General features: G+C 30.5%; 2 protein-coding genes and 3 long non-coding RNA genes across 9 annotated transcripts; 4 read left to right on the top strand and 1 right to left on the bottom strand.

Annotated features, from left to right (window-relative positions):
- Positions 1 to 13,320: 13,320 nt before the first annotated feature.
- Positions 13,321 to 41,359, top strand: LOC115889293 (coronin-2B-like). 5 transcript variants are annotated; one of them, XM_030909243.1, is made up of 12 exons: positions 13,321 to 13,595; positions 14,005 to 14,094; positions 29,809 to 30,006; positions 30,085 to 30,201; positions 31,412 to 31,561; positions 32,763 to 32,927; positions 33,332 to 33,432; positions 36,287 to 36,497; positions 36,887 to 37,127; positions 38,847 to 38,972; positions 39,045 to 39,220; positions 40,126 to 41,359. In XM_030909243.1, the coding sequence occupies exons 2-12, from the start codon at positions 14,080 to 14,082 to the stop codon at positions 40,243 to 40,245; spliced, it is 1,620 nt and encodes a 539-aa protein (XP_030765103.1). In that variant the 5' UTR covers positions 13,321 to 13,595; positions 14,005 to 14,079; the 3' UTR covers positions 40,246 to 41,359. The 5 variants fall into 5 exon arrangements, with proteins under 5 accessions (XP_030765103.1, XP_030765100.1, XP_030765102.1 ...); XM_030909240.1 differs by lacking the exon at positions 14,005 to 14,094 and having other exon boundaries at positions 13,323 to 13,595; XM_030909242.1 differs by lacking the exons at positions 13,321 to 13,595; positions 14,005 to 14,094 and adding an exon at positions 14,668 to 14,697.
- Positions 41,360 to 48,521: 7,162 nt separating this feature from the next.
- Positions 48,522 to 50,523, bottom strand: LOC115889374 (U-scoloptoxin(05)-Sm1a). Its single transcript, XM_030909354.1, has 4 exons — positions 50,342 to 50,523; positions 50,057 to 50,212; positions 49,783 to 49,926; positions 48,522 to 48,917 (listed from the first exon to the last, which is right to left on the bottom strand). The coding sequence occupies exons 1-4, from the start codon at positions 50,397 to 50,399 to the stop codon at positions 48,709 to 48,711; spliced, it is 567 nt and encodes a 188-aa protein (XP_030765214.1). The 5' UTR covers positions 50,400 to 50,523; the 3' UTR covers positions 48,522 to 48,708.
- Positions 50,524 to 57,880: 7,357 nt separating this feature from the next.
- Positions 57,881 to 58,491, top strand: LOC115889358. The gene is made up of 3 exons (XR_004051431.1): positions 57,881 to 58,024; positions 58,101 to 58,315; positions 58,385 to 58,491. It is a non-coding gene; the product is annotated as an uncharacterized LOC115889358 (long non-coding RNA).
- Positions 58,492 to 61,222: 2,731 nt separating this feature from the next.
- LOC115889380 lies at positions 61,223 to 64,404 on the top strand. The gene is made up of 3 exons (XR_004051442.1): positions 61,223 to 61,345; positions 63,164 to 63,878; positions 64,159 to 64,404. It is a non-coding gene; the product is annotated as an uncharacterized LOC115889380 (long non-coding RNA).
- Positions 64,405 to 64,972: 568 nt separating this feature from the next.
- LOC115889379 lies at positions 64,973 to 69,479 on the top strand. Its single transcript, XR_004051441.1, has 8 exons — positions 64,973 to 65,057; positions 65,122 to 65,393; positions 65,457 to 65,689; positions 65,955 to 66,157; positions 66,732 to 66,853; positions 67,229 to 67,406; positions 67,918 to 68,089; positions 68,581 to 69,479. It is a non-coding gene; the product is annotated as an uncharacterized LOC115889379 (long non-coding RNA).
- The last annotated feature ends 2,610 nt before the right edge of the window (positions 69,480 to 72,089 follow it).

Genomic DNA, 72,089 nt, shown 5'->3' with positions numbered 1-72,089 from the left:
TATGTCCGCGGTATATTGGAACTCCCTGTACATTTTGTAGGTCTGCTTTGGAAAAAAATTCCCAATTTTTTTTCTTAAAAAATATGCAATCTATCGTTTTTTTGCAAGAGAAAAAAAAATTAGTAAACACTAAAAGGACTATTTTATGAAAAAAAAAACAACCTACGGTGGAGTTGGAAAACATTCCTGCTAAAATTGATGTGGGGGTGAGGGTAGTTTTGGCTCTTCCCATAATAATCTTGCATTTTTTTGTGAAATTTATATGCTAAAGCGCTTAGTAAAACATAGGCACCCCAAAACTCATTCAAATCGAAATAACAAAAAAAAATCAAATTTAAAACAAGTTTTTAAATTAACTTATTTTTTTTTTTAAGTTTGATGCCCTCTGACGGACAAATAAAAATACGTAGTAGTTCTATGTCTACGGAATATTGGGACACCCTGTATATCTTTTTCTTTATGTTTCTTATCCGAATAATTTAAAAATATATAATTTTCTATTTATATACCGGGTGCGTCTCCAAAGTGGCTCATACCTATAACTTTTTTATTTTTTCAGATAAAAAAGGAGATTTGGCATGTTAGTATATGACAAATTAGGATTGATTGACGGTATTATATTAATTTTGGTCACTTACTGTTTTACCGGAAATTACTACAACTTTTGATTTTTAAATGGCACCCCCGGAATATTTTTACTTTATCAGATAGAAAATGACCCTCTGAATAGAATGACATATCATATGTCAATTTTTGACATTCTCGCTTAATAAAAAATCGTATTTTAAAATGCAATCTGGAATGCTAGGGCTATGTTAAAAACACTAATTGTTGATCAATGAGCCTTGGAAAAATAGATCTGATCGTCTATTTTTTTTAGTGTCTTGTCCTGGCCTGTTAGAAAATGCTCAAATCGTATTTTTAATCATATCTCAATTTTTTCAAATGGAACAATGGTGGCTCATTTGGAAAAAGCATTTTTTTAGCAATAATTTTATACTACACACTTGGTATTTCGGGTCAAATTTTCGTTACGAACCACAATTTATAATTTCAAATAAACCATGTGCGAAAATGTCGAAGGTTGACATATAATATGTCATTCTATTCAGAGCGTAATTTTCTATTGAATAAAGTAAAAAAATACCGAGGGTGCCGTTTAAAAATCAAAGGTTGTAGTCATTTCCGGTGAAACAGCAAGTGACCAGAAACAATTGAATACGTCAATCAATCCTAATTGTAGCTATACCGGATCTGGAAAAATAAAAAATTATAGGGGTGAGCCACTTTTGAGACGCACCCGGTATACTAACATACTAAATCTCGTTTTTTTTATCTGGAAATATAAAGAAGAGAGAGACCCCGGTAGAGGTAAATTATTGTGTCCAATGAACTTATTTTGATTCCAAAAATACATTGGGACACCCTGTATGTTTTTTTTTCTTTATCTATTGTTCTTATCTCAATAATATAAAAATATATATTTGTTTATTTTTAAAAAAATATAATTTTATATTTATTTATAAAAAATAAAAAAAATACTTAAATACCGGTAGAAACTGTAAAATCTGCATAAGCCTCCTTATCGTGCACCGATAAAGTTTATTAACTAAAGTTAAATAGATTTAATAAGATAAATAAAATTAGGCTAAATACTCTTGTGACGCGTTTTACGCACGCAACTACGTTAATATGTAGGTATCTCTGTATCCAATATATCTAATTTTCATTAAAAATCTTGCTCTGATTAACGCGTACCACATACGAGACTGTTTCTTTTCTTTAGCTTATCATTATTAAAAACTAGCACATTTTTTAAATTTCCTTTAATCTCGTTGCTTTCCATTGAAGATTTTCACTAAACGGTATAGTAAATAGTAATTATTCTCATAGAAATAAGTAAGCATAGAAGAGCACTATTATATTTAAATAACGATTGGTGGATATAATCAATTGCAATATCAATACCCAGAGTTAAAAATTAAAAATCAATGCATATACAGGGTAGCGAAGGCTCCAAAAAGAACGACAGTGTGTATTGAAATGAAATTTTGTGAGCACATGTAGGATAATTTTGAGCACTTTTAAAAAATATAGAGTTCTATATAAGTTCTGTGGACGATATGCCAAGAACGTACAACTTTGACAAACATGTCAATGTAGTATTGAGCAATAAGAAGGATTGGAAGAGCGAAACGCTTGCCCAGCAGTTAAAAGATCATACCATAACTTGGTATACTGATGCTTCCAAAACCAATACGGGAACAGTGATCGGAGTGTTTGGGCCGAGAGCTAATTACTCCGAACCAATGGGCACTTACCCTAGTATCCTACAGGCAAAAATCTACGCTATCGAGAGATGCGTACAACTTATCTTAGATAGGAACTATCGGAAACAAGAAATAGCCATCTTATCTGATAGTCAAGCAGCGTTAAAGGCGATCAACTCAGTATCAATCAATTCGAAATTGGTCAAAGAATGCATAGAGAAGCTGAATAAATTAGGCAAAGAAAATAAATCCTCCTACACTGGGTGCCTGCTCACCAAGGGATAGAAGGCAATGAAAAAAGCAAATAATCTAGCTAGGAAAGGAGCGAACACTCCACTAACTGGACCAGAACCGTTCTGCTTTCCAAGTGGTAACCAACTCAAGGCGGAACTCAAGAACTTGGAAGATTCCATCCGCAACCTGGAATGGAAATCTTGCAATGGTCTAAGACACTCGAAGAAGTTTCTGAGGGCTTATGATCAAGAAAAATCACAGATCTTCCTGGGTCTGAGTAAGAACAATCTTCGGATTGTCACGGGGTTTAACAGGACACTGTCTCCTCAATGAACACCTCAGTAGATTGAAACTAAGAACGAAAGAAACGGCGAATGCAGATTCTGTGGGGAAGATGGTGAAACACCAGTACACCTCATCACTGAGTGCGCCGAGACGACAACCATTCGTGCCATGAATTTTGGTACGACTGATATTGGAGATGGAGAACTACCCTCTATAAAACCGTCCCAGATACTGGCTTTTGCAAAAGCCCTGGGACTGTATGATGAGTTATGATTCAAGAAAGGGGGACACAATGGATCTGTAAGGTCGAAGTGATTAACCCCCCTCCCACTCATTTTAAATTCTAAATTCTAATATAAGTTCTACAGGGTGTCTCCAAAAAAGTTACATATCAAAGTTGTGTTTTTTGTAATGGATCACCCTGTATATTAATTGATTTTCGGATTCTGAGAGAAAAATGAATTTGAGCTTTATTACAAAAGTATATGACTAAAATGTATGGTTTTTGTAATATTTAACATTTTCTAAAAATAAAGAACAATTTTTAAATTCCAATAAAAGCTGCCTAAATTGAAATTTACCCGTTATAATATAGCCTAATATGTAGTTAAAATATGTAGTTAAAATATGTAGTTAAAATATGTAGTTAAAATAACTATTGTAGGTACTTGAAATCAAATTAAAACTTGACCCAAAAACTTATACAGTATCAGTCAAAATTAATGTTGAACGTTGGTACCATTTAAAAGCAAGCTGCCTAAATTGAAATTTACCCATTGTAATATAGCCTAATATGTAGTTAAAATAACTATTGTACTTGAAATTAAAACTTGACCCAAAAACTTATACAGGGTCAGTCAAAATTAATATTGAACGTTGGTACCATTTAAAAGCAAGTTACTCTTTAATTTTAAATGGAAAACCCAGTATATTATGCCAATATTCAATGAAAAATTCATGTCTCTTCAAAATACTATTAAGGTGCCTACCGCTCAAACAAAGATTTTCTTAGATATTTTCATTTTTATGATTTACTCAGTAGATCTTTATTATTTGATAAAATTTAGGTGGCTGTGATATATCTGACGTTACTTTAACATAGCTGACTAATTAATCCAACTCTAACAACTATTAGTTATCATTCTGCGTTAGTTAAAACAAAAAAGATTCTGAGAAATTTGCCGAAAATGCAAACTTATCCTACATCAGAGAGAATTGATATGATTCATGATTCTATTATTTGGGAATACAGTATCAATTTCATCTTTTATCTAGTCCGGTTTTTTATGGGGTTATGTTAAAGACATTATTTACAAAACCGACCAACTATAGTCGCAAACATGAGAGAAATAATGAGCTCTTTCACAAAAAAAAATTGATGACGTATGAAAAATACGCCCAATCACATTGCAGAACCGTGCTCGTGCGCCAGCCAACAACTGGCAACATTGCGATTTGATTTGACCAGCACCACCTCAACTCAAGGCTAATCAACATGATATGGGCAAGGCAAATATGGCGGCGAAGGCAGCGCATTATTAAATTGTTTACCTTTAACCTGAAAAGCCGGTAGTGGTTTCTCGTTCCGATTGCATACCAGAAATAATTAATTATCTCTAGTTTGTTGTGCTTCTGCAACACGTTTGTTAGTGTTCAGTGCATGGTGTGATCAGAAAATTGTGATAAAATAACAGTGTACTAAAAATCCAAACCAGACATTCCACATAGGGAACTTCAAACTTTTGTGCTTGTCGTACTCCTCTATTATTAATTATTTTAAGGTAAGAACTAGAAGTATTTATCAAGATATTATACCTAAATGAGTAAAAAGCCTTCGCCGCCAGTCTGCATAGTACTTTATAATGGTTACTTACAATAATCAAAAGATAGGTATTAACATTTTATTGTACCTGCATGCCTTTTATATGCTCTGTTCCAAATTGTTACGGGAATTATAGAGGGGGTCCCAAGGTTTCTGCTTTCATATTCCCCAAAAATGACGACTTTCGTAAAAAAAGGTTGACAGCTATTAAAAGAGATAATTTCACTCCTACTAGTAGTTCTCGGGTAAGAAGTGCATTAAATATGCCTCAAAAAGACCAAAGGCCAAAGCCTCTCTTACTCTAGTGAGGATGTAGTTATGGCTACTGCTTACACTTACCTCACTATAAGTAAAATATTGGAAGAAGAATCAAGCTTTTTACATCAAAAAAATCACAGAAAGATATTGACAACATTGACATTTGAAAATATAAATGGCCTGGATGTAAGTCTTTTTTTAGGTCACAATTGCCCCTCAGATACGTCAGAATTTATTATTAAATCTATCTTGTTCAGAATGTCCAATATTTTATTGAAGAACTATGCAAAAAAAGGAATGACGTCTTTATCACAAAGGCAATACCCTATGTAAAGAGAAAGAGTAAAGAAGACTAAGCTAAGGCGTAAGTTTTTAAGACACATTATATTTTTTATATGAAGACTTACCTATTATATTTTAAATTTATTCCCATTTGTGTAATGCTGCAAAACATAGAAAAAATATTCCATATTTTTTGACACAAGCCAGTGTAGTTTATAACTCCAAGAGCATTTACCAAGGCTTCTACTAAGACAAGTAACTTCCTATACCGTCCATAATAGTATATATTTATCAAACGTTCAGTAAATTCTAAACTATGGTAGGTAAGTGTTTGCAATTGAATATTTAGTTCATATTGCTATTTCCTGTCATATATTTTTGGTTATTTCTTTTTCCGATGATTTTGAACACCCTATATATGCTACCTCAAGTTTGAATATTTTAACACTACCTACCTATTTTCTGAGAAAGCAGACCTTTTTATATTATATAACTTTGATGTAATTTTTTTAGGACACCCTGTTTAACTCTATATATTTTTATAAAATACTTTCAATACAATCACATATGCTCGCAAAATTTCATTTTGATATAAATTATACCGTTCTCCTTGAAGCCTCCGCGTCGTGTATGAGAGGCGCCACCCTGTACAATATTCTGTGGACTTCCGTGGATATTGGGAATCAAAATATGGTAATTGATTTTGTTAATAGAACTCTATTTACCTGTATACAAAATTGCTAGGTTTGTTGTTGAAAAATCGCGCCCTCCATTACGTCACTGAAAGTTTAATTGATATCAATATACAGGGTGGTCCGAACTGTATTCCAGAAACTTCAGCAGCATATTCTGCACATAAAAATAAGTAGAAAAATTCGTATAAATGTATGTCCGAAAATGCTTAATTTCGTAGATACAGGGTGTAGAAGTTTCATTTTTATTTCGATTTTTTCCAAATAATTTCTGAAGCAACGTCAATATTTGGATGAAAATTGGTGTTTGGGAGTTTTTTGACATGAGAAATTTGATTTTTACGTCAATATGACTCCTACTAGTAGAGGGCACCACCTACATATTTTTAACTGGTTTGAAGAGTAATAAGTTGTCGTCTGTACCTGTATAAAACTACTGAGTAAAAAAATATACATTTACGACGATTTTTACGTGAAACAGGTCTCCTGGTAAAAACCGCTTCGAGTAATGGTTTTCCAGATATTTGGAATAGAAATTATCAATACCTGTCATCATTGACATAAATTAAACATGTTGACTAAATAGTTATTAGACTCAAATCATAAATTTAAAATATTTTTGTGGCAAAAGTTCAACAGAAACTGTTTTATCATCATTTTTTCGAAGAAAAATTTATGACATGTATTGACTATTTCCGTTCTAAATATCTTGAGACTATTTGAGACTATTTCCATTCTAAATATCTTGAGAACGGTTTGCTCGCAACGATTTTTACCAAGATACATTTTTTCACTCAGTAGTTTTATACAGGTACGAACGAGAAAAGTTATTACTCTTCAAAACGGTTAGAACACATGTAGGTGGCGTCCCCTACAAAAAGGAGTAATATTGATATCAAAATCAAATTTCTTATGTTAAAAAACTTCTAGTCACCAATTTTCATCCAAATATTTACGTTACTTCAAAAATTATTTGGAAAAAATCGAAATAAAAATGAAACTTCTACACCCTGTATCTCCGAAACGAAGCATTTTTGGACAACGAACTTTTTTACTTATTTTTATCTGCAGAATATGCTGCCGAAGTTTCACCCTATATTTTAATGCTATCACCCTGTATTTTAATGCTTTTTTTATTTACTCTAAAACAGTATGGAAAAATTGAAAAAAGTATAGACGGAATTAACCATTTTAGAATAAGCAATTTTTTTTATAAGGAATGAATTACTATCAAAATGACAATAATAAAAAAGTGTTTTCTCTTATAAAGACAATCCGGGGACATACTGTATACTAAAGATGACTTCCAGGTGTACATTCTCTTTTTAAAATATTCTCCACTACTGACAGTTAAACCGGAAGTATCATCAACTTGCTAATTTTAAATAGAACATCCTTTAATAAATTAAATCCTAAAAAACTTTTAATTAACCCTGTATATATATTGGAAGAACGTTGTATATAATTTATACATTTTTTATAGTAATAAAATCAAATAATAAAAATCTTGTAATAATTTTCTCGCAAATTAAAAGATATATTTTCTCGTTAAATTTCTGTAATAAATATTATTATAAATTTATATTTAACTGATCTTCCTGTAAAATGTGGCAAATTGCAATATGTCAACAAAAACACGACGGATGTACCGACAGTTTTTAGAACTCTCTTGCATATCCCATCATGTTTCTACGGAAAAATGTCATTAGACGAAAGTATGTTGACGTTCACAATACAGTACGTTTCTTCTTCCTTGTGACAGGTGTTCGCAGTGAAAAATTCAAACAATTCAGTGTCTTATATATCTTTAAATAACTGTTATTCGGAAAGGACATTTCTCGTGGTTGGTCTTGAGACATTCCTCAATAAAGTATAACTTTGCCGCTGGTTACAAAGGACCGCCCAAGATACCGGCATATCTTCATTAGTTGTTTATTTAACTTTCTTCATTTACATTATTTCCATGAATAGATGGTGCTATTGTTAATTAATTTTTTGCGACTGTGTAATAATATTAATAAATGCTTATTACACTTTGTTTGTTTTTCTTGTAATGAATAAGAATTGTAAATGCATAGACAAAACTGCTTAAGAGTCCATTTAACTAATACGAAAAAGTAGTAAAATAAACGTTCGGCATTCAACGTTTTATGTGTAACTGGCTAGGTATTTTTACACAAATGAAGAAGGATATTAAAGATAAAGGATTATACTATATCCGTATTGTAGGACATTTTTAGACAAGTTCTTTATTTTTAAGATTTTGATAGTCAAACATCAATAAAATATTCCTTATGTTTGGACTAAATTTTCTCGAAAATAAAGACATAATTTAAAATTCTGTTACAATACGGAAATAGAATGAAGCTTTGTGATTACAGTGATATATAATTTATATGGTTTTGTAACAAATTGCTCGCTATTTTATGGCAAATGCTGAAGCTCTGCAAACCTTAATCAATCCTTAATCAAAGCACGTGTCACAGAATATACTAACGAAAAAGAAGCCCAAGTTCCTGGTAATAAATCGGTTCCATTTTCGTAACGCCATCTCTCGACAAAGCTGACATTTACAGGTTAGCCAAAGGGGTGCGGGGCCGGGGGGAATTGTAAAATACACTTTTTTATTTTAATTATTTTTTTGGCTATTTGCAATTTTATTTTTAAAACATATTATCTGAAACAATCACATAATATGTCTTAAAAATAAAATTACAAACGGAAACAAAAGGAATTAAATAATCTGAAAATCTACAAAGCTTATTGATAAAAAAGTTAGGCTATGCAAATTGATATATTAAGTATAACCTCTTTGGTATAACATTGTTAAACAAACATTAACAAATCATAACATATCAGATCATAGAACTAAAAAAAGTACTATTACATAAAAACAGGTGATATTAATTTTAACATAAAATCAAAACCGAAAAATCAAACTGCAAACACAACCACACTTATCACAACAGAAATTAACACACACTTCCGCGGCAAATGTCCAAGAAAGACTGATCATTCTGATTGGTCCTGGTCCGGTCGTAGCTCACGTCGTATTGTCGGTAAGCAAAATCCCTGTCCAAAAATCTTGACGATCAGCGCCATCACCCGTCATAATTGGGAAACTTTTGCTGGAACCATTTTGAATATTTCACTTACATGGCCCTGGCACGTGTGTTTTGAATTTTGGGTGTGGCTTAACACGACAGATTCGGGCTAAGCCTTAAGCAGATTTCTCAAATATAATATAATATACAGGGTTGTTCACCACATACGACACGGAGTATTGTAGCTAAACGATCAGATTTTTACAAATTGTAAGTTTTGGATTCGTTGAAGGACCATTAGAACTATAATTTAAAAATATTTTTACAAGATACAGGGTGTCCCAAATAAATAAAAAATATCAAAGCTGTATTTTTCTAAATGGAACACCCTGTATATTATTAAATTTTTAGTTTCTACGATTAAAATAAAGGTAAATTTGATTAAGGTTTATCACACTTAAACCTTACCGTTTTTGAAATATTTAGGTTTTTGTCAAAATACAGTAATAATTTTAATGCTTCTTTAAGTATTTCTATTTACTGAGTTTTGTGTTGCCATAATAAAAATTATACTACCTTATACAGAGTACCCTGTATATTTTACGAGAATCAGATGCACAATTTAATTGTCTATCAAATTGTATTATGCCATTTTTTTTCCTATCTCTTCAAGTTTCCGTAGAAAATGCATTTTCTTGTAATTTAGAACTCATTTATCAACATACCCATGGAATACTGACATTTTAGATTATTTTTAGAGATGTACCAAATTGTTACAGAGTACAGATACTAATATTGTCGATATAGTTCGTTTATTTCATTAAAAAACTAAAAAAAACTGTTTAAATATTTATTAAAGAGGACCAATTAATATGATTCCAGTATTCAAACTAGATTATTAATTGACTGTTTGCGTTGATTAATAATAATTACTCGAAATACTAAAAAACTGAATTTTGTATGTGTATTAGACAGTGTGGTAAAAAGTAACACCTTAAAAATGATATTTCATTTTTTGACAAATGCTTATTTATAACAGAGACGTTTATTTCATAACTTATTATATTGATTTCTGAATCAAATCCTCATTTATTTAGAATAATTTATTACCGAACACAATTAAGTATGCAATTAATTAGTATTTGAGCGGAAATAATGGGTGGTATAGTTAATTAATGGTATACTCTTTTATAAAGATTTAAATAGTTTTATACAGTTTATATAGTTTAATAGTAATGCTAAAAACGATAATATTACTAGCCTGTACATTTTGTACGTTTGTTGCTTTAAAAACAACCTAAAATGCCAATATTCCATGGGTAAGTTGATAAATCAGGTCTAAATTATAAGAAAATGCACTTTCTACGAAAACATGAAGGGATAGGTAAAAATGGCACAATACAATTTGATAGACAATTAAATTGTGCATCTCATTCTCCTAAAATATACAGGGTGTTCCATTTAAATTAAACAAGTTATTGCCGTTTAAAGCTAGAAATTATTTAAAATAAATTTTTAGACACTCTGTATGAGATAGTATTATTTTTATTATTGCAACACAATAACTGATCAATAAATAAACTGTAAATCAGTAAAAATTTAGTATTAAAAACTTTGATACCCTTGGAGAAATCAAGCCTTAAAATTTTTGCTGCAGTTTCACAAAATTAAAAATATTTCAAAAACGGTAAGGTTTAAGTATAATAAACCTTAATCAAATTTACCTTTATTTTAATCGTAGAAACTAAAAATGTATTAATATACAGGGTATTCCGTTTAAAAAAATACAACTTTAATATTTTTTATTTATTTGGGACACTCTGTATCTTGTAAAAATATTTTTAAATTGTAGCTCTAATAGTCCTTTAACAAACCCAAAACTTACAATTTGTAAAAATCTAATCATTGAGCTACAATACTCCGTATCGTATGTGGTGAACAACCCTGTATAGTATTGTTAACCTGTCCGAGATTTAGTTTAGCTCTGCACCGCTGCGCGCTGCTAGTCCATTACAGCGCAGTGGATAAAGAATACTGTTAATCTGTTCTGTGCATGTTCTGTGAATACTGTACCATAGTTCTGCTTTCAATTAGAAGTGTCTAGTTCTAGCAGTCAACGATTAAGCTTGACCAATCAGGTTGGTTAGCGTGGTTATTTGGAGTGTGTTAATTCATTTGTGTTTGTCAAAAACTCTAAAGGTGCGTATTCATTATCCGAACGAACGAACGAATGTTCGCTAGTGGTATGGACGGGGACCGCACGATAGGACCGCACGAGAAGACCGGAGGCATTTGTTGGCGAACGCCTTTGATGTACCGACTCGAAACGGATGGTCGAGCGAACGAACGAACGAACGGCCGCATGATTTTTTTTTGTGAGGGGGTGGTTGAAAAATCTTTTATAGACGAATAGTGATCATTTCCATGACCATCTCGAGAGAGACGGTCATAGAAATAACCCCTAGACAGTGTGGGACTCGGTGTTGATACCCACTAAAAAAAAAGTCCACCTCCGAGGAATCAGCCGCCGAAGAATGGTCAGCTATTATTCCTGCTAATATGTGGGGAAATAAACGGCCGCATGCGTTCGGTCCCCGTCTAAATATACCGCACTTTCATTCGTTCGTTCGTTCGTTCGTTCGTTCGTTCGTTCGGATAATGAATACGCACCTTAACGTGATTGGTCGGGCTTAACAGTTGCCTGCTAGGGCTAGACACAAGTCTTTCAATTCGGCAGAGTGAGTGGTGAGAGGTGGGTGGTTGCTGGCGACAGTGTTGCCAGAACTACGGATTTTGGGTACAGTACGTTAATAATAAGGATTTTATATCATTAAACAATATAATATTCAGGGTCGGACTGGCCATATAGTCAGGATGGCAATTGCATAAATTTATTTTTCGTTCAATTTTATTTATAGCTCTTTGAACTTTCTTCTTATACTTCCGAATGCATTTTGTACTCTTTATTGTAAATGTTGAGATGAATTCATTTCACTTTTACAAATGACGTCAAGTAAATGTAGTCCCTTGGTAGTCCCTTGGTAGGTACAGAGCAGTATAAATTATATTACTCTACCATTTCCAGTCCATCTTCCGGGAAAATAATTTGATTGTTTATATTTTATTTATATTAATTATTTTATTGCATTTGATTTTCCGTATTCAATGTTTTACCCCACGTCATTGTTAAGTTTGAATGCTAATCAATATTGTAACGATGAATATATTAAATATTTAAAAAAAAAACAGAGCCGGACTTGAAATTAGTTTAAATAAATTGTGTTCAAATGTCAAAACAAAAAAAAATATTAAGTGTGGCATATCATTGTACTCAGGAGACTGAGTTCTTTCAAAATTTGAAATAAAAAATGCATTTAAAAAAATTAAGTTGGCCTCTGTATCTCACAAATTATCAGCTAATTTGAAAATGTAAAAATACTATCAGATAGCCCTAATAAAGTGGCTATGAGAATGTGCAATTAGTTTTTTGATTTTCTAAAAAGTAACGACAGGAAAAAATAAAATTGATTTTTAAAAAAATCAGTTTTTTCGAAAAAAAACTCAGCAATCCTTGAAATTTTTAAAACTCTTTTGATGGCATCTTGGTGAACACCCCAAAGCGCAACTTTGACCCAATTTAACCATGTATCGTATCTATTACGGTTACCGAGATACCAATGCTCGTACCTCGAATTTGTAGCACCCTGTATAGATTTCCACCCTGTGTATCAATGAAAACATTTTAAAAACTTGCTTTAGATACGATTATACGATTGACAGCATATTTAAAAAAAAAACATTATTGGAACGAAAATGATAAAATATAGAAACCCTGATATTGGTGATTTCAAAACACTGAATCACCGTGTATAATATAACTGATGAAATGTACTGGAACAAACGATACTTCACATTCAGTTTTGCGATAATGTATGATGGTAGGTATAATAATCAATTTTATGCAAAATTACAATTAATTTTTTGGATCTATGAATTAACCGGTTAATGATTACCGAAAATAATAATAGAAATGCTTCTTATTAATTGTGTATTATGTCTTATTATTGTGTATTATGATAATTGTGATTTATTAATGAATACAATAATTTTAATTTTTTACTCTTATTCCGGCGCATCCGCCAAAATCTAGAAACCCTGCGCATTCGCCACATAATCATTCTTCATAGCATTCTAAGATAAATAATAAATATATAAATAAAACACCAACAATTAAACTGTAGAAACACTTCAATAATTTTGTTATTTTCTAATTATTTTATCGGTTGTTTTGCTTGTTATTCTGCTAATTTATAGCTCTTCGGCAAAGTCTTTGGTAAGGTAGATCCCTCTTTTTCAGCTCGATGAATTACAACCACAGATCAGGAAAATATCTTCATCTTCTTCTTCACATATCTGTCATACTGTCATCTGCTGTCTGCTGTCACTTCAAATGTGCTTTAAATATCGAGTGGACTGAAATTTCCGCTATATTTTTTCCAATAAACTTTTCCATTTTATATTGTGTGGTTCAGAAGCGTTTCAGATTTTTTGCTATTTCCCGAAGTCAAAGTTCAAGCAACCATTGTTTTAATTCATTCGAATCCCCTGGCATACTATGATTTGCGAACAAGATAAAGACAACACAAGTTCGCCGCAAAAACAACTGAACATTATCGATAACAGATCCTGTACAAAGCCAACCAAACGGGTAAGCGTCGTTTTTTTTTAATTACAATTAAAATTCATTGTTAATTTGGTTGAATTAATTAAAATCAATTACAATGTGTAGCATGGCACATACATCATTTCAAACGCTGTTGCTAACGGTGAAAATTGAAAGGTTTTGAGAAAGTTTCTTATTGATTCAGGTCGTTTTTTATTTGATTTAATATATGAACGTATGTTTTTGTGTATAAAACTTTTTTATATAGCTTTAAACACATAATTTTGCCTTTAATTGTTGTTCAAGTACATCTCACGTCAAAAACAACAGTCAATTAACAGCTTTGTAAAGGTAGTTCACACTTTTGTTTATTTTTTGATTAGTAATGTTCTAATATAGTTGACAAACAATGTATCTGTTTTAATTTAGTTTTTTGTATTTTTTTTTGTTTTAGCCATCCTGAATGCCTTAGTTTTGAGTTATTTTGCCGGTTTATTTTATGTTTTTAGTTCGAAACTAAGTTAGAACAATGACAAACAGTCAGGTAAGGTTTAATTTTGAATTTTGTTTTATTGTTATAGAGTTATTTTCTACTGTTTTATTTTAATTATAAATGCATTCGAAGGGTTTCTTTGGTGACAAATTATTAGAGTGCCACTCTTTTACTCTTTAAAGGGAGGTTTTAATTATTTTATTAAATCACGAATTAATTTAAAGGATATTATGAGATCTTGGCTTGCTTCCTTTGATAATATACGAGACAATCATACAGTTTTAATGATAATATTGTTGTTTACCAATAAAATTAAATGATGCAATTAGGTATTGTGGAATCACGTTTATTTATATGTTGATGGTTTGGTTTGGTTTGATGAATAATTATTTACACACATACCACAATGTTTACTATATTTATTATTATTTTGAAGAGGAGATGGTAATCTTATGTCTGTATTTTACTATGGAATAAATATGAATTATTATAGGTAATTTGTATAGGATAAATAAGTAAATTTTATTGAGAATTTTTTTAAAGTTAATGTGCTTAATATATTCACAATATAATATTTTGTTCTGTTGATGTGATTAAGTGGAAGTTTATAAAAAAAACAAATATTTGATGGACTTTACAATGGGTAGCAGATTTGTAAGTTTTATGCTGTTATATTTTTATAAAGATTTAGACCATTTATATAATATATGTAAATAATTATTATTTTGTTTAATAATTAATTTATAAAATAAAATACAAGTCTGACGAAATTTTTTGATTAAGATATTCTTTAAACATTAATATACACAGCTATTCACCTCATTCGACACGCAGTATTATAGCCACATGATTAGATTTTTAGAAATTTTGAGTGATACAATCGTTGGAGGACCACTAAAGCTATAATTTAAAATTATTTTCAAAAGGCACAGAGTGTCCCAAATAAATAAAAAATATCAAAGTTGTATTTTTTAATGGAACACCTTGCATATTATTACATTTTTAGTTTCTACGATTAAAATAAAGGTAAATTTAGCTTTTACCGTATCTTAATCTTACAGTTTGTGAAATATTTACGATTTTGTGAAAATACAAATAATGCTTCATTTCTCTAGGATTATTAAAGTTTTTAACTCTAAATATTGTACTGAAGTATTTCTATTTACTAAATTTTGTGTTGCAATAATACTACCTTATACAGAGCGTCTAAAAATGTATTTTATTATTTAAAATACATTTTACTAGCTTTAAACGGTAATAATAATTATTATCTTGTCAAGTTTTCATAGAAAACGCATTCTTTTATAATTTAGACCACACATTTATCAATATACCCATATAATATTTAAGTAGATAGACATTTTAGATTATTTTTAAAGATATAACAAATTTTCAAAGAGTACAGATACTAATATTGTTGATATAGTTCGCTTATTTCATTAAAAAAAAATAAAAAAAAACTTTTTAAATATTTGTAAAAGAGGACCAATTAATATGATCCCAATATTCGAAACCACATTAACTTACTATTTGCATTGGTTAATAATTATTGCTCTAAATACTTTAAAAAAACTTAATTTTGTATGTGTATTATACAGTGTGGTAAAAAGTAACACCTTATAAATTTTATTTCATTTTTTGATGAATGCTTATTTATAACAACTAACAGAGACGTTCACATTCATAATTTATTATTATGTTAATTTCTGATTCAAATCCATATTTATTTAGATTAATATATTAACAATCACAAAATGTATCACAGTATGTAATTAATTAATATTTGGGCGGAAATAATGGTGGTATATTTAATTAGTATACTCTTTTAGGAAGATTTAAATAAATAGTTTAATTTTTGTAAACAAATGGGCTAGTAATAATATCGGTTAGGGTACCTGCACATTTGTTGCTTTAAAAAATATCTAAAATGTTAATATTCCATTGGTATATTGATAAATGAGGTCTAAATTATAAGAAAATACATTTTCTATGAAAACTTGAAGATATAGGTAAAAAAGGGTATAACACAATTCGATAGACAATTAAATTGTGCATCTATTTCTCCTAAATAATACTACTAAATATATACTATATATATACTCCTAAAAACATTACTAGCCCATTTGTATGCAAAAAGAAAACTATTTAAATCTTTATAAAAGAGTATACCATTAATTAAATATAACACCATTATTTCCGCCCATATACTAATTAATTACATACTTAATTGTGTTCGTTAATAAATTATTATAAATAAATGTGGATTTGAGTCAGAAATCGATATAATAATAAGTTATCAAATTAAAGTCTCTCTTGTTATAAATAAGCACTTATTAAAAAACGAAATATCATTTTTAAGGTGTTACTTTTTATCACACTGTCTAATGCCCATACAAAATTCAGTTTTTTAGTATTTGGAGCAATTATTATTAATCAACGCAAACAGTCAGTTAATGTAGTTTGAATACTGGAATCATATTAATTGGTCCTCTTTAACAAATATTTAAACGTTTTTTTTTTATTTTTTAATGAAATAAACGAATTATATCGACAATATTAGTATCTGTACTCTTTAAAGATTTGGTACATCTTTAAAAATAATCTAAAATGTCAATAGTCCATGGGTATATTGATAAATAAGTTCTAAAGATAAAGAGATAGGTAAAAAATGGTATAATATAATTTGGTAGACAATTAAATTATGCATCTGATTCTTGTAAAATATACAGGGTGTTCCATTTAAATTAAACAAGTTATTGGTTTGAAGCATTATTTAAAATAAATTTTTAGACACTCTGTATAAGGTAGTATTATTTTTTATTATTGCAACACAATAACTGATCAGTAAATAAACTTTAGTAAATATTTAGTATTAAAAACTTTGATACCCTTTGGAGAAATGAAGCCTTAAATTTTTTTACTGCAATTTCACAAAATTGAAAATATTTCAAAAACGGTAAGGTTTTAAGTATAATAAACCTTAATCAAATTTACCTTTTTATTTTAATCGTAGAAACTAAAATGTAATAATATATATAGGGTGTTCCATTTAAAAAAATACAACTTTGATATTTTTTACTTATTTGGGACACTCTGTATCTTGTAAAATTATTTTTAAATTGTACCTCTAATAGTCCTTCATCGAACCCAAAACTTACAATTTGTAAAAATCTCATCGTTTAGCTACAATACTCCGTGTCGTATGTGGTGAACAACCCTGTATACTAGGTATGTTGACAATATTAGTATCTGTACTCTGAAAATTTGTTACATCTTTAAAAATAATCTAAAATGTCAATATTATATGGATATATTGATAAATGTATGAAAATACATTTTCTACGAAAACTTGGATAGGTAAAACATGGTATAATACAAGTTGAAAGACAATGATTGCCGTTTAAAGCTAGTAATTATTTAAAATATATTTTTAGATACTCTGTATTTTTCTCCATAACAAGGGGCCGTCCTCTGCCGGAACAGTGCGGCCTGTGAGGCCTATTGTGTTTGTCCCCCTTCTATATCTGCACCTATTCTCCTATCCCTGTGCCCTGCACTAGCTTATGCAGGTCCTTGATAGGATGGGAGCATGATTCCTCCGGTTCTAGCCTCTCTCTCTTCAGTCCTGACCCCCATTAGAGAGTGTAGTGGTCAGCGTAACATCATGGATGATTTTTCTCCATGCGCCTCTGTCTTTTGTCATCTCGATGACATCGTGCATTGGCTTGCAACAGCTAGTCGTGATCTGTTCTATCCATCGAGTTGGAGAGCGGCCACGTGGTCTACGTCCCTCCACCTTGCCTTCAATTATGTATGTGTCTTTCCATATTGTCCGGACTTTTCCTCATTATATGTCCAAAATATTTTAGTTTTGTCAAAACCTTTGGATTCATAAGCGCCCCAAGTGCCGCCTGACTGTCTGAGCATATATTGATGAGCTTACCTGAATAAGCTCTTCTATTGTTTTCTCTCGCACAAGAGGGGTCATTTGGTCCGATCTCATTTGGAGTAGATATCCTCCGATAGAATCTCCCATCTTTAACTGTCCCGTTTCTGTCCTATTTCCCAGGGACAAGACACCTTGTTGTCGATAGAGTCCCATTCTTGCCTCCGCCTGGATCACTATGTGAAGAGGCGGAAGGTCCAGAAGCGCCTCCATTGATGCAGTGGGCGTTGATTCCATTGCCCCTGTTATGCTCAGACAAGCAAGTCTTTGCACCTTACTAAGGCTGAGCATTGTTTGTTGCATTAACTTAGGCCACCATACCAAGGATGCATATGTTACTGAAGGCCTCACCACTCCAGTGTACAGCCAGTGCACCATCTGTGGTCTGAGGTCCCAGATTTTTCCATGAAGTCGTCTGACTACCGCTAGTGTAGTCACCGCCCTCCTTGTGACATTTTCCAAATGATGGTTCCAGGTCAGTTTGGTATCCAGCATGATTCCTAGATACTTGACCTTCCCCGAGAAAAGAATCTCATCACTAGATACTCTGTATACTGTAGTATTACTTTTATTATTGCGACACAAAATTTACTTAAATACGCCTAGAGAAATGAAGCATTAAATTTATTGTCCCTGCATTTTCACAAAATAGTAAATATGTATTTTCACGGTAAACCTTAGTTAAATTTGCCTTTATTTTAATGGTAGAATCTAAAAGTGTAATAATATATCGGGTGTTTCATTTAGAAAAAATATAACACTGATATTTTTCTTAATTTTAAACTGCACCAATTTAAAATCATTTTCTCAAATATAAAATAAATTACAGCCTTCGTAAGGTCAAGCAGTAAGCGCCATAAAAACATACAGAAAAGTACGAGCCGTCTTTGACGCCGTTTTTTTTATCTATATCTGTTATTAATTATAAATTTTCGATCTGACGACACTTTTTATATTGACGTTTTTATTTTATTATTATAAATTTTAAGATATTTATATTCAATTTAATTATTCTTGTAATGAGTAGGATACTAAAATTAGAATTAATTATACTGTTAATCTGATAATGATGATTTCTAATTTAACCTAATGCAAAGATTAGGTGAAAAAATGGAAAGTAAACATTGTTTTAAGCTGTCGTATAAGTGAATTATCGCATTTTTGCAGTTGTAGTTAGTTCATTAACACACACTTCTGCTTTTACCTGGAGAAAGTGTATAAAAATCATAGATTAGACCACATTCGTTTAGGAATGGTGTGATTGCAATTATGGTAATATTACAACAATTTGTTTTAAAACATGAGACGTTTTTAATTTATTCGTTTAGTTAATGCATAATTTCATAATTATTTTCTGTATAAATTTTGTTGTAGTTTTTTTTCTGAATTGGTAGTAATTTAGTAATAATAATTAGTAACTATATAATTTAAGTAAATTACTTATGTTGGAAATTTTTGACCCAGGGTATAATGAAACGTGATTTTCAATAATAATAATAATTTTTATTTTAAAAGAATGATTAATTAGCTATACAGCTATACATATACAGGGTCGCTTTTATGTATGGAAACGATCGATTATTAGGTAAAATATAGGAGGTACCGCAAAAAGTTAAATACAAAAGTTATAGGATTTTTCAATATCCATTAGCGAGTAATAAATTTAAGTATACAGGGTCGTTCATAAAGTCGTGGCACATCAAAGTTTCATTTTTTTAAATACAACCCCCTGTATATTATTACATATTTCAATTGTTCCTTCAATTTTAAGCAAAAATCGAAATACACACAATGTACTCTTAGATTAAAATGTACCAAAGCAACCGTTTCCCAGTTATTGACTTTTGAAAATATCATTTAAACAATTCGATTTAATTAATTTCGATGTGTTTGGTTTGATTTAATGATGCCATACTGCCGAAACTGTGATACTGTTGTAATGGGTTTTTAAATTCCTATTAGCTACTAGTAAATTTAAATATACAGGGTCGGTCATAAAGTTGTCTCACATCAAACTTTTTTTTAAATGAAACCCCCTGTATATTGTTGCATATTTCAATTCTTCCTTCAATTTTAAACAATAATCGTAATACACACTGTACATAAATTGCAGAATTGAAATGTTAAACTAACATTTTGTAATTCCCAGACTTGCTATTGCTCTCATTTTATACATCTAAAAAAAATATATAATAAATCGAAAGATTATTAAGACTTCAACACTCTGTAGCTTCGAAACAAAACAGAATCGGACCTATATTGATATGAAAAATAAATCTTATTTTTACGTGAGGAATTTCCCCACGAGAAATGGCACCTGTTTTTTGAAACACCCTGTATAAACAGTTATTATTTACATGGACAAAACTCTCTTCTTTAACAGCACTTAAGTGACATAAAGGGCCATTACTACCGCTTTCCCGTTCAAAATATTCTAATAAGGTTGGGATGAGGTTTTTGCAACGGCTATTAAGCTGATGCGGTATCTTGTACACTTCGCACTAAAAGCGGTTCTAAAAAGAACAATGTTCGACTGCAAGGTCTGCTAGTAAAACTTTATAAGCTTAAAGTATCATTTAAACCAAGACCTCGTAAAGTGTCAAAGCGAATGATAATGTCAAGAAATAAATAAATAAATGTAGCAATTCGACATTGTGACACTCCAGAGCTAAAAAGTAATGTAGAATATGCTTTTTAGAGTGCCATTTTGAATCCAAAAGCCCAATATTTAACCCAATTTATAGATTTTGGGAGAGGCCTAGACCCCATGGGCCTCCCCTCTGTATCCGCCACTATCCATGGAGATGTAAAAAAACCAAACTGAAAATATAAAAGAGAATAACAATATATAACAGGATATATATATATATATATATATATATATATATATATATATATATATATATATATATATATATATATATATATATATATATATATATATATATATATATATATATATAGAATAACAAGGACAATAAATAAGGCTAAAAGAAAATCGAAAAATAAATAGAAAAAGAAGAATTTAATAAAATCAAATAACTAATTAAAGTTTTAAAAATAAGAAGACGAAAAATTGTCAAAAAGAAATTAGATTGTGATGAGTGTGTATTATTTTTTGAAATACTTTTTTCTACAGGATGTTATTGAAGGAGACAGAAGAATAAAATATAAATAGATATTTAAATTAGCGCATCAAACGTCAACAATTTAGTTTTTATAAGGATTTACCATTGTCACATGAATAATTTTAGAATGTAAATTGTCACTAATTTGTATCAGTACCTATGACTAATGTAAGAATTTGCAGACGTTATTTGTAGTGATGTGTTACAAGAATAATAAATATATAGAGGGTGGTCCAATTTTGGAGTAACCAAACTTCAATAATGGATAGAAAAAAAGTTATTTTAACCGAAAAATATGGGGTGTTGGAATTTTCAACAAAATTTCGATTATTTTCGACAGTATTCGAAAAATACTGTTTAATATGAAATTTTAAATATCTTAGTATAATAATTTTGTGATTTTATCTCATCCTGTAAGTTTATGTACCCTGTATATTAGAAAGAAAACAGCGGAATTAGGGAGTCAACGTGAAATAGACTACATGCAAACAAACGACAAATTAGAAATATATCACAAGCAAAAATGTTAAAAAGAAATATTAGGGATTAAGTGCAAACCTAATGTATGTACTAGGATGTATTTCAGGAAAATATTTTAACTTTTATGGGGTGGCTCAAAAAGGTGTCAGTAGATCGGAATGATTTTTTAAATGGAACACCCTGTATATTATTGCATTTTTGGCTTCCTTTCAGGTCACTTTACATAATTCTAAGATACTATTTCGACAGTTTCAGAGATATTATTTTTCAGCCTTTCTTAAAACAATTAAAAATAAATACAAGAATCTGCCGGAAATCAAAACTATATTAGTTATTTACTTTAGATGGTCTGTACTTAACTTTGCTATAAATGTGTTATAATCGTAAATCATACAGGATATTCAAAATTCTACGCCAAACTTTCTAAAGTATAAAATCATTTTTCTTTGTTTTTTTTTAATAGAACTGTTATATACTTGCCAATGTTCTTTCAATAGATGGAGAATTAAAAAATTAACATTTTTAGTATTTAGAGTAGTAAATTTTTATCAAAGCCACTCAGTGATTTTTCTCTCGTATTTTATTGTTAAAAGAGCCATATGAACTAATACTGCGTGTATCTGCGAAACCATTAAAAATTTTGAAATACTCAAAAGATATTTAAACTCAAGAGATACAATGGTTTACCTTTCTCCTTCATCAGCCATTATTCTATCCTTATTTTCCCATCTCTCTTACACCGAAAACATTTGCCAGATTTACCTGTATATTGGTATTAGTATTCGATTAAATACCACAACCAATTATTAAGTAATAAATAATTTCGTTATATTTTTGTAATATATCAACTACATTAATTTGCTGACGTCAATTTTTTCATTTAATGCTTAACTGCTTTACTATTTTAAATTTTATAATGGAATAAAAATATCATGGTCGTGTTTCTTTTAATAATAAAAAGCAGTTTGGCAACGTCAGTTTTAGAAATATGCCGGCGTAGTACAACCATACAACGTATTTCGAGGATGAATGAAAAATCCTAGATTCTCCTTTTGCGATGTTGCTATGCCGCCGATCAAGCTCCATATTCTTTATTTGCAGTATTATAGTATTTTTGCGTTATTTTGTGGACTTCTGTGGACATTAATTTGAAAATATGGTGCATTCATGTATTGTGTACAAGAGAGTGTATCATTTAAATCCAAATTTAACTTTTCACCGGTAATACAAATAAGTAGGGTTAGGTATATTACTATATCTCAAAGACTGTATCCTATTCTCTATAGATCAGAGGCGTACCTAGACATAAAAAATAGCAGATCTCTAAATTATATTTTTAGGTTTATTTTATAAACCATATATGTATTATGTTTTTTAAATTATATATTTATTAATTAAATTATTTGTAGGAAAAAGGTACATGGTACATACTAATTACCAATAAGTTAATAACAATTCCTGTTTCCCTTTTAAGAAAGGGTATTGAATGTTAAAAATTAAATCTAAGTTCCATAAACCGCCTGTAATTTATAAACAACATCTATTTTCGAAAAACCGTACTTTCTTATAAGAATAACTCTAATCTAGGTACCTTGACAAACCATTGCCTACCTTTTGTGAAAATTTTATTGGGGTGTACCAAAGATGGAATTTTGCGGCCTTACTTTTTTTGTTGCCGTTACAATTTTATAAGGCTTTTGTTTTAAATTTTGGTTACTATAATGTAAATCTTTTGACATACATATAATTAATGTTCTTATTACATGAATTTTATGACTTTCTTACATTTTATTGTATTAAAATTCTTTGCACAATCACTTTTTATTATTTATAAACAATATGAATTTTCCTTTGCAAACAAGAGAAAAAAAACTAATTATTTTTTTAAACTAAGAACCGTTTACTAAACAATCACCATTTTATTTTATTTATGATTTTGTAAAATTATCGCTAGACTTTTCTGATGAGTGTGTATTATAATATCAAATAATTTTGTTTAGATATACACATACCGTATGATCGAATAAAAACGGCGTCCAGTTGGCTTGGAAATGACGATCGATGGCATTTCCTATATAAATTTACATATAAAATGACAACGATCTTCATTTCATAGCCATCGCTGACGCCGTTTTTATTCGCTCATACGGTATAATATACATCTTATATTTTCAGTTCTGATTTACTGTGTTTGAAACATCTCTAAGATGAAAGTTAAGGTAAATAAATGTTGAATTTTCTTACTTCTTATTCCCTCATTAATGAACAATTGTGAACTCATAAAAATTATAAGGCACATTTTAAATTTTATTCACTGTTTTTTATTGTAGTTGTAAAATTCATATATATAATAATAAAGTTTTTATCAAAAATATGTGAACTCTACAAATATTGGTTTTTGGTAAAATATTGTATTATTAGGTTAAAATAACAAGATATTTTATGTTCTTTCTATTTTAAAAGATCGCTTTCACAATACAATGTTACATGTATGTAATATATTAATGTATCAAACTTCTTGTGACATGATTACACTGGATGCAGATGTGTGCAATTATTTAGTTGTCTTATCTTGTCAAGATGCAGTTATCAACTGTCTAATAACAAAATAAAATTTTATTTTGTTATTGCTAATCGACGGAATCTCATTCGCCGGAGACGAACAAGGTTTGGAACAAGATATTGAAACTGCATTTACTAATACACCTAAAATTTGATATTTTATTTAATAAAATAAAGTAAAAAAGGCTTATTAATTTTTTAATCGGTATTCTTATGTGAAAAGCCATCTTATAATAAAAAATTATGCCGGTTTTTATTTTATTTCGCTATCCTCCCTCAACTTATTTTTTTTACAATGCGACAAATATGTAAGATGTAAGTTTTATTATTATTTTATTTTAATTTATTAAACAATTATTTTAATTTCCTTAAAATACTGTCGGTCGATCGGCACGCCACTGGAAATTGACCTCAAGCGTCTAATCTTTGTACGCAACTACATTGTTGCCATCGAGCAGATACCCCTATTTCCTTCTCTATTCATTCTCTCTTGCACTCGTTGATTTTCGCAAACCAATGTGTGATGAAGCTTTAGAGCGTTTTATGAATGGATCATTGTATCTCCCGAGTTTAAATATCTTTGGAAATACTTTAAATACAAAAAATACAAAAAATGTTAATTTTTTAACTCTCCGTCTAATAAAAAATGTTCCATTAATAAAAACGCAGAAAAATTATTTTATATTTTAGAAAAGTTTGGCGTAGAATTTTGAACACCCTGTATGATTTAAGATTACGATATTTATAGCAAAGTAAGCATAGACCATCTAAGTAAATACCTATTATAGTTTTGATTTCAGGGAATTTTATCGAAATATATTTACTCATATCTTAGGATTATGTAAAATTACCTGAAAGGAAACCAAAAAGCAATAATATGCAGGGTGTTCCATTTAAAGAAAATCGTCCCGATCCCCTCACACTTTTTGAGCCACCCTATAGAAATTAAAACATTTTCCAGAAATGCACGTTTGCACTTAAACAAAATTCTCAACTTTTTTATTCTAGGAGCTACAGATGTCCGACGCACTTTTGCCGGACCCTGTATGTTGAAATTGATATTGTATCAAATTTGACGATTTAAATATCGAAATCGATATTTAAATTGTTCAAAACTGACCAGCTCTAGTTACTTACTTTTTTAATAAATATGATGTCATAACTCGTTACTTTCTTTATTAAGGATGATTATCTCGGGAGCTTAAGATCTGAGATAAATGTTTTTATTGTGGAATTCGGTAGGAGTTTTTAGTATTTTATGACTCTGCTTATAACCGGGTGTCTCAATACACCTGTCTCAATAAAATGTTCAAAAAAAAACTTTGATGTGTTTCCAATATCTTCATAAATATAGAGATATTTATTTCTCTACAACTATCAAATCGAATTTAATCATGTAAAGTGGTCAAAATGGAAGCCAAAAATATATTCAGAATGTTTCATTAAAAAAAATTACCCCTCCCTCTTTTTGAGACACCTTGTACATGTGAACATATTTTCTTGAAATATGGCATAGTACACAGTCTAGGTCTGCACTTCAAACAAAATCTGTAAGTTTTTTATTATAAGATATATCTAGATGCACAACGCATGCACTATTGCTGGACTCTCTACAGGGTGGTCCGAACTGTATTCCGGAAACTTCGGCAGTATATTCTGCAGATAAAAATAACTAAAAAAGTTCATGTAAATTCACAAAAATGATTTTAGAAAAATCATTCACTAAAATGTTTTACTTTTATTACGATACACCACTCTGTATGTACCTGCATGTATAGTGAAAATAAAATTTGCATTCTTATCTTTGAGGATTATGAATCTAAATCTTATATTTTAGAAAGATCACAAGCATGAATACTATTTGATGGGTACAGTATTTTTTCATAAACAAACATTTTGTTAATAAACATTTTATTATAATAGCCAAAAAATGAAATAAAACAGTAATACTGATAATTAGGAATAATACGTGTATGAAGCATTGTAAAGGTACGAAAAAAATAAGAATTTAGATATTTTTCAAAATAAAACATAAATGGAACTCTAGAGATATTGATAGAAATATCAAAAATTCTAAATAATATTTTTTTTGCTTAATCTTTTATCTACTTATCTTTCCGGCCAAAAATTACTTGAGCTAAATCAGTTTAGATAAATGATAAGAAAATTTCTTAAAAAAAATATCAACTTTCCAGAATGTAATATAACCGCCTGGCAGGTAAAACATACTGCGAAAAATATGATTAAAAATAATGTTTTTTATAAATTAAGTCAACTCCAACAAACGAATATTAATGTAAGTTGAAATTTACATTTCTTGGTGTTCTCTTCATTAATTAGTGTATCATTTTATGTTTTTGTTTACTAGTTCTAGTATCTTTAGTCTTTAGTGTTTATTTATTAATAATAATTTCAATAATTTACAAACACAGAATTTTATACCTAAAAGTTGATTAATTAACTTTAATCTTAATTTTTTGAAATCAGTACCTTTTGACCTTATTTCTACAGTACTAAAAGCTATTATTTGCTTATCGTTTGATGTCTTTAATTTACAGCTACTCCAGTTTTTATATCAGATACGGATGGTATACAAACTTTATTAGTGGCTAATACTACTCTTTGAGTCTACACTTACTTTTCTCAATTTTTCTTCCACTTAACTTTACAAAAATACAAAACACACATAATCAAACAAACCAAAATGAAAAATCAAAATCGCAAATATTTATCATTTTCCAGAACGCTCATTATTTGACATAAATTGACACAATAATAACCTTTAATTTGACGAAGAGTTTGGCAAGTTTCAAAAATCTTAAGTGGAGTTCATACGCATCTGCGTCCGTGTGTCGTTTATCGTTCCGTCACTCTAATCACATTGAAATATGATCTGTCATTTTTGAAATAAACCAATAAGACTGGTTAAAAACTACAAGAGATAACGCAAGACGGACTCACTGGAGACTTAACTTAACGCCAAACATGAAGTTTGGGGAGGACATCGCACTGAAAGAAGAGGCAGGGAAGTACTGGAATGGTGCGAGATCAATAACCTAACCGTACTAAATGACGGAATTTACCCAACCTTGGTCAGAACATCTGGCACATCGTATATTGATCTGTCAATAGTATGCGATGGATTACTGCAGATGAAACCCATATGGCAAGTCCTTGAAGATCCGGATGTAACAAGCACAAGTTTATTTTTACCGAAATACCATCAGATAACTCGCAAGGAAAAAAAATCAGGTATAAATACGGAGAAATTAATAAGGTTAAGCTTAGTGAAGCATTCAAATATAGCATACCGGGCAAGTCACCAACTATGTCAGCTTACAAAATGGCAAAAATAATTCGCGCAGCATACCATAAAAGTACTCCGACTGTCCGTTGTGATGAAGACTTCCAGATGCCGTACTGGTGGAACGAAGATATCCAAACAAACATTTTAGAAGTAAAAAAAAGGAGAAGAAGGTTTCAACGAGAAACAAGAAAAGATGATCTTCGCGAGCTCTATAAACGTACCTACAAAGAAGCAAAGCAGGATCTGTCTCAAAAGATCAGAATTGCAAAAATAAGTTCATGGGAAAAACTGTGCGATGACTTACAAGAAAATATTTACGGCCAAGCATATAAGATAATAAGATCCCAGCTGAAAAAAATGCCACCCAGAGTTCAAATGGACCCAGAAGAAAAAATCAAACAGTTTAAGGCTCTATTTGTATATGAGAGACAAACCTGGACTCAACCAAATAATATACAAACCGTGATAAGAGAATGTGATATTTTTTGTGATTCAGATATAATAAATGCTGCCAAAGATATAAAAATTAACAAATCTCCGGGCTGTGATAATTTGCCACCAAATGTGATAAAAACGCTAATATTGGACAATGTAGAATATTTTAGAACATTTTTCAATAACTTTCTTCAGAGAAATGAATTCCCTAAAGAATGGAAGAGATCCAAATTAACTCTAATAGAGAAACCCCGGAAGCACCTAAATGATCCACCAAAATATCGTCCGATTTGCCTCATTGATGTAATCGGGAAAGTCTATGAGAAACTCATCAATACGCGACTCTTGGAAGAAATTAGGAAGAAACGAAATGGTATGCATCAAAACCAGTATGGATTTGTAAAGGGAAATCTACCACACATGCAATAAAGAAAATATCGGATATCGTGAAAAGAAAAGCCACTTGGCATAATGCTTTGATTTTAGTCGACGTTAAAAATGCATTTAATTGCGCGTCATGGGAAATAATTATTAAAGAACTTAGAAGATGGGGCATAAGTAGCTATTTGGTGAACATAATAAGAAGCTATCTTGATAATAGATTTATAGTTCTCAATAGAGAAGATGAAAGAGAGGTATTCGGTGGCGTCCCACAGATCTCGGTGCTGGGGCCAACTCTGTGGAACATATTATACGACAGTGTCATGGAGCTTACTGTACCAGGTGGGACAGAGTTGATCTGTTACGCCGATGATCTTGCTGTGATAATAACAAAAAAAAACTAAAAGAAACAAAAAAATAAACGACCTCGACCTAATGCAGACTGTGGATGATACACTAAAGATCATAGCCAGATGGATGCGTGAGCACAGACTCGAAATAGCTGTGGAAAAAACAGAGGCGATTTTACTGAGCCGCAAGAGAAAAGTTGACCATATAAGGTTTAATTTTAAGGATATAATAGTAAATCCAGTAAAGCAAGTCAACTATCTTGGATTCCACATAGACCGTGCACTCACGATGGGCCTGCACATCAAGGAGGTGTGTCTGAAATCACAACGAACTGCTAAAGCGTTGTCCGCAATACTGCCAAACATTCGGGGGCCAACACCAGCAAAGAGAAGAGTGTTAGCATATGCGTGCCAGAATATTATTATGTATGGAGCACCTGTGTGGAACGAAGCAACCAATATGCACGCAAATAAAAAAAGACTTGAAGGTGCACAGAGAGTCATGGCTTTGAGGGTCTGCTCGGCGTATCGGACTACTTCAACTGAGGCAGCCTTGGTGATATCGGGTCTGGTGCCCTTGCATCTTCTCTCAAGAGAATGAGAACAACATCTCCGCAGATACCCTCTTAAAATCAGTAACAGAAAGAAGAGAACACTTTGAAGCCATCTCAAAACTGGCCCAAAATATACTAGAGGCAAAATACAGCGAAGAGCAGGGGTAATGACAAAAAAGGAACAGTCCGGCGCTACTTGAGGAGATGCGTCCAGCGGGTCCAGGTAGACGTGGCAGGAGCAAGGGGGTGACGTTTAGTGGGTAGTGTCCTCCAGACAGCTTAAGGAGAGATTGAGTCCCACACTCCGTACGTAAAGGTATTTTACACCTACGAGTATATACCCATCTAGTTAACTTAAAAAATACTAGAAACTTTTTTTATGAAATAAATGGATTGGTATGGACGTCATCTGCCTTTTTTCTGTTATCGTCTGTCGAAACCTTACCTGAGTCGCGTAAGACGTATACCAACATTAGAAGATGTAAACAAAACCTGACAGTAATATGAAATAATATTTTTAACGTTCTCTGGGAATTACTACACTAATTTGTCTAAATCTATAATTACATAGTATTTTGAATATTATTCTCTTATTACTTATACAAACTATCATTATTTTTAGATATGGTTCAAGGGAGTGAGAAGCTCGAAATTCAGACACGTCTACGGAGAGCCAGCGAAAAGAGACAAATGTTACGAAAACATTCAAATCACGAAAAACGCTCACGATTCGCAGTTTTGCGCTGTGAATCCCAAATTCCTGGCTGTGGTTACCGAAGTTGCCGGTGGGGGAGCTTTTATAGTCGTACCAATAAATTGCGTAAGCGCTTCATAACCCTACTTTATAAAAAAATTCATAGTGTTATTTTCAATTCTATTAAAAACGTTATATTTTTAGACTGGCAGGCTGGACTTCAATGCCAGTAAAGTTACTGGACATTCAGGGCCGATTTTGGACTTGAAATGGAACCCTTTCAATGACAATGTCATTGCGTCATGTTCCGACGACTGCACAGTAAGTAAAATAGAATTAATTTATGAAATTTTGAAAATATTACACCACCAAAAATAAAGAAACATGATTTTTATTTTTTCATTTTTAAAATATATATCTATCTGTTAAAAAAATGTATCTATGAGTCACTGGACTTAGCATTCAAGGAAACCAATTTCATAATACAGGCAGTCCTCGATTTACGTCGTTTCGTGTTACGTCGTTTCGAGTTACGTCGAACAATTTTTTGTCACTATTCCTCAAAGTCGTTTGAGTCGTTACGTCCCACTGTTTCGAGTTACGTCATTTTTTGAAAAGAACGATCCAAATTTTAAAAGAAGTCTGGACAAAAACAATAAAATTTTAGCAACATACAAGCAGGGTTGACAGATCATCATAATGAAAAAGCGGCACAGTGTTGATCATTACTTAATTAACTATTACGACTTTTGACGATACCCACAATAAAAGTTCCAACCAAAAAAATATAAATAAATACTTTCTAAATATGTTTACTTTACTCTCTGGTATTTCTGTAGTTGCCATATTAGTATATGTATTATATTTACTATTATATGGATAGTTAAAAATACTTTTTTGATTAGATAATGAAAAAGCGGAACTGTAAAAATACTCGCCCTAATTTGTTTTTCATAAAAAAATACTTTTTTTATGTTTTTTTTTTTCGTTTTTTTTTGTTTCTTGTATTATTATAAATTTAACTACATTACAATACACTGTTTCTCATACCTCAATTATTTAAAAATACAGTATTATTAATATATTCAAACGCACATCTCTTTGTTTTATAGTATTTTTGTCTTACAAAAGTACCTAACTTCTCCATTTTCTATAGGATCTTATGACAAAATAAGATTCGACTTATGTCGTTTCGACTTAAGGCGCTATTTAGAAGAACCTCTGCCGTAAGTACGAGGACTGCCTGTACATATCTCTTTGACATTCTAACAGTTAGTCGTTAGATAAGCCAAATTAAAAATTAACAAGTGCTATCTAAAAATCCGATAAAGTAAAACCAAAAAATTTTGGAATGTTATCTGTTTTATTGTTTGTTAAAATTTTTTTTTTCATTTTTTTTTTCTTTCATTTTTTTATTTTCTTATAAATCTTTTTTCACATACCTATTTTTTGTTATTCAATATTTTTTGTATTCTTTCCATTATTGAAATCCTACACAAAAATTGGGTTATTTGTTACTCTTTTTTTACAGATTAAATTATGGCATATTCCTGATGAAGGCTTAGCTATGCATCTGAATGATTGGTTGGTGGAACTTCAAGGACACAAACGCAGAGTTGCCTATATTGAATGGCATCCCACAGCTGAAAATGTTCTTTTCAGTGCTGGTTTCGACCATCTGGTAAGTTATTTAGGTACTTCTTTAGTCAAATAATGTGTTAGCTACCTAGAAGTGACAGAGCACGACTCCTTTGAAGTATATGTCCCATTTTAGCCTACCATACCAACAGGTATGATAGGCTATTAAGATCGGCAAAAAAAAAAGATTTTTTAATTTCACTCAAAATGAGTTATTTGGGTCATAAATGACCTAAATACAAAATATTTTTATGGTGTCTGTCTGTCTGTCTGTCCGTCTGTAACACGATAACTCAAAACCGCTAAACCGATTTTAACCAAATTTGGCACAAAAATACTGTGGCACCCGAGAATCTGGCTATTAGTTTTTGGTGGGGTGGGGGTGGGGGTATGGGAGGGGGTTTAAAATTTAAAAAAATCGTAACTCCAAAATTACATTAGCCAGCGAAACGCGGTTTTCAATTTAACATTAGGAATAATATTTGCAACAAAATTTGTAATAACATCAAAATCAGTCAAAGTCGCAGTTTTTGAGATATTCCGTGTTAACCGTAGTCCGTTTTTGAGAAAATCCGTGTGGAGAACTCCAAACTCCCATCGGACGCGACCCCAGGTGGCGGATAGGGGAAATAACCGCGGACCAAAATTTGAAAAATTCCTTTACTTTGAAACTAAAAGAACTGCCTACCAACTTTTTATTGACATATTTTAGTATGGACAGCTATACGTGCTTCCCCGCGCCAATTTTTTTTACTTTGGCGTCACATATTTTGATAATAATTAAACTCATTTGTGTAGTTAAAACATGTTTCTGGACATTTTATTGAAAAAATCGTTTTAAATTCACTGAGAAAATTGATTAAACTTACCTCTTATTTTATTGTGAAATGTTTATTTTTATTTATTAACATTTAGTAATACAAATTAAAAAAATACGGTCTAAAATAAAATTATAAACGTGATTACAGAGGGATAAAAGATTAAATATCTCCTTTTTTTGGCCTTTTTTACATCTTGATGTAAAACACGTGTAAAAAATGTAATTAAAAAAGTACCATATAGCTTCTGTATCGTTAAGTATTAAGTTTCTGGATTCTAGAGACTTTAGTTAGTTATTTTGTGCTTTACTGTGGAGTTTTTAATGGCATGACAAGACAGTGCTTTTTTATGTCTTCTATATTAAAACTAAATTAATTTTTATTATACTTTCTGTCCGATAATATCTTAGTATTTTGGTATTTTAGGTTATAGTGTGGGATATTGAAAAGGGGGAAGCAATAAATGTCATTGATTGTCACCACGACGCTATTCAGTCGATGTCTTTGAACAGAGATGGAAGTCTGTTGGCAACGACGTGCAAAGATAAGAAATTGAGGGTGATCGAGCCTAGAAGCGGTATAGTAAAATCGGTGAGTTAGGTTTGATTAAATTCGAGTTCGAAATTAACGAGCCACATAGACAAGAAAGTACCGTAGTAAGTATAGTTGAAAATACCTACTTCATAATAGGAGTATAAGAGAATCTGCAATAATTAGTAAGACTTATTCTTTCGTTAAACTTTACTACCAATTAAAATATGTGCACGTATTTAAGAGGTATCACATATAAATATAGTTTGGTTAATGTTTTCAAAAAATTTTTATCTAACAAACCTACAAGTTTTTTCTTTACTTATTTGTAATAGTCTTGTATAATTACAACATACTCTTCCTTTTTTTTTTGGAACTCTTTCTGAATTTTTGTTTTGTTTCAAAGTTCATAATTGATTAAGTTTGACATCAAATGTAGCAAATTAGTTATAAACATTTTTCAGGAAGGTATATGTCATGAAGGTTCCAAAGCTAGTAAAGTTGTTTATTTGGGATCCACTGGAAAGCTCTTAACGACTGGATTTTCAAGACATTCGGACAGAAGGTTAGTAACTTTTTCTAATAAATATTTTGCAATAACTACACTTTTTCAATATTTTTCTTACTGATATAGTAGTGGTAGTAATTGCGAAGGTAATCAGCATTGAGAACCGTTACTCCGGAGTTTAACCCTAGTTTTTTTATTGCAAATAATTAATCTTCATACAATTTTATGACACCCGTATTTTTTTATTTTACTTCAATTTCATCCCATTTTTTTTTTAAATTAATCAATATTAAAAATTTCCTATTTACACTTTTGCAATCTCTGACGTCACCTATCAAATGTGTATACAAATCTAACCTCGAACCCTCGAACGTCTCGAACATCCGAACAACTTTGGTAGTGTTTAGTGCTTCGATAAAAATGGCAGTAACCTGTTAATTGTAAAAAGTTAAGTTTTAATTTCTAGTAGTAAAAAATATAAAAGTAAATTTAATATTGGGGTAATAAAGAATAACACCACATAAAACTTATTTTTTAACGATCTTAATAAAAATAGAAAAATCTAACGTGATTTTAAGATATATGGTGTAAATACGGTAGCAGAGAACTAGACGCGCCATAATATTATTCTTGAGAGGCTCGCGCCCTCTGTCAACTATTCAGTCAAATTCTGATAGGTGACATCAAAATTTTCTACGCGTTATTTCAAACCAGTGAAATTTGTATTGAATTTGATTTATTATTTATTTCCTTTGTTTATTCCTTAATTGTAACTTCGTTGCATTTCTTTTTGTATTGAGGGAGTACTTTTTAATCACTTCAATCCAATTTTATATTAAAAATAACAAAAATTTACTATGGTTAAACCACAGATTATACAGATTATAATCTTTGTTTTTTCTTTGTTGTTATTCGTGGTTTCAATTTTCGGAATCGGGCACTAGTTAGGTGACTAGTTTGCGCATATAGCACGCCCACTTATGGCCTCTAAAATTGTGCACAGCGCCTGACCGGCACAGTTATTAGAGAGATATCGCAAAACCGAATAGCGTCATGCAGTATTTACGCGTACCTTATCATGGTCAGTCATGGTTACTATATGCGCGAGTCAATTTTTAACGCAAAGCCCGCTAATAACGTTACCGTCTGACGTAATTTGCGGATCAATTACACCAAGCGCTATTTCTAAATAACGTTAAAAATTGCTTAAATGGGCATGTGCGGGTATTTGATAACCGGGGCCGGCCGCGCCGGCGAGATCTTTATTTTAGGTTATGTTTGAATTGTTTTGAATTATTACTTTAGTTTTATTGGGTAATTTGATATTTAAGTAGCTGGGATTAGTTTTAATTAAATAAATATCCCAAAATATGGATTCCACCTCTTCCAATATTAAAGAACCTATAAAGGACTTAAGCCTTGTTCATGTAGACGCGAATCGCGATTTTGCGAAACTGCTCTCATTGGTCCAATTTTAATGATCATGGCGGCGCTGTCAGAAATTTTAAGATTTTGGCGATTCGCAAGATTTAAAATTTAGGGGGCGGGAAAGTTAAAGTGTTTTCAACATTTTGCGAATATTCGCGAGATTTTAAGGTTCGCGTTTGCGCAGAATGGTGTTGTGATCGGTTATCGATTATTTTGACGACGCTGACAAAGTACAAAGTAACTGAAAGGATTTCTCCAGGTAAAATGGGTTCTCGTGCATATGTTTATGATAGGTTTTTGATATATATGGTGACAATTGTTCAACCAAGTTATCAAACTCCTGTACAGACAATCTGTGAAAATTCCTAAATTTTTTCTCATCTTTTGTCCTCATTTCTTGAATTAAATTGCGATAAGCACCCTTGTTGCTTACGAAATTTAAATATTGCACATGTCCCAAATGACCGTTCTCTTCTACGTTTTAACAATAAGTAAATGGCAATTTTACGCCTTCTGTTCCAATCCCACAATCATAATCAATATTCATAATCATTATACAAATTTGAACTCATATTAGATTTGTTCGGGTTCTTGTTATTACCGATTCTGACCCGTCCTAGAACTCTGCAGTGCATGCGCAAATGAAATAATGTCTTCATATTTCCTTCTGCGCATTCGCATCACTGTTCTAGGACGGTTCAGAATCGGTAATAAGAGAAACCCCAAGTAAGCTATTGTATGCTATAAAATATAAAATAAAGGTCGTAAACACGAATAAAAAACAAATTAAGTTATCTCAGGTTATGATTTTTTTTGGTAACTTTCAGTGGAGCAAAAATGAAATGCCCTAAAAATTCGCGACTGTATGAAATAGGTCCAAATTTTGCGAATATTTTTTGGCGAATTGCTTTCCGCAATTCGCAATTCGCGTCTGCATGAAACAAGCTTTAGGTTTACAGCAGATGACGACTTAGCCCTTCTAAGAGAATTATTTGTTGCTTGTTGCTCTAAACCCACTGGCAGACGTTGAACAATAAAGCACTGGAAAGAAGCACTTTAGCCCTTTACTTTTAAAATACCTAGTAAACAAAACAATTTCAAAGTTTTAAATTCAAAGTTAGGTTAAGTTTAAATAGCGGACGCGACGCGACCAGAATACTTTCCGATCCGATAACTATAAATGAAGAGAGTTAATACCACCTCACGTAAAGGAAATAACATCTGGCCTTATTAACGTCCATGCACGCTATTCGGTTTAGCGATATCTCTCTATTACGCTGTTTATTGTTATTTTACGGGAGTTTATTTTTGCGCACAGGAAATTTGACTCGTTTGCACATCGTCATAAAAAACAATTTTCGTACCACGAATTAGGGATAAGATTTTTATCTGTATACATATAGTATACTTAATCTGTGGTTAAACCTTAGGTTAAACACCGGATTGTATAAAGCTGTAGTCTTTAGATAAATTTATCTTCTAGATACGCCATTTGGGATGAGAATGATCTTTCCGAACCGTTGTTCTCTGACACTATTGACAGTTCATCTGGTATAGTGTTCCCTTTCTTCGATCCAGACACTAACATAGTATTTTTGGCTGGTAAAGGAGATGGAAACATAAGATTTTACGAGATTTGCGATGAACCGCCTTATATTCACTACCTCAGTCAAGTGATTTCAGGCAATCCACAGGTAATTTATAACTTACATTGGTTATTCGTTTAATTTTTACATACCAGGAAATATCAGAGAACCATAATAACCTTTAAACCAATATTTTTTTTAAATAATTAAACATTTAAATTTTAAGTTTTCCAAATATTTACTAACAGTATTTAGTCATTATCAAGATAATATAATTTTACGTAGAATCGGAAAATAAACTCGAACATTTTGTTTTTGATTAAATATAAAAGAAATACATATTTTATATCTGTTACACTTGTTTTTCAAGCACTCTATATACTTAGAAATGATATTAATTTCGGTTTTTTATTCGCATTTATGAAACAAATTCCTTTCTCTTTTTTATCGTTCACTCACCCTGTACATAATCCTAATATTTCTGAAAAAATTGCTAGAGGGGGTTGGGTGTCATGCCAAAGAGAGGCTTGAAGGCTACCAACTGCGAAATATACCGTTTCTACAAACTGCACGCAACGAAAGGCTTGTGCGAACCCATAGGAATGATAGTACCCAGAAAAAGTGACCAGTTTCACGAAGATCTCTATCCTGATACTGCAGCTCCCAAGCCAGCTTTGACCGCCCAAGAATGGGTCAGGGGATCCAACGCACCTCCAGTGTTGGTGTCGATGAGGACAGGTTGGTTTTTTTTTATAAAAAAAAAGAATTATTAAAAATGTCTATGCCTCTGGCGGATTCATCTCTCCAAAAAAGTCCTATGGGTATGGGTATTTCGCCACTGCAAGAAAATCAACAAAATAAAATAGTTATTTTTTGTAAACACTACTGGCGTTAATCCAACGGAGACTAATAATTGTCAGCAGTGGCTTACTAATAAACAAATTTGCCTAACGGACAAAAAAATGCTTAACGTTTCGGAAAGTATATCTCTTTATGTTGTCGGAACCAAAAAAAAAACAAAGAACAAAGAAAAAAACTATTTAAAATATCTAAATGCAACTATTCGATAACACTTTAGTTTTTTTTTAAACAGATACGTCTACAAAAAACCGTTGACGTTCTGTTAAAATGACATTATATCCATAGATAAAAGAAAATAATCTTCTATTAAGATAGATATGAAACTTAATAGTAAAATTTTGGGTCAAAGCGCCCCTCCGTGTTCGTAGTAGAAACTACGTTTAACCCAGCGCCTTCGCCTTTTCTGTTGTAAATATTTTTTATGTTTATATTTGATTTCAAAGGATTTAGTTTTAAAGTGACACTGATATATTAGTATATCAGAGTCACTTTAATAAAACATAAGAATATATATATTTTACAGTTTATTAAATATAAATTTTGACTACAAGGTAGAAAGTAAATCACAATATTTGATAAAACTTATAAGTATACCATTTTTACAGTTAATAAATAATAAAACTATTTCTGACTATGATATTTAAAATTTAGATAGATGGAATATTAAAAAACATACCGGTATTTGCAGACGCAGGCCCAAATTCAATAAAAACCAAAATTTTTCCTGCGAAAATCGGGCTTTTTTCATAGAAAATGTATTTTTTGATTTATAACAATCATTGTCAAGTTGACAATATACAGGGTGTTTTCTAATTAGTCTAAAAAATTGTGGTGTGATTCCTCATGTGTTCTTAAAACAATTTTTATATATAACCATTAGGTCTGAAGTACTTCCTTTCTGATCTACAGGGTGTTAAAAATTAAAAAAAAAATCGATATTTTGCTTAACATAAATGGTACACTACTGCTTTTTTAAAGAAAATATATTTTTTTCTTGACTGGCCATCCTTTTTCAACAAAATTGATCTTTTGAGTTTTTCTTGTTCATCAAACGGTTGCCGAGAAAAAAATAAATATACTTATTAAGAGCCCGCCTTAAGCCGTTTTCTAACGATTTTTTATTTTTTAGATTAATTAGGAAACACCCTGCATATGCATATCACAGGCAACCAAATAAACTAGTAACCTCTAAAAATTATTTTTCCTACCACTAGCGACATACCGTGTTGTTAGTGAGTACTAAATTATTTTATCAAAATTTCACCATATAAGTTTCCAGGCAATGATTATATCATGTTAAACTTCAAAATTAACAATTACTACCTGATAACAATTACTTAATAAGGTAAAACCAAAAAGCTTCAAACTTTCTGTATTATTATTTTTAATTTGTTTTTAATTTTTACGTAAAATATGTTATGTTCTTTAATATCAAAGAAGTGATTGCCATACATTACTAACATCTACAGGTGCATGAGCAATACATTTATTTAATTTTCATTATAGACATATGACGGCATTTCATGTGATTTTTTGTGAAAAAATCTGTGTTTGTATCCGTGTACAATTAAATAAAATAAATGTATTTTTTCATAGGAGAAAACAATACTCTAGACATCCATGCTATCAAACAACGAAAATTCACTGCTCAAGAAAAAGTACCACCTGCAATCAATAACAATAGAAGAAAATTCCAGTTCCTATCCACAGAAACCATTCCAGGTACTACATACTTTAATAATTATTATTATTTATTTTATTTTCTATATCAAAATTCGGACTTTTTCTTCACAGACTACAGACCAAAGGAACTTATCAACGAAAAATCGCTGAAAACCACTACAAATCAAACCACAAAATTCCAGCAATTACAACAAAGATGGTCAAGTACAAATGAACCAACGAATAAGAGCATTCCACTATTGAGAGAGATCAATAGTATTGGTGACAATATTTTGACAGAGCACGATGTAAGTATGAACGTCAAAAAAAATCAGTAAGGCTGTTTTTTACCTTGGTTATGGTTTTATGTTCTGTTTCTATCAGTTTCCTGAAAGTTTTATTATTACGGAACACGGTTCCTGAAAAATATCTATCATAATTGTCAATGTCAACACTGATTTTACTAATGCTTATTCAAGATCATGTTTATGTCAATTTTACACAGGTTTTATTTTCTATCTCAAAAACTATTTGAGATAGGTGTAGATTAGTATAATACAAAAATTATAAGATATGAAAGTAGTTTCTAACAATGTTTTAATACACCGGATGTTCCATTTAAAACAAGAAAGATGCCACTTTTCAAATGCGGCAACATTGCAACGCTGTAAAAATCCAAATTTTCAAAAAAAAATCACCGGTTCTTAACAAACGTCTAACCTACCATCACATCGCCGTGAATCACCCTATACAGGGTGTCCCCGAAAAGAGTGCAAGTATTTTAACTGGTAGTATAGTTCAACCCCAGAAACACGACTATGAGTTTTTTTCGCGAAAAAACAAATGAAAATTCGAAATTTTTTTGGGGATTTTTTTTTAATTTTTCGTTAAAATACATAATTTCTTGCTAATATGGCAACATACGTACTAGATTAAATTTACAAGAAAAAAAATCCAGAAAAGATCCAGTGGCTCTCAAAAAAGATCCAGTGGCAGCAAAAAATCATTTTTTTTTTTGGAAATTTTCAAAGTAAAATAACTCCGTTATTTTGGACTTATTTGAAAAACGATAAAGAGAAAATATATGTTTCTTTTATCGAGATCTACCACCCCTTAAAATACTTGCACTTATTTCTGGGACACCCTGTATAACGAAGCGTTCCTGCACAATGATCCTGAACCTTCTCTCTATTATAACTCTAATTCTTTACAGTTAAGAGCAGCCTATCAGTCACAATCAGATGAAATAAGAAAATTGAAGAAACAACTCGCAAACAGTGAACACAGAGTGAGAGAACTGGAAGATCACATCAGAAGACTTACAGGAAAGTGAGCAATATCACAATTTTCTTTACAAAAAATTACATCACAAAAGCTTTTATATAGCCCAGTTTAAAAGAAAATTACACGAAAAATTTCGATGAAAATTGCTGCTTAATCATAGGCTTGAAGCGTTTCAAGAATATTTTTATTAGTACCTAAGAAAATTTGACACTTAGCCAAAAAAAGAAGTACTCTGTATATGTACAAAAAGGTAATATTTATTTTTGCGAAAGAGATATTTAGAGAGCTTATATAGAAAGTGATATTTTTCGTATCTATTGAGTTAGATATATTTTTTCATGCACAAATGAAATTTTTTTATAAAATTTCCATATTTACATATTTTTAAATGTTTTTTTTCTGTCAAAAATGCCCTATATTCTTGTATAATCGGACGATCGAAAAAAAAACGGCGTCGGAGTTGCCTGTTACATCGCTCTCATATTATACAGGGGGGCAAGGTCTGGCTTTGGTTGCCGATTTTCGTGTGTACAAAAAGAGTCAATACCAAGTATACCATGTCAGCGATGGTTATGAAATGGAGAACGCCGGTTTTTCTCGATCATACGTTATTTTTATAAACAAAATATGATATTTGAATTAAAAAAAATAGTAAAAATATTTCTCAATGACTTGACTAACGTTCACTTTAAATAAAATGTAGTGAAAATCAAGATCTAGTACTTGGCAACATTGTTGGGTGCCCGAGTAGACTAGTGGGACGTAGACGCTAGTGGCAAATACCGACACAAGACAAGAGATAAATTTATATGGTAAATATCATTGATTCTCACTTCCAAGCCAACTTGATGCTTTTTTTTTCGATCGTACGGTATTTTTTATTTGAAAGGCAGGTCCTCAGACGTTTTTGACAGTAAAGTGACAGTTAAAGTTACACAAATGACAGAAGACTTTTTACTTAAACCGTTATTTTTTACAATTGACAGCACATATTCCAAGGAAATAAATTATAAATAATGTAGTTAAAGTTTATTATACTATTTTTAAAGAAACGTCATAGTAAGTCTAGAAGTAACATTTCAGTTTGATCTATGTTTGTCGGTTTTTTAGTCTTTGTTAAATGTTAATCGAATGGTATTGATTACGTTTAAGAAAAAACGAAATGTAAAAAATTTAAATGAAAAAGTGACTATAGTAAACGCCACGAATGTTTGGGAGTGATTCATCGCTTGATGAAGTTGAATGAAGAATCGACACGTGCGCTATTATTTTTACATTAAAAACGTAATTTTTTACCGCAGACGTAGGTTTTTAAAGGCCCGGTCTAATCATCTACCTGCGCTCCTCCTACTTATTCTAGAATATTAGCGTGATTGACAAAGACGATACTATATCGCGTTTCTTTGATTGATTGGTTTTTGTGCGTCAGTCCATTGGTGTGCTTGCAGTGCGACCAATGGGGCATTCCAGTTTATATTTATAACCAAATATATGTTTTGACAAGACTTTGACAGTTAAAACAACAGATTATATATTGATTATTATATGACTTGAAACACCACGGCACTGGAATTAAGTTTTATGTGACCTTGAACAGATTAGTTCACATGGTAGCGACCCGTTCGCCTCTTCCCGCGCTTCAGCTGACAGTTGTGACGTCATTGTAGTCCTTGTCACAGCCTTCGTGGCCTTGTCATGTTAGTGTGTATTATTAGTTGCCTATGGTAAACTTATAAAAATAACAGCTGAGTAATTTTGAGTTAATTATTTTGTCAATTTTAAATGTGAAAAAGGTGTCTTTAAAGTTTTTAGAGCTATAGAGTGTATAAATACGTTCATTTTGTGTTGTGGATTGTGACAAAGTGCATACTAAGTGCCCACGATTTTGTTTATTAATTATTTTAAAGTAAAATATGGAAGTACGCTAAAAAGAATGCTTGCAAAAGGTGATGCTAGGAACTGCTGTTCTTAAAAATGCATTATCCGAGTATTTAATACGATTTATACAGTTCATTTTCTATACTGCATATATATAAGGTGTTTAAATAAATAAACTAAATAATGAACTTTTTGCATTCGGTAACCAATAATGCACGTGTGTGTATTATTGGTTGCCGGATAAGGACTAATAACCACGACAAGGGCTACAATGACGTCACAAAGCGAGTAGTTTTCGCATGCACCTGGCGGACACTTTTGGCTGAATGAGCAGTCCTATTAGGTTAACTGTTCTTGGTAGCGACCGATGAATCACTCACAAACATTCGTGGCGTTGACTATATCAGCTATCACTATTAGGGACTACTATGACGCTTTTTTTATTTAATCAAATTAAATAAAAATTTAATTATTTTTAATTTTTTTTTAATCTTTAAAGGTTAAAATTATTTTTTTTTAAATAAGGAAAAAAAGTATAAGAATTTTGTATGTTATTTTATTTTAGAATGATTTGTTAATTTTCTATCTTTATATATTTATATTATAACTTAAGAGAAAATCTTTTTAGATCTTTATGGCCAAACTATTCAGATTTTTTTTATTAATTGCTCTTTACAGTTATTTGTTATACATAATATATTATATCTTTTTCGGCATAGAAAATTTGTAAAATATAAAAAAATAAATGAATTATTTGAAGTGAATAATTTTTAAATCAGAACGCTTTATTACTATTAATTCTTAGAGATAATGATCCTTCATCAGTATTATTTATTAAAATATAAATATATTTTTAGGGTATACACCTTTGGAAATAAAATTATATTAAATCATACTGCCCTTTTTTCAAATATTTTTAATTAATAAATTATGAATTCAGAAATGTATTAATACATTCCGTTATTTTTTTCTTTATTATTCAAATATTCTGCCAAATATAGCTTGTATTGTTACAAAGTGCTCCAAATAAATAAATTTTCAACAGAGTTAAGTATTTTTAACATTTTTTTATACATTTTTTTTTTCAGGTGATAAATAGTAAAAACTATGGTAATATCATTGACTTATACCTATAACAAAGATAGACTAACCATATAATGTACACTGGATCTGTGTTCTGTGTCTACAAAAGGAATCTCAAGAATGCATACACGATATTAGAGTATGATCAATTTTCTACAAAACATTTAAATAAACGATATATTTTATATATCGCTACTTATACCGGGTGTTTCTCTAAAGTGGCTCACCTCTATAACTTTTTTATTTATTTTTCAGATAAAAAAACGAGATTTGGTATATTAGATTTGGTAATTATAATCCCCACCATATTATATGGGAGCGAAACCTGGGTGTCGTACCGCCGACACCTGAACGCATTAAACAAGTTGCAACAGAGACACCTTAGACAACTCTTAAGAATCCGATAGTTCCATCATGTTTCAAACGTATCGGTCCTTGAAAAAGCTAACTGCGAGAGTATTGAAGTCATGGTTACAAAGTCCCGCTTAAGATGGGCTGGTCCCGTATGCAGAATGCAAGAAAACTGCAGAATGAGTGGGAAGAAACAGCTTACAATAGAACTCAATGGAGAAGAATTGTAAACTCAGTTAACAGCGACAACCAAAAAGTAAAGAGGCAACAAAGCAATGAGATTTTTGAATGTCCGGAGTGCGATAGGCAGATAACATCACGTATCGGGCTTTTCAGTCACAGAAAAGCTCATGAAAGAAAACGCCATGTGTGACCATCTTCTGATGAGTGTCAAATACTCGTCAGCGAGTAATCGCAGTTTGTATGTATGTATGTATAGTAGGATTGATTGAAGATTGAAGCATTCAATTGTTTTCATTCACTTCCTGTTTCACCGTAAATTAGTACAACTTTTGATTTTTAAATGGTACCCTTGGTATTTTTTTACTTTATTTGATAGAAAATGACACTCTGGATAGAATGACATATCATATGTCAACTTTTGACATATTCGCTTACAAAAAAATCTTATTTTAAATTTCAATCTACAGTATGTCCCCGGATTGTCTTTACTAGAGGAAAAACTTTTTATTATTGACATTTTGAGAAAAATTCATTCTCCAAAAAAAAATATTTTTGCTTGTTCTAAAATGGTTAATCCCATTTAAATTTTTCGAAATTTCCATATCGTTTGAGAAAATTAAAAAAAAACGCATAAAAATGTAGTTTTTTTTTCAAGAGCACCATTACAATTTGTTATAAACCATATGCAAAAATGCCAAAAGTTGATATATGATATGTCATTCTATTCAGAGCCTCATTTAAAAAAGTAATTTCCGGTGAAACAGGAAGCGACACAAAACAATTGAATACGTCAATCAATCTTGAACTATGTCATATGCTAATTTTTTATCTGAAAAAAATAAAAAGATATAGGCGTGAGCCACTTTTGAGAAACACCCGCTATACACGCGGCAGAGAGTCCACGTGGACTTGACGAGTGTGTCACCGCAAAACACATTCACCGACCGCTCATTACATTGGCCACTTGCAAATTTGCCGTATTTTTATTGACGGAATGCATCGCCTATTTTTTTACAAGAACCGTAGTAACACGAGCTTGGAGAACAGTTCAGTAGTTATCGGTAAAATAGTTGCGTGAAACTGATTTGGTATTTTTGAAATTTTTGTATAAGTAATCATATTTAAAATATTTATAGCACGCCCTTGAATTGCTCGCCAAAGCTTCATTCAGAACCTCGCAATTAGTGGAATAAATTAGTGGTTTCAATTAGCCTAGAAGTTTGTTCCTTTAATTTCAATGTAAACATTCAGAACGTCTAAATTAGTGGTAGTCATTTTCAATTAGTAGAAAAAGTTAAGAATCTTTTGACTTTTCCACTAATTATACTTCAAAATTTGCGATTTAAAAAAGAAAGAGCGAGATTTAAATTTAGAAAGAGCGCTTGGTGTAATTAATCCGCAAATTACGTCAGGCGGTAACGTTATTAGCGGGTGTTCCGTTGACTCGCGCATATCGTAACCATGATAAGGTACGCGTAAATACTGGATGACGCTATTCGGTTTTCTGATATCTCTCTAATAACTGTGCCGGCCAGGCGCTGTGCACAATTTTAGAGGCCATAAGTGGGCGTACTATGTGCGCAAACTAGTCACCTAACTAGTGCCCGATTCCGAAAATTGGAACCACGAAAAACAATAAAGAAAAAACAAAGATTATAATCTGTATAATCTGTGATAATAATATCAATCACATGGACTCCGCGTCGACCGCCAAACGACCCATTCGTGGACCTACTATTATTTACGTAGGAAGTAGAGTGCGATATGCTTCCGCTTCTAGTTTGAGACGACCCGTGTGTGCACGGTCTTACAGAGAATTTTGTTTCCCCCCTTACGGATGCACTGTTGCTACGAACGGATCGACGTACTGTACAGGGTGTCCTGTTTTAGTTGAAAACATAAAAAAACAAATTTAAAGATATGAAAAAAAATTTTTTTAAAGATATGAACTAAAGTTATATTTTCATAATTAGAACACCCTGTATATTTATAAATTATATGATCTGGCATGCCATAAGCTTCTCAAAAATATACATATACCACTCTATATTTTTTTATTTTCACTATTTACTGCAATATTTAAAAGTTTTTATTAAAAGATCAGGTTTATTAGTAGGCCATGATTGATAATAAAAGAAAATAAAGAATTGTTAAAAGTATACTGCTATTTGTCTATTGTTTTATTTTGGGAGCCACTAATAAATACTTATATATCAGGGATTCTCTACCGCTATGCGCTATTTGCAAATCTTGGAAGCTAACATACCGGAACTTTTAGACATTCCTTTTGCTAATTTACGTGAAATATACCGTATGAAGCAATGGCTATGAAATGAAGATCGCTGTCATTTTATATGTAATGTCATCGATCGTCATTTCCCAGCCAACCGGACGCCGTTTTTTTCTTCGATCATACGGTGCTTTCAGCAAGATGGGTCTCCCCCTCACAACTTTGAAAATATTAGAATTTTGTTAAATTATCATTTCTCAAATCAATGAATTGGAACCAATGGAACCATATGATGGCCTCCCTGAGTCCCGGATTTGCTGTTCTCTATTTCTGATTTTGGGGATTTTTGAAATATGAAATATATCGTAGCAACTAACACAATGTCGAACACCTGGAAAATGCTTTTAGATATTTGCAAACCCGTTATAATAAATTGCGTGATAAAAAAAGAAAAATAAACTCAGAGATTTAGGGGTAACATTTGAAAAGTAAAATATGTATATCAATCCCAAATAAAATTGTAATATGCGTATGACTATTTTATTACAGTTGAGGGTTGGAACCTTTGGTGTTTCACAGCAAAATAAAAACACTAAATCACCACAATACACCAAAACACTTTTACTTTTACACTGGACGCGCGTTTCGCTAACCATGTTAGCATCATCAGCAGATGATTATAAACTTCTACATTCAGTTTATAATCATCTGCTGATGATGCTAACATGGTTAGCGAAACGCGCGTCCAGTGTAAAAGTAAAAGTGTTTTGGTGTATTGTGGTGATTTAGTGTTTTTATTTTGCTATGACTATTTTAGTAAATACTATTTTAACTTTTTTGTTATTTATCACGGCTTACTAATAAAAAAATGATATACAGGGTGGTCCGAACTGTATTCCGGAAACTTCGGCAGCATATTCTGCAGATAAAAATAAATAAAAAAGTTCGTGTAAATGTATGTCCTAAAATGCTTAGTTTCGGAGATAAGGGTGTAGAAGTTTCATTTTTATTTCAATTTTTTCCAAATAATTTCTGAAGTAACGTCAATATTTGGATGAAAATTGGTGTCTGGAAGTTTTTTGACATGAGGAATTTGATTTTGATGTCAATATGACTCCTACTAGTAGAGGGCGCCACCTACATATTTTTTAACTGGTTTGAAGAGTAATAACTTTTTGTCCGTACCTGTATAAAACTACTGAGTAAAAAAATACGACGTTTTTTATGTGAAGAAGGTCTTGGTAAAAATCGCTACGAGTATCTAATGGTTTTCGAGATATTTGGAATCGAAATTATCAGTACCTGTCATCCTTGACATAAATTAAACATGTTGACTAAATAGTTATTAGACTGAAATCATAAATTTGAAAAGTTCTTGTGCCAAAAGTTCAACAGAAACTGTTTTATCATCATTTGTTGCAGAAAATTTTATGATTAATTTAAAAAATAAAAATTTCGCAAATTTATTATTTCAGTGAAATAACTATCTACTCAACGTGTTTATTTTTCGTCAATAATGACATGTATTGTCTATTTCCATTCTAAATATCTTAAGAACGGTTGCTCGTAGCGATTTTTACCAAGGGATATTTTTTACGTAAAAAGTCACAGAGATGTATATTTTTTCGGTCGGTAGTGTTATACAGGTACGAACAAAAAGTTATTACGCTTCAAAACAGTTAAAACACATGTAGGTGGCGCCCTCTACTAGTAGGAGTCATATTGACACCAAAATCAAATTTCTCAATGCAAAAAATACCAATTTTCATCCAAATATTGACGTTACTTCAGAAATTATTTAGAAAAAATCGAAATAAAAATGAAACTACTACACCCTGTATCTCTGAAAGTAAGCATTTTAGGACATACATTTATACGAACTTTTTTTACTTATTTTTATCTGCAGAATATGCTGCCGAAGTTTCCGGAATACAGTTCGGACCACCCTGTATTTTAAATATTGCAGAAAATAGTGAAAATAAAAATATTAAAGTGAAATATATTTTTGAGAAGCTCTTAGCAAGACGGATCATATGATTTATAAATATACAGGGTGTTCCATTTGAAAAAAACATAACTTTAGTTCATATTTTCAAAAAAAAAATCGTAGAAAAGCAGACTACGCCACTGTATTCTACGTAAAAAGTTCTGCAAGAATCAGTTTTCACCTTCTCGATATCATCCACAATAACGGAGATACGGGGGCTGTCCCAAATTGCTAAAATTTCGAGAAGACCCTGTAGCTTGGAAACGAAAAGGGCTATGAAAATTTTGTTTACAGCATCTTTCATTTGACAAAAAAGTGGGACAGGTTTGTGTAAACGGCATCTTATATATCTTTACTAATAACGGAGATACCGTATGATTTCAACCAAAATTAGACACCCTGTACAATTTAAGGGCGATCTTCGTATAATCGGAAATAGAACATGAAACAGAAAATTGCATGCCAGCGCGTGCTAAATATCCTGAGTCATTTCAACTACTAGGGGCTACTGTAACGCCGTTTTTTCCAGAACTACTTTTTGTTTATTATTAATAAAGTATACTACTACCAAAAACAGAGCTTTTAATGAAACAAAACAAGTAGAATTTTTCAGTAGAATCTATTTATTTTTAAGACACTATTTTTCATGTATAAATATATAAAATTAGGTACAAAAACATAAATTTGTTGTTGAAATAAGTAAAATATCACTATTGGAATAATACCAGGACGGAATATGATAAATACTTTTGAACTATCATCACACAAAAACGTCTTTAATATCGCACAATGTCAATTATTTAAAGAAAGAACTTGTGTATTAAGACACAAATAGTTAGTACTGAAATCAAGTACAAACTTGACGACCTAATGCTAGATGTATTGCAGCCATCTCCTGTACAAGTGTACACACAGGACCTGTATGTTAGTATATCTCCTGGATTTTTCACGTACTGACAGTAGTTTCCTAAATCTACTGAAGAACAATACCTCTTGGTACCTATTCCTCCTAAAAAACACATTCGTTTTTAAATTTGTTCTTGAAAAATTTTAACACAATTTTATGTTAGCCTCACTACCATCTAAATATATATGTATAGAGGGTGTTATCAAGGTAAAACAAAGCTACATTTTAGAGGGCAAAAATTTTATATAAGAAGTTCATACAGGGCGACCCAGTTTTCCAAAACGGTAAAAATCCCAAACCAGAAACCTTTTTTTGAGGGGGGATATTTTTTGGGGCCACCCTGTAGTGTCTAATTGTGTTATTGCAACTGACTAACAATCAATGTTATTCATATATCAGGGCACATCTAAGCTTATTTATAGCATTTTACTTTAAGAAACACTATACAGGGTGTCAAAAAAATAGTTTATCTAACTTTGATGGGCGATTCTACAAAATAAAAACATAAAAAAGTACTAGCTTTAATTCTCATTTGTTGAAATTACTGTATATATAAGGACAAAAGAAGTAACACCAGTAGTACTATCTACCCTAATGGAAAGTACCCCTTCAGGGCTGTTACAGAATTCTACACTATCGCCATTCGCTTCAGCATTAAGATGTGTTAGAGTATCAAATTTCAAGAAAAACTGTTTACCAATGGTCTTAAAAATAAACAAAATATACTATTTTTATTTACCCTTGGGAGGGCTGTAACTTCTTCGGGAAGCATTTTAGGGTATATGTTCATAGGATTTTTTTGTTTTATATTTATCTGTAGAATCACCCACCGAAGTTAGATACACTATAATTATTTATTAAAAAAGCAATACCAGTTAAAAATTGTGCTTCTAAAACAAGATTACATGCAAAAGTGCTAAAAAACTATCAAGCGATGTTCCACCAAAAAAGTTAAAGGCATTAGTACCCCCCAAACCAGTAGACTTGATGCAATATTGGGCATCGTACACATGGTCACAGCTCTGTGGTTCTATGGAATCCGTGTGAATTACTGAGTCAGTACAACTGATATTCTCAGACCCTGAACACTGATAGCACTTTATACACCAGCCTGTTTAGTAAATAATGTTAGTTTTGGTTAAAAAAAGATAGTTTAGGGAAGAATTATAGGTAGGTTAATAACAGATACTTTATCGATTTAGTTAAAACAGTTAGATGCCAAGAAATTGCGATATTTGTACCTTCGAAACGACCTGTATGTTTAATACAGTATTTAGCATCGTATACCTTGTCACAGGACTCAGGTTTAATATCTATATCAGAACTGAGCCACTCGTTACATTGAAATGGCCTCAGAGGATTGCTTCCGTTACATTGAAAACAGTTAAGAGCTAATGCTATAAATTTGTATAAAACAAACATTTTAACTCTTAATATATTTTATTTATTTAATACCAACTAAATTAAAGTAGTAGATTTTAACATAAAACGAAATTGTAGTTTTATTTTCGAATTTGGATACTTACAAGTGTCAAAGAGCGATAGCAAACTTGCAACTATCAGAATAATTGTTTTCCAGATCATTTTCAGTCAAATTATTAAGTTTAATAAGTTTTCCAATCAATATAAAACCACACCCTTTTAAATAGTCTTAATTTTGTAATTGTAAACAAAATAAAGTTGTTTTCGTGTTGATTTTAACCTAATTCTTATTTTTTTTCTGGCAATTGCTATGCATATAAACCATAATCAAAGACCATGTTTGTCGGCCTTGTGGTCGAAATGATTGCGCCGCATTCTAGTAGACGCAAGGTCGCCGGTTCGATTCCGGCCTCGGACATGGGTGTTAAATGTGTGTGTGAGTCTGTATTTGTCCGATTTTAAACGCTAATTAAATATTAAGAAATAAGCTGGCTGAATGTCGTAACCAGGTCGTAACAGGCAAGTGGCCAAAAATAGGAAAAAAAAAAAAAAAAGACCATGAACGATATAAACTAACAATGATTCTATCGAATCTATGGTGTCTTGTTTTGTGTCTATTTGCTGCAATTGCTCATAGATAAGATGCATGAAGCCCATATTTGCTGCATTTGATCATTGATACTACGCAAGCGCACATTGTCGATTTTGCTAAATTGCAGTTTATTTTCGAATTTCGCGGTTCAAATGTTTTTTTGAGTGTTAATCAGAATCAGTAATAGTACAAATTCTATAATTAATTTTATATAGTTTCAGATTTATCTTGATGTCAAAAATTAAGGTAAGAAGGATAATGGAGATTGTGAAGCTAAGGTATTATGATTATAATCGGAGTTGTAAGTAATATAATATTGTAATAATAATATACTATTTATTTATATATTTTTACATTTGAACTAAAAATTATCATTTACGGATTTTTTCTTATATTAGAATTATTTTGTATCATCAATATGACACCTTATTTTTTACCTACATCCAAGTTGTTTAATTTCTAGTTATTTAATTACAGCTAACAAATAATAGTAACAATAGTTTTGATTATATCAATTATGTGTCCGTATATTGAAGTACCGAAAAAAAACGGCGTCCAGTTGGCTTGAAAATGACAATCGATGACATTCCCCATATAATTTTACATATAAAATGACAGCGATGTTCATTTCATAGCCAGCGCTGACGCAGTTTTTTCTTCGATCATACGGTATTGTCGGTATTGCCGCATGACGAGTCTTACAGCACAATACAAGTCAGTGAGATAGAGGTAACATTTTTTACCTGGTTTGATTATAGTGTTTGTATCATATAATTTCTTAAAAATATCAAGTTAGAAGATTAATAGCAATTGTAGGAATATATCTTATCGATGAATGCTGATAAATTAGAATAAGCTTTATGTTTTATCTTTTTCTCTTTAGAAGGGATATGGTTTGTGTCGTAGAATACATTACAGTATCTATATAATATCCTGTACTTTGATATTCTTTTCTTAATTTACGGTAATTTCTTTCCAAGATCTTGATAATATGGTGAAGGTTCATTTTTGAGCTTATCAGATTTAAATTTATACACAGACCAACTTAAGACTTAAGTTAGTTTGTGATTTATATCAAGATATTTCTTATATTTTTTTTATATCTTATCTACCACATATTATGATTTGTGATGTGGAGAATAAATTTTAAGTTATCTTAAAACTTGCATATCCTTCCATTAGGAAAAATATTGTTTATAAATCATATATGCTAAGAAAATCACATAAATTAGGTGTAAGAATAGAAAAATCTTAAGGTAGCAGAAAAATTAATGCAATATATGTATAAGCAGAATTAAACAAGGTATCTATATTAATATTGCAGATTCTACAGTTATAATTACGGGGACTAAAAGGCATTTTTTAGGCCTACGTAATTTTAATGTAATGTTATAAAACCTGTTATGAACATGATATGGAGCTATACAGCATTTAAAAATTAAAAAAAAGAAGAATCTTGGACACGCCTCTTTTAGTTTTCTGAATTTTTCATAAATCACTTTTTAAGCGTAGAATAATAATCTAGAGCAATTAGATTAATTATAGCAATCTAGAGTTTTATTTCTATTTAATTTTATTGATTATAAAAATACATAATAAGTGTTCACGTGTTGTGCGAAGTTTTAAAATAATAATATAAATAATACCTTTATTATATAAATTATATTTAATAATGCCTTATACCGCACTGTTTTTTTGGCCCCTTTTTCCGCTACTCGTATTTTTGTTCATTTAATAAATAATACCGTTTAATCCAAAAAAAAATGACATTAGCGCGATGATTATGAAATGAAGATCGCTGTCATTTTATATGTAAATTTATATAGAAAATGTCATCGATCGTCATTTCCCAACCAAATGGACGCCGATTTTATGGAAAGCACTGTTCATTATAATGTTGTATTCTATGTTATAGGGCTTGTTTCTCTCTACAATTTCCTGTTTCACAATGTACCGTTTGTGTCCGGGAAGGGTTCATAGTTTCATAGTTGTCGATTTTCGAAAGAAATCGGTACATTTATTTTATTTCGTATATTTTTCATTTTATTGATTTTATAGAAAGCACTGTTCATTAAAATGTTGTATCTTATGTTATAGGGTTTGTTTCTCTCTATAATTTCCTGTCTCACAATGTGGGGAAGGGTTCATAGTTTCATAGTTGTCGATTTTCGAAAGAAATCAGTACCTGTATATTATTTCCTATATTTTTCATTTTATTGATTTTATGGAAGGCACTGTTCATTAAAATGTTGTAACCTATGTTATAGGGCTTGTTTCTCTCTACAATTTCCTGTCTCACAATATACCGTTTGTGTCCAGGAAGGATTCATAGTTTCATAGAAAGCACTGTTCATTAAAATGTTGTATCCTATGTTATAGGACTTGTTTCTCTCTACAATATCCTGTCTCACAATGTACCGTTTGTGACCAAGAAGGGTTCATAGTTTCATAGATGTCTATTTTCGAAAGAAATCAGTACATGTATATTATTTATTCCTATATTTTTTCATTTTATTGATTTTATGGAAAGCACTGTTCATTAAAATGTTGTATCCTATGTTATAGGGCTTGTTTCTCTCTACAATTTCCTGTCTCACAATGTACCGTTTGTGTCCAGGAAGGGTTCATAGTTTCATAGAAAGCACTGTTCATTAAAATGTTGTATCCGTTAGAGGGCTTGTTTCTCTCTACAATATCCTGTCTCACAATGTACCGTTTGTGTCCAGGAAGGGTTCATAGTTTCATAGATGTCTATTTTCGAAAGAAATCAGTACCTGTATATTATTTCCTATATTTTTCATTTTATTGATTTTATGGAAGGCACTGTTCATTAAAATGTTATAGGGCTTGTTTCTCTCTACAATTTCCTGTCTCACAATGTACCGTTTGTGTCCAGGAAGGATTCATAGTTTCATAGAAGTCGATTTTCGAAAGAAATCAGTACATGTATATTATTTATTCCTATATTTCTCATTTATTGATTTTATGGAAAGCACTGTTCATTAAAATGTTGTATCCTATGTTATAGGGCTTGTTTCTCTACAATTTCCTGTCTCACAATGTATCGTTTGTGTCCAGGAAGGGTTCATAGTTTCATAGTTGTCGATTTTCAAAAGAAATCAGTACCTGTATATTATTTCCTATATTTTTCATTTTATTTATTTTATGGAAAGCACTGTTCATTAAAATGTTGTATCCTATGTTATAGGGCTTGTTTCTCTCTACAATTTCCTGTCTCACAATATACCGTTTGTGTCCAGGAAGGGTTCATAGTTTCAAAGTTGTCGATTTTCGAAAGAAATCAGTACCTGTATATTATTTCCTATATTTTTCATTTTATTGATTTTATGGAAGGCACTGTTCATTAAAATGTTATAGGGCTTGTTTCTCTCTACAATTTCCTGTTTCGGAATGTACCGTTTGCGTCCGGGAACGGTTCATAGTTTCATAGTTGTCGATTTTCGAAAGAAATCGGTACATTTATTTTATTTCGTATATTTTTCATTTTATTGATTTTATAGAAAGCACTGTTCATTAAAATGTTGTATCTTATGTTATAGGGTTTGTTTCTCTCTATAATTTCCTGTCTCACAATGTGGGGAAGGGTTCATAGTTTCATAGTTGTCGATTTTCGAAAGAAATCAGTACCTGTATATTATTTCCTATATTTTTCATTTTATTGATTTTATGGAAGGCACTGTTCATTAAAATGTTGTAACCTATGTTATAGGGCTTGTTTCTCTCTACAATTTCCTGTCTCACAATATACCGTTTGTGTCCAGGAAGGATTCATAGTTTCATAGAAAGCACTGTTCATTAAAATGTTGTATCCTATGTTATAGGACTTGTTTCTCTCTACAATATCCTGTCTCACAATGTACCGTTTGTGACCAAGAAGGGTTCATAGTTTCATAGATGTCTATTTTCGAAAGAAATCAGTACATGTATATTATTTATTCCTATATTTTTCATTTTATTGATTTTATGGAAAGCACTGTTCATTAAAATGTTGTATCCTATGTTATAGGGCTTGTTTCTCTCTACAATTTCCTGTCTCACAATGTACCGTTTGTGTCCAGGAAGGGTTCATAGTTTCATAGAAAGCACTGTTCATTAAAATGTTGTATCCGTTAGAGGGCTTGTTTCTCTCTACAATATCCTGTCTCACAATGTACCGTTTGTGTCCAGGAAGGGTTCATAGTTTCATAGATGTCTATTTTCGAAAGAAATCAGTACCTGTATATTATTTCCTATATTTTTCATTTTATTGATTTTATGGAAGGCACTGTTCATTAAAATGTTATAGGGCTTGTTTCTCTCTACAATTTCCTGTCTCACAATGTACCGTTTGTGTCCAGGAAGGATTCATAGTTTCATAGAAGTCGATTTTCGAAAGAAATCAGTACATGTATATTATTTATTCCTATATTTCTCATTTATTGATTTTATGGAAAGCACTGTTCATTAAAATGTTGTATCCTATGTTATAGGGCTTGTTTCTCTCTACAATTTCCTGTCTCACAATGTATCGTTTGTGTCCAGGAAGGGTTCATAGTTTCATAGTTGTCGATTTTCAAAAGAAATCAGTACCTGTATATTATTTCCTATATTTTTCATTTTATTTATTTTATGGAAAGCACTGTTCATTAAAATGTTGTATCCTATGTTATAGGGCTTGTTTCTCTCTACAATTTCCTGTCTCACAATATACCGTTTGTGTCCAGGAAGGGTTCATAGTTTTCAAAGTTGTCGATTTTCAAAGAAATCAGTACCTGTATATTATTTCCTATATTTTTCATTTTATTGATTTTATGGAAGGCACTGTTCATTAAAATGTTATAGGGCTTGTTTCTCTCTACAATTTCCTGTCTACCGTTTGTGTCCAGGAAGGGTTCATAGTTTCATAGAAAGCACTGTTCATTAAAATGTTGTATCCGTTAGAGGGCTTGTTTCTCTCTACAATATCCTGTCTCACAATGTACCGTTTGTGTCCAGGAAGGGTTCATAGTTTCATAGATGTCTATTTTCGAAAGAAATCAGTACCTGTATATTATTTCCTATATTTTTCATTTTATTGATTTTATGGAAGGCACTGTTCATTAAAATGTTATAGGGCTTGTTTCTCTCTACAATTTCCTGTCTCACAATGTACCGTTTGTGTCCAGGAAGGGTTCATAGTTTCATAGAAAGCACTGTTCATTAAAATGTTGTATCCGTTAGAGGGCTTGTTTCTCTCTACAATATCCTGTCTCACAATGTACCGTTTGTGTCCAGGAAGGGTTCATAGTTTCATAGATGTCTATTTTCGAAAGAAATCAGTACCTGTATATTATTTCCTATATTTTTCATTTTATTGATTTTATGGAAGGCACTGTTCATTAAAATGTTATAGGGCTTGTTTCTCTCTACAATTTCCTGTCTCACAATGTACCGTTTGTGTCCAGGAAGGGTTCATAGTTTCATAGAAAGCACTGTTCATTAAAATGTTGTATCCGTTAGAGGGCTTGTTTCTCTCTACAATATCCTGTCTCACAATGTACCGTTTGTGTGTCCAGGAAGGGTTCATAGTTTCATAGATGTCTATTTTCGAAAGAAATCAGTACCTGTATATTATTTCCTATATTTTTCATTTTATTGATTTTATGGAAGGCACTGTTCATTAAAATGTTATAGGGCTTGTTTCTCTCTACAATTTCCTGTCTCACAATGTACCGTTTGTGTCCAGGAAGGGTTCATAGTTTCATAGAAAGCACTGTTCATTAAAATGTTGTATCCGTTAGAGGGCTTGTTTATTCTCTACAATATCCTGTCTCACAATGTACCGTTTGTGTCCAGGAAGGGTTCATAGTTTCATAGATGTCTATTTTCTCAAAGAAATCTACCTGTATATTATTTCCTATATTTTTCATTTTATTGATTTTATGGAAGGCACTGTTCATTAAAATGTTATAGGGCTTGTTTCTCTCTACAATTTCCTGTCTCACAATGTACCGTTTGTGTCCAGGAAGGGTTCATAGTTTCATAGAAAGCACTGTTCATTAAAATGTTGTATCCGTTAGAGGGCTTGTTTCTCTCTACAATATCCTGTCTCTCACAATGTACCGTTTGTGTCCGGGAAGGGTTCATAGTTTCATAGATGTCTATTTTCGAAAGAAATCAGTACCTGTATATTATTTCCTATATTTTTCATTTTATTGATTTTATGGAAGGCACTGTTCATTAAAATGTTATAGGGCTTGTTTCTCTCTACAATTTCCTGTCTCACAATGTACCGTTTGTGTCCAGGAAGGGTTCATAGTTTCATAGAAAGCACTGTTCATTAAAATGTTGTATCTGTTAGAGGGCTTGTTTCATTCTTTTACAATATCCTGTCTCACAATGTACCGTTTGTGTCCAGGAAGGGTTCATAGTTTCATAGATGTCTATTTTCGAAAAGAAATCAGTACCTGTATATTATTTCCTATATTTTTCATTTTATTGATTTTATGGAAGGCACTGTTCATTAAAATGTTATAGGGCTTGTTTCTCTCTACAATTTCCTGTCTCACAATGTACCGTTTGTGTCAGGAAGGATTCATAGTTTCATAGAAGTCGATTTTCGAAAGAAATCAGTACATGTATATTATTTATTCCTATATTTCTCATTTATTGATTTTATGGAAAGCACTGTTCATTAAAATGTTGTATCCTATGTTATAGGGCTTGTTTCTCTCTACAATTTCCTGTCTCACAATGTATCGTTTGTGTCCAGGAAGGGTTCATAGTTTCATAGTTGTCGATTTTCAAAAGAAATCAGTACCTGTATATTATTTCCTATATTTTTCATTTTATTGATTTTATGGAAAGCACTGTTCATTAAAATGTTGTATCCTATGTTATAGGGCTTGTTTCTCTCTACAATTTCCTGTCTCACAATATACCGTTTGTGTCCAGGAAGAGTTCATAGTTTCAAAGTTGTCGATTTTCGAAAGAAATCAGTACTTGTATATTATTTCCTATATTTTTCATTTTATTGATTTTATGGAAAGCATGTCTGATGAACCTCCAACAGACTACATAGTAACAGAGGAGCCCTAGATGATTTAGACAAGGTCTGGGAGCTGCTCGACGATAAATTGGATCTTAAATTAAGTACAACCTAGAAGGGCATTCACATTAGGTGTGGTATCAGTTGCCATGAGTCACAATGAAAAATGTAAGTACTTAGGTCTATACACAGATAAAGTTTTGTTTAATATTATTGCTTTTGGTGTGCTGCTCGAACTCATTAGATTCGTCAATGAGAATATGGGACCTAGAAAAATGAGAAAAAATTGCGAATATTGATGTGGGACCTGTAGATCTCTGGACGGTTGCGTTCAGTCCGGACAATATACACATCATTTCTGGAAGCCACTCGGGCAAAATCACTCAGTATAGCGTTGAAACCGCAGCGGTAGAACAGTCATTTGACACCAGAGGAAAATTTACTCTGAGCATTGCTTACGTGAGTGAACCAATTAGTAAACCATTACTGTTTATGTTAGAATTAATATGTTTATATATATTTTTTTAGAGTACCGATGGACAGTACATAGCTAGTGGTTTTATTAAAATTTTTGACGTTGCTACTAACAAATTATGGCACACTCTAGAGAGTCACGCTATGCCAATATCAGGTATAGTCTGTAAAACGAATAACTTTGAATTTGACAGTTCCCGCGGGCTTTTCTAGTGTTAATTTTATTAAGTTAGCAACTTGCGGTCATGCTGACGCAATGCCGTCTCTAATAGAACAGCCTCAGAGCGAGATTTATGACGTCACGCTAGTTAGGTACTACGGAGTAATAAATATGTTGTAGAATACATGGAAAACATAATTATTCCTCGTATTTTTTTTTGTATTTTAATAATGATATAGTTTACATGAAATATACATAATATACAGTTAATAAATACAATATATATACGTATTTATAGTAATAAATACTTTGGCAGATAAACTATGAACCATACAAATGCAGCAAATGTTTTACAATATGGCTGAAATCGTACTCCATAGTCAATGTATATAGTTTTTGTGTTAAGAATAATAATTTAAAAAAAATATGTGGTCATCTTTTGACAAGTTTATATTAGTTTATTAATTGCAGTAAACATTATACTATATAAATAAATTTTGTGAATGCAAATAATAATACATCACTATTAGTAGATATTGAATGTTTTTTGTTAAATTAGATCGATTTTGAAACCCCAAAATTTAAAATATATTTTACATTTTACCCATTATCTTATGTACTACCTATTCATTATTTGTATATTTTAAAACATTTGCTGCATTTGTATGGTTCATAGTTTTATTTGCCAAAGTATTTATTACAATAAATAGGTATATATTATATTGTATTTATTAACTGTGTATTATATATATTTCATGTAAACTATATCATTTTTAAAATACAAACCAAAAATATGAGGAATAATTATGTTTTCCATGTATTCTACAACATATTTATTAATCCGTAGTATCTAACTAGCGTGACGTCATAAATCTCGCTCCGTGGCTGTTCTATTAGAGACGGCATTGGTCTAATATTTAGAAATGTCAAAAGCTGATGACGTTTTACTTTTGTCAATTATGACATTTCGTGTTGATTTTTGCAAGAAGAGGAAGAACTGTCACTTGTTTTATTATTTTCCTTTTCTATTTCACGAAAGTAAAAAGAGTTACCTATCCGATTCGTTCAGGCACTCAATTTAAAGAATATCAGTAACTTTTTTGACAGAGGGATTTTATATTTGCCATGTTGGTAAAAAATAACGGTCAAAATTCAAAGTTATTCATTTTATAGACTATATCTGTGTTTTTCTCCAGACAATCAGCTATTATTAACAGCCTCTGACGAAAGGGCATATAAAATTATATGATGTGTAAGTTAAAAATTAGTTAAACTAGCCTTTGTAACTCGTTTTTATCTATATTTTTTTTCACAGAAAACAGACCCATGTAATTGGAACGATATCTGCTCATGCCTCTTGGGTTTTAAATGTAGCATCTTCACCAGATGGAAAGTATTTTGTGTCTGCCAGTTCAGACAAGACGGTTATAGTATGGGAGGTTCAAAGCCGACAGTGTATTCACACCTTTTTTTTAAATATAATATTTTATTAAAAAAACTAAATTTTTAGTAATAAAGCCATTTTTAAATAAGATTTGTTTTTTAATAATGATATTTTATCTAAAAAAACATTGTTTCAGAAGACAAAAAGTATTGTAATATATAGTTGTCCTAAGTAATAAATGCTTTTTATCCTAATTTGTACTTATTAATATATTTTTTTCTTGTAAATAAGGGATTTTTCAGCTTAATTAAATTTCAAATTTGAAAATTGTGACGCCAAAAGTTGAACAGATACATCCGGTAAGAGCTGTCAACGTTGAGTCAAGTTAAAGACTTATGTTAAGTTATTTTTTATATAATTTATCTCATATTTCTTACTATTTAACTATATAGAATTAGTTTCATATTAAACTAAGGGATATTTATTGAATAAAAACACTTGTTCCTTGATAATTTGTAAAAATATTAAAGAAATGCATGATTTTATAGTTCATCTAATTATGTGCGTACCAGATAATTTCAATATAAAATAAGTTTTGTATGATATTTTATACTGGAGGGAATAAATACAAATAAACACAAATCATTTAATTAATTTAAGAAGCATATTCTACTGAAATTTTAATAAAAACCATCCATGTTTATTTAAAAAAGTTAAAATCGAGGCATCCAAGAGCAAAAAATACACGATCGTGATTGGTCAGTTTCGGTGGCGTGGAGGTTTTGAATTTTATTCTCGTTCGATGTTGCCGGATTGTTAAAAAATGTCGAAAATCTTTTTTTCTATGTGATTTTTGTGAAATTATAAGAGTTTAAATTGTACTAGCACACTTTAAATTACACTAGCACTATAGTAAAGACCATTTCTATATATTTTTAATAAAACAAGTACCAGTAATGTTGTTTTGTAGAAATTTATTTTATTTCTTCTTGTACTTACGTACTAACATTATAGTCTTTCTTCTTGGTTTCGATGTATTTATAGCATTAAAAATGTATTTAAACAGCTTCATTTTATGTTTATTTTATGATTTTTGTATGTTTATGTTTATAATTACTTATTTATTTTTATTTATGACAATAAAAATATTTTACCTTACGTAAAAAAAACGATTTCAGTGGAACATAGAGTAAATAATAACTTTTGAGAACGAAATTAAACTTAATTTACAAGAATTTTTCTATAAACAATTTTATTAGTAATAAATAGATTAAGTTTATGAGCAGCTTAAATTTTACGAATGACTTCAATCTGGCAACGTCGGTCCTATTTTGGTCGTTTGCAATTGAAGGATCTGGACGTCCTCCCGTCGGTTGCATCGATTTTTTAAATTTTCTGACGAAAAAGTGCATTTAGTGTACACAATTTATGCGTAATCTGTTACTAGTGCCCTGCTTAGCCTCCTGAAAAAGTGAGTACCCGTAATTTTATGTATTTTTTGAGATATTTTAGTTCAAAATTTTTGGATTTCGCAATATCCATCATGGCAGCCTTCTTCTCAATGTTCCCCATTAAGTTATTAATTTTTAAGAATATTGTTTAAATAATATACGTAGATTAATGAATAAGTATGTAAAACTAGGTATTTTCGGTACCTTTCTATACTGCATGTTACATAAGGGTAAAATAATAGTACTACATTTTTGGTAAATTACGTAATGTATCTTTGACTTTTTGTTTAATTTTTTCGGTCAAGGAATGTTTAAATAAAATGGCCGCCTGTTGGAATTCGATGTCTTGATTTTTTGTAAATTGCTATTTTTAATTTAAATTTCTTTTTATAGGGCATACTTAGAGTTTTCTTTATTTTTTAAAAATATGATATGCGCATTTTAATAATATTTTGAATGAGTAGGTTTTTTGTATTTAAGTTTTAAATAGGTAGGTTCATAAAATATTTCGAAAACAGTAAGCATGATTATTTTGAGGTAAATTTTGACCAAATGTTTTTTGTCTTCATAGTAGAAACTAAAAATGTAATAAAATATATAGGATGTCTCATTGTTAAAAAAATATAACTTTAATATTTTTTATTTATTTGAAACACTGGAGGTTTAACTTTTAGCTCTAAATAATATGTTACAACTCTAAAAACTCCTTGTGTATTTTTATTTTTTTTATATGTTACATCATGGAAAAATTCTTTGGATTTTGACCATATTCATCAAATTTATATCCCTTTTTTCCCTAGATCATATAACATCTTTATATTATTGACATTTTTGGTATAATAATCAAGGAAAAATCTTATAAAATATTGCTCTGAGGTATAAATGGAGCATCTCTTTTTTCATTTAAAATAAATATACCTGTTTATATATTGTCGTAATATTTTTATAGGTGTTCGATAATATTTTTATCAGGGTTGGCATGATATATATCAATGATATATATCGGATATATATCATTGATATATATTATGATATTTATACCCTGATATATATCATGATATTTATAAAAAAAATAAAACTCAATAATCAGAAAGAAAAAAACAAAAAAGATAATATTGATTGGATCTAGGACAATTCAAATCTACCAAAAACTTTGCAAGAAACAGTACCAATTGACTCTGACGAATCTGACGATGATTTACCATTAATAAAATTAATAAATCAAATATAAATTTGTTTGTTGTTAGTTTTAGAATATCTGTTTATTTTTTTGACTTTCCATTTATTTTTTAGAATTTCAGTTTATTTCTTAGAATTGTTGTTTATTTTTTAGAATTTCTGTTTATTTTTTAGAATTCCTGTTTATTTTTTAGAAGTTCTGTTTATTTTTTAGAATTCCTGTTTATTTTTTAAAATTCCTCTTTATTTTTTAGAAGTTCTGTTTATTTTTTAGAATTTCTGTTTATTTTTTAGAATTCCTGTTTATTTTTTAGAATTTCTGTTTATCTTTTAGAATTCCTGTTTATTTTTAGAAGTTCTGTTTATTTTTTTAGAATTTCTGTATATTTTTTATATATTTTTGTTTTCATGTTGTTCCTATCATGTGCAAAGCAACAATTATTAAGTTGAAATAAAAATATTTTACTTGAGCTCTTGATTTTACTTGATACTAAACGCAGTTTTACATAAAAAGTAAAAACAAAAATAAATATCAAAACTTCATATATATATCGGATATCTATATGAGATATATATCCGATATTTGATATTTATATAAATATCGTGATATTTGTCAACCCTGATTCTTATAGGTATCCCAATATTTTTTCTTTTTTTAGGCGCGTTATATTAATACTACAACACCACACACTCCTTTCCCACTCACACGAGCATTGCTAGCTCTCTGTGTTGGTTAATAAAATTTCCTAATTCAACATTAGTGAATTTCGTTAGCTGATGCAGTTGGTTAACAGTGTTTTTGTCGGTGTGGATTCCCGGGCTTAAGATGACTCCAGAGCGCGGTGCGGCCTTCCCCAAGAGAGGAGACTTCTTGGGTCACCCCCTAACCCTGATGTTCGGGCATCGATGACCTGTGTAGCATGCAGAGGTACCCAAGGGAGTCACCACCCTCTGGTTTACGAGCTAGGTGTTCTAATGCTAGAGGCTTCGGCCGGATACGACCTGGCACCCAAGCTCCGAGACTTCTTCGTGCACGTATTCCGTGACCCTCGAAGGGGCAGGGGGCGGGATATCGGACACATTGAAGATGATGAGGGGGGTCCGCCTGTAGGGGGTCCCGGTGGATGTCCGTCCCACGGGTGACGAGGGTGACCCCAGACGAGGCGGCTTAATTGGGATGGGAACTGACTGGTGAGGCTTAATCGTCGACCAATGGGTCGAATCTGCATAAGGAAGGCAACCAGCACACACTCGCAGGCGGGTCGTGGAAACATTTTTTTGTTTTTTCTCTTGGTCTGCCCCGCGTCGAATTTTGAAGGCAGAAAATGTCGGTAGGAGGCGAGCATAACCAGGCCTAACTTAAACCTGTTAAAAGTAAGTCTAATTTTTTATATCACTTTCTTTAAATTGTAAACTTTTACTGTACTCTCTACCAAATAACTTTTTTATTGCACCATATAGCAGTCAAAATTCTTTTTATATAAGTGTTGTATATTTTACTTTTTTTGTTACAACATACATGAGCTTCAATTTAAAGTAGAATAACTTATATAGTAATTAGAGCAACTGTTTTAAAACTTATAGTAGATATAAGTTTAAATTCTAATTTAACTTGTAGTTACTTATATAACTAATTTTTTTTTCATTCTTTTAGGACAACCCGGGTTCGCAGCGCGATTTTAAAAAACTGAGAAGTCAGAAATTCTATCTACATGCTGCATATGATCAGTCCCAAAAAATTTCGGATTGTTCCAGGCACCGTCGAATACCTGGAAAACGTGTTTATTGTCAACTCTACAGGATCGGCCGAAGTCCATGGAGTTGGGAGCATTCGATGTGCCCCATAGCAGTGAGACGCCACTGTTTTTTTCGCCGTATAATTATTATGGTGGGACTGAAATTAACCTAAGCAAGATGTGATGGTGAGTTTTTATATTTTTACATTGTTTTTTTTTGTTGTCTATAGCTTTTTTTTGTTTCTTCTAGCATATGTATTTGTTAGAAATATTCTAATATTATTTTTTTTTCTCTTACAGGTGATACAGTATGGCTTGGAGAACTTCAAAAGTCGATTCGCGTCGTGGTTCCAAAGCAGTAACTTTATGTTCCCTACATTTACAGAATGTTGCACTAAGTACTCATTTTTTAATTTGCAATTTTTATATTTCATTTTTACTTTTTTTCTTACTCTATACAAGGCTTTAATATAAAGTTTTTTTAGCAATAATGGTAATAAAAAAATAACTCCAAAGAGACAAAATTAGGTAGCATATTGTTTTTCTATTATATTTGGAAATATGTAACTATTTTTCGTCTTAATTTTAAAATTGATAATATTATTTAATTTTTTTAATAGTGGTTTCTAATTAAACGTAAATTAGTAAATAATGTAATTTTACATTATAATGAGAATTGTAGTATTAGTAATTTATTTTTGTTACTAAAATTAAATTCAGTTTGTTCTTGCATAAATCTTTTTAGTACTAAACTGCTTTGGAATGAATTTTTTGGGGGACAACAGCAGGATTAGGGCCATCTTCTAGATGCCATCAGGTAAATTTATATAACTTTATATTTATCATTTTCTTTGACTAAAAAAATGATTTTCTTTTTTTAGGTAGGTGCGCAGCGTAGTCGTTTATTGTAGCATTATATCCCTTTTCCCCCTTTTTAAAAAATGTTTGTAAGACGCCTGAAATTGTATAAGTTAGTTATATAAGTAGTTGAATAAGAATTGGTGAGACTTGCAAAATAGAAGAGGACAGAGAAGATGGAAGAGGATTGCTATGAAATAGAAGGAAAGGAGATAGAAGATGTTCGAGAAAAAGAGGATGATTTGTTCGATGTAACGGAAGTTTTTTGAATGAAATTTGGAGCAACTGTATTAAGGTAATATTTTTCATCTAGTTACAAAAAATAAATAATTATCACAACTTTTATTTTTTTTTATAGTTGTTATTGGTATCTTGGACATCAAGTTTCATTTATTTATGTATTATCCAAGCATATCTATTGGTGGAAATGTAGAATGGTAGCTGTTATAACAACTTGGATGAATTATTAGAAACACCAAAGAAGTTTTGACATAATTTAAACTGGGAAAAAGCTCACAAATGACCAATTTATTCTACAGTAGATACAGGACACTAAGTTGACTTCAGCAACGCAGATATCTCTCAAAAATGGTAAGTTTTTTTCACATTATTTTCTTTCCTATTAAAGTTTTTGGAAAGTTTGGAATTTATGACATATTTTACACATAATGTGTATATTTCAATAGCTTTAGGTGCAATATTTAATTTTAAAGTTATTAGGAGAATTTTTTTATTCAAATCAACTTAATTTTGTATTTTGCCTATCTATATTGATATTACAATCTTTTCTTATTTTAATTTTCTACATTGATTCAAATTAATATACTTATTAATATTTGTTTATTTTTATTTTTAGATATCTGTTCGAGTGATGTACTGGGTGTTAATAGTTGCTGTTACAAATCTGCAAATGAGTTACTACTGTACATAAGTTGAAGGAATGCCAAGGAATTTTTTGCATAAAATGATCTGAAAATCTTACCCACCAATGACAATTTTAAGATACAATCAATAGTATTTGGATTGATTGGCCTTCATTACCGTTGCGCTATGAAAATGGTAAGTTATTTTTATTTTTTTATTATTTTTAAGGCTACAATTTATGTGTCTAACTACAAAATTGTAGGCTTTAAATTCAAAATAAAATAAGTTTGAGATTGAAAATATATTAATATACTAGTTGACGCCTGGCGCAAACGCCACGACATGTCAGGAAAAAAACTATTTATTTATTTTTTTAATTAAATGAAAAACAAAAAATCCGGCGACGACAGTTTTTAGAAGAGCCAATTAGCTATCTTTTAGTAAAAAAAGCAACTTTCTAGAGCAAGTCGTTACTTCAATACAGACGACACACAGATAAACATTAGCATTTTATATACTATGTAGATTTTTTTCAATATCTGTAGTTATTTACAAATTTGTATCAGATATATAGTATAATATACTAGTTAAAATATGTTTTCTATTTGTAAAAATCTATGAATATTTGATAATATGTTAGAGTTACTATTGCGTTGTATTTTTTTAATATTTACATAAAATATTTAAAAAAACATATTTTTCAACATTCAAAGATGTGAGGAGAAACTGATGTTATAAAAATTTATTTATTTATTTTTTCTATTTTTAGTGGGCTGTACAAATTGGTGTTGGTTTGATAGCTTCTGTTTCCAGTTCAAGTTCCAGTTTTAATGGACACAGAAAAATGCCATTTACTGGATTGACTTCAACACCTGTTGCCTTTTAACATTGGTAAGTTATGTCTATCAACTTATTCTTATTAAATTTCATGCTTGAAAATGTTGAAAATTTATTAAATTGTCCATCATATTCAAGCTTTTTTGTTATTATTAATAATTTATTATTATTAACTCATTATAATAATGTTTTATTTTCTTATGAAGGAATTTTACAATTTTTTATATCATTTCTGAAGTTATCAATAAAAGTTTTTTTTTAATTTTATATAACTATAACTTATTCAAATTAATATAAAATATGTCTATTATTTTTTTGTTATGTTACATAGTTCTAAATATTAACATAATTTATGTTATTGTCTGTTTTCTGATAGCTTCAAAAATTGCTATAATAAAAAATTACCCAATATATATTTTTTTTATTTAGGCATACTTAGGACTGTTGCTATTAGAAACCGATAAGACATACTAGCTGCAAATAATATGATTGGTGATCATAAAAGTGATTTAAATGGGATGAAACTTATGCAGAAGAAATCTAGGAAAACCATTTTGAACTGCTGTTACTTAATAGCTGTTAGAGGGGATCCAGTTCTTCATCAATGGTAAGTTATTTATCTATCTTATAAAATTTCATTGGACAGCTTGAAAATATTTTAAATTTTCTAATATTCGAGCGCTTTTGTTCCAATATTAGAAAAGCCAACAACTGTTAAAAATAGGCAGGACAAAATAAAATGCTGATACTGTATTACTGGTTGCATATTGTTACGGATTCCGTGGATCCACTAATTTAAACTCACGATAAAAATACTTAACGGATTTATTTTCTCACAATTTATACTGATTACAGCACACAATTAGCTATTTAATAAATCCTTCGCCAAATTGTCAATATTCGCTATTCAAAACTGGTTTAAAATTGCAGAACTCGTCACACATACATTGACGATATATTAATGTTCCCACTAGAATAAACGCAATAAATGCTATATACATATTTTAATAAATATAATTTTAATTAATCTTTTTTGTTTTGTTTTTATTAATCTTGTTTTCAGAAATCTTCCAAAATTTGTATAGTAAAAATTTATTTAATATTTTTTGGAATTTTAGGTATACGCTGGGACAATTGCTGTTAAAAATACACAAGCCGTACTATCTGCAAATATTATGGTGGACATCAAAAAGCTTTAAATGGAATGAAACTTGCAGGAAAAGACTCAGAAAGACCATTTAGGACTGTACTTAATAGCTGTTGAAAAGTGGTCGCAGTCCTTTATCAATGGTAAGTTATTTATCTCTTTTTTCTTACTAAATTTCATCGACAAGCTTGAAAATTGTGATAAGTTTTCATAATATTCAAGCTGCACAGGTCTCTCGAGGTCAACGTCTATTCCTATGTGTCATTTATTAAAAATTGATATAAAAATTTGTCAAAAATATTTAAATCAAAAAAAGGAAAAAGATTTCAAACATACCAATTATTATTCAAAGGTGAAAACCTTAATTTAAAAAAATATGAGCTTTGAATTTTTTAACATTTCATTCTTTAATTTTTATACCAATTTTTATAAATGATATATTGTGGTCTACCTGGCAGAAATAATTGTTATTTCAAAAGCCACTATAATGCTGTTTTTTTCTTTCTCATAGGGTATATACAAATTATTAATTTAAAAAACATAGTTATTGCATTAATAAAAATATATTTATTTTCATTTTTACATAGATCGTTTTATTCCTTTTTTTTAATATTATTTTTATTTTATTTTTTAGATATCTCTGCATTTTCTTAACAATGGATATCAACAGTTGCTCCTACTCCTCACTTTCCTCTTTCTCTCAACATAAAGCAGACTCAATACTCCTCAATGCTTCACCAAGGTTCGTTAGCTTCATTAATAGTGTTATTGTTTCAATAAATTTGTTTATTGGTTTTTATCCTCTTACTATATAATTATATCAGGCGTCATTTTAATGTTAATTTTTTGTAAAATTTTGATAATCTGGATAGAAACCTTTTTTTTCTTAAGTTTTTGCAATATAAAACACTAGTTAAGAGCAATACACCTTATTTTATGAATAGGACCATTATCTCTGTTGATATTGTCTTTATATTTATGCTTTGTGTTGCCTCTAGTTTGAGGGACGTTTGATTAATTTTAAATCATTCAAATCAATGCAATAATCTATATGTTGAGCAACATGATACTAATCTGTTATAATTTTTCATCTCAAGCTTTTTTTCAATCTCACCTATCTTATATTTACTTCCATCAGTTCCATCATTAAATTGTTATTAAATAACTATAATTTGTATTCTGGATTTCGTCAAAGGTATTTTTTAAAATAATTAAAAAACAATCTTTATAGGCTTGTATCATTTCCAATTTATGTTTATCTTGTATTATTTATATTTTCCTAAGCTTCTCTAAGTTTATTCCATATTATCAAAATTATAATTTTTATACTTGCGCAGCTGCGTCACTATAGCCCTATGAACACAAGTATTATTTTGGTTTTAAAGTTTATGTTTTTTAATATTTCATTTATTGTATTAACGCAAAACTAAATTTTATAGAATTTAACTAACTATATCTTCAACCGGATGATAATTTAATAGTTAATGGTCAATTTAATATTTTTTCATAAAAATGAAATGTGATTATTGAATACTAATGTCAAACCCCCCAGTAGAAATGATTTATTAGTGTTTATTTTTTTTTTGAAATAATTTTTTTTACAAAATTAATTTTGGATACTTGTGTTCATATAGTTTTTTTTTCTTTTGATAATTATTTTTGGTACCCTAACACAGATGTTTTTAATCAATTTATATGATTTTAAAACATTTATGTTTATATCTATTTGGACTTAAATTTTAGTGATAAAGTTTGTTTCTTTAACACAGAGAGCAATGCACTTCATGCATTGTTTTCTTTTTTATGTGCAGAATTCTCTTTATATACAGTATGTCCTCAGAACGTCTTTACAAGAGCAAACGCTTTTTTTATTAACATTTTCATAAAAGATACATTCCTTATAAAAATATTTTTCTTTTTAATATTTTCATTTTAATTTTTTTAACAAATATATTGTGAGCACACATTTTAAAATTATTTTTCGTAGATATACTGTGCGATTCAAGTATATTTATACTAAAATTGTATTTTTTTTTAAATACAATGTTTTTTAATGTTTGTACTAGTTAATATACCACTCTAATCCAATCAAAATTGCATGAATTAATTATTTTAGAAGAGTTCAATTGAAAATAAATACCTGAATTTTAACCTTTAGTATTACTGGTTGCCTAATCGATCTTATGTAATGTTGTGATAATGTTCATATTATTTAAAAAAAATCTTATTTCCAGTAGTATTTTTTTCTCTCAGTTTTAGTATTTAAAATGTCTCTCTTGTCATATTTATTTAACATATCTATTAGACCTCTACGACCCTTCATCTCTGAAAAATACAAACTGCTGTTTGCTATGTGTTAATAAAATCGTTACACTTGCGTTTAAGCTAATTAATTACATCTTATCTTTTTAATTGCTATATATTTTATTTATAAAATATGAAACAAACTTTATCTCCTAAAATTTAAGAATTTTACATATGAAAATATGTAAAAGGGGGTAGGGTATATAATATATTTATTGTAGGATCAATTGAAATATCATAAGTCATAATATAAAAATTAACATTGTATATACATATTTGTTAAATATAGAATTTTAAGATAAACACATTTTTACACAAAAATAATAATTCTAGTTTTATATGTGGCATATATCTTTTTTCAGTTGGTCCTTCAACATTTAAAATCTTTTGACATAGATTTCATTCCACTTAAATGTCACAAAAAGATATATTTTAATTCTAATTTTGTATGTTATTTGGTGTATTAGAATTTTATAAATATTGTTTTTAATATTTTGTTAAGAATAGTGATCTATAGCTTACCTTTACTATCTGTAATAGGAAATATTTTCAAATATCTTTTGTTGAAAATAAATACCGTATGATCGAGAAAAAACAGCGTCAGCGATGGCTATGAAATGAAGATCACTGTCAATTTATATGGGAAATGTCATCGATCGTCATTTCCCAGCCAACTGGAGGCCGTTTTTTTTCATCATACGGTATTACTTTATAACATTTATTAAGCAAAATAAATTTGAAGATCCCTATTATTATCAAAGAGATATCATTAAAGTATTTCAATACAATATGTTTTTTTTTCAAACGTCACAAAACTACTAATTTTTGCGACATGATGACAAAGATTGACATATAAAAAAGTAATTTTTACGCTTAAACACAAAAGTGCAAAAATTATTATCAAACTGACTTTAAGTGTCAAATTTAACAAGCGTAACCATAGTTTCTCGATATATAATTACTTACAACATATTACTTTTAAATATTTTAATATTTTTTGCAACGTTTGAAATTGTTTAAAACCATTTAAAACATTATTTATAACGTTTGAAAAAAGAACATGTTCTATTCGGAGTAAGAATTACTTTTAGTGTCTCGCCGCAAAAAGTATCATTTTTACTCATGATCGAAAAAAAAACGGCGTCCAGTTGGCTTGGAAATGAACATCAATTACATTTCCCATATAATTTTATATATAAAATGACAGCGATCTTCATTTCATAGCCATTGCCGACGCCATTTTTATTCGATTATATTGTACTATTTCTGTACAAATGGTATTATCTGTTGTTTTCTATATATTATTGTGATCTATTGCTGTATTTTTGTTCTGTAAATGTTTTGTATACATCTATATTTTGTAAGCGTTTTAGAGATTCCGAGCACTACGTTTACAGTCATTTCTTTTTTCATTTTAAATATTTTTTGGTCGTGTCTAATAATTAATCAGCTAATTAAGAATCTTTTTTTTAGTAGGTAAAAAAGAATAATTTATATTACTACAGAGAGGCCCAATGTTCCAAAAATAATCATATTAGGTCTTCAGTTTGAGATTTTCACTGATTTTTTTTTTAGAAAACCTACAAGTTACAGTAGACCATATTTTAAAGCCAGTTCTTAGATATACACAGGTTGTTTTTAATATATTTTTGCTTTATATTTATAATTCTATTGTTATTTTAGATTTTCCCTGTACATTTTTAAAGCTTTCACAATTTTATAAAGGCGTATTTTTTCTAATTGAAAATATTTTATATAACAGAAGACCAAAACAAATTATACTAAAATACTTTATATGTTAGTAACTAAATATAATATAATATCTTTCTCTGCTATTTA

This window comes from Sitophilus oryzae, unplaced genomic scaffold (assembly GCF_002938485.1).
Source record: "Sitophilus oryzae breed Bouriz unplaced genomic scaffold, Soryzae_2.0 scaffold_813_pilon_pilon, whole genome shotgun sequence".
Taxonomy (NCBI): Eukaryota; Metazoa; Arthropoda; class Insecta; order Coleoptera; family Curculionidae; genus Sitophilus; species Sitophilus oryzae.
Note: the sequence above shows the minus strand (reverse complement) of the source record. Positions and strands in the feature narration are given on the sequence as shown.

Coding starts and splice junctions, on each gene's coding strand:
- LOC115889293 (XM_030909240.1), top strand. CDS start 13,503: ATGATTTGCGAACAAGATAAAGACAACACAAGTTCGCCGCAAAAACAA. Junction 32,928..33,331: donor GAAGCGGTATAGTAAAATCG/GTGAGTTAGGTT, acceptor AACATTTTTCAG/GAAGGTATATGTCATGAAGG. Junction 38,973..39,044: donor ATCCACAGAAACCATTCCAG/GTACTACATACT, acceptor TTTTCTTCACAG/ACTACAGACCAAAGGAACTT.
- LOC115889374 (XM_030909354.1), bottom strand. CDS start 50,399: ATGATCTGGAAAACAATTATTCTGATAGTTGCAAGTTTGCTATCGCTC. Junction 50,213..50,341: donor GCTATCGCTCTTTGACACTT/GTAAGTATCCAA, acceptor ACAAATTTATAG/CATTAGCTCTTAACTGTTTT. Junction 48,918..49,782: donor CAAGTCTACTGGTTTGGGGG/GTACTAATGCCT, acceptor TGTGTTTTTTAG/GAGGAATAGGTACCAAGAGG.